At 39.3% G+C, this 72,089-nt stretch overlaps 1 protein-coding gene across 1 annotated transcript; it reads right to left on the reverse strand.

Annotated features, from left to right (window-relative positions):
* Positions 1 to 10,163: 10,163 nt before the first annotated feature.
* Positions 10,164 to 57,831, reverse strand: chst3.S (carbohydrate (chondroitin 6) sulfotransferase 3 S homeolog). The gene is made up of 4 exons (XM_018227614.2): positions 57,396 to 57,831; positions 28,094 to 28,150; positions 14,381 to 14,652; positions 10,164 to 12,235 (listed from the first exon to the last, which is right to left on the reverse strand). Exons 3-4 carry the CDS (start codon positions 14,515 to 14,517, stop codon positions 10,984 to 10,986), a joined length of 1,389 nt encoding a protein of 462 aa, XP_018083103.1. The 5' UTR covers positions 14,518 to 14,652; positions 28,094 to 28,150; positions 57,396 to 57,831; the 3' UTR covers positions 10,164 to 10,983.
* Between the last annotated feature and the right edge of the window lie 14,258 nt (positions 57,832 to 72,089).

Consider the following 72,089-nt stretch of genomic DNA (forward strand, 5'->3'; position numbering starts at 1 on the left):
TATACAGAAATACAGCAATGACTGCGGATGAAGGGATTTCCCTTCTCCAGATCAATTACTCATTTCTAAATGTACATAACATCTTACAGATGTTCCTTAATGGGATGTTTTTAGGCATGCACAAGACTATCCCCACAATGACCAAGATCTATTTGTATTTAATTTAGTTTTAATAAATATATAATCTCTTTCCTCTCTGAATACATATCAATAACAAGCACATCTGTATTTCATATTACAACTGTGCAAAATGCTCTGAGGCCTCCAAAGATTCCTTTGTAAGAATGACGTCTTTCCAGGCTCTGCAAATAAACACTGCTTTATTAACAGTTTGCACCTCCAGCAGCTTCCAAAGGATTCATAAAATTGTAAAATTCTCCCCCCCTCCCCAAAACGAAAACTTGCTGCAAAATTACACTTATTCATAACTTCATGGAACCTTTTGTTCCACATAGTTGATGCTCAAAGGGTCAATGACATTTAAGGGTGGGCATGACAAGATGTTTTCTAGAGGTAATTATCTTACAAATAGCCCTGGCAATATTCTTTGGAGAATACTGCACATATGCATGACCTAATTTTAGGGGTGTATGGAATGTATGGGCCGTTATAAAGGAGCACTAACTTGATTTATATTTTTTCACCCAAATAAACTATTGCAGCAATAACACCCATTGTATCAGGGGCATAGCTAGAGCAAGAAGACCCTGTGGCTGTAGGTGGGCCCAGGAGGGTTAGGGGGGTCCCACAATACTCTAATTTATATACAATTTCAATATAAATTGACAAAACTGGTCAACCTCTAGATATTTGGGGGGCCTGAAAAATAATTTGCTGTTGGGACCAGTTATATCTAATTACTGCACTGCATTGTATTAAAGGAAAACTATACCTTCTGAATGATTTTTTTTAACCACAGAAAATGTATATTTTAACAGGGGACCAATTACATAATTTTACCAAATTGGTATATATATATGTATATATATATATATATATATATATATATATATATATATATATATATATATATATATATATATATATATATAAGCTACAGAGCTGAACGTGTGCCCTATATCCCAATTTCTGCTTGAATGGCTACCCCTATGGCTTCTCACCAGCTTATTTATTTCACTTGTAGGGTCACATTTATCAATATTCTCATTTTAGTGGTTTTAGAGGTTTTTGAAACCACAAATAAACTCTATTTCTAAAAGAAAAAAAATATTTATTAAAAGATGCAAATTTAAAAAGCCCAAAGAAAAAAAAGATTATTTATATATTTAAAGCATACAAACCTATTTAATTTTTGTTGGTGTTCCTTATCATTTAGTGATCATATAGTTTATTTAGAAACTAAACTATACATTTGGCCTCACATGTCTCCTTCTGCTGTTTATTTTTCTCCTACCCATAAACAGAGAACTTGCAGAAGCTGCAGTTCAAGCCATGGGAACACATTCATACGTTTACTTTCTTACATAAAAACATATTTCCAAACATTCCCAAATAAATAAACACAACACTAGTTAAAAAATAAATGAATAAAAATGATTGAATCTATCCTGCTAGAAGCAATTTTCCTACTCTAGTGTCCCAGGCACAAACTGAGTAAGGCTAAGGAAATCTGCTTCTCCCCTGCTCTACTTCATGCAAAATAATGTTTTAGCTTTTGTCAGCGTATACAATCATTTTATGATTGTGTGGTTATATTTCAGCGACTGGAACCATACCATATAACAGACATTTGAAGTTCTTTTTGTGTATGCTAAAAGTATCTATTTCTTTTTGTCTCTATCATGTGTTAAAGGGCTTGTTTACATTACATTAACTTTTAGTATGGTGTAGAGAGTGATATTTGGAGCCATTTTGCAATTGATTTTGAGTTATTTAGCTTTATGTTTAGGAGCTCTCAAGTTTGCGGTTTCATCAACTTGGTTGCTATGGTCCAAATTACTAATTAATTTGACTGAGAGACTAGAATATGAATAGGAGAGGCCTGAATAGAAAGATGGGTAATACAAAGTAGCAATAACAATATATTTGTAGCTTTAAAGAGCATTTGTTTTTTAGATGGGGTCAGTGACCCTCATTTAAAACTGGAAAGAGTCAGAAGAAGAAAAGAAGAAAAAAATGCAGAAGTTGTTTAGAATTAGACATTGAACGGCTTCTTATGCCTTCAAGCAAGAAACACTGTAGTGTAGAGGGAAGTAGTAAATGACTCTCTTTAGTTAGACTAATCATAACAAACAGAAATCATTATAATTAGATAAACATAGAGGTATCATTAAATCCATTTCCTGCATGAAATAAGTACAGTTCTGTATGCTGAAACATAAAAGAAAGCAACAGTATCATGATAAGTACACCAATCAGACCCGGTTGGACAATCTGTGAGGGACTGCTGCAAGTTGCCATATGCAGTCACTATTGATTGGGCTTTTGGGGGGCTATTTGGGCCTATGTGTACTTAAAATGCCAAGACCTATTGAATTCCAGTCACCAAATCCCCTGACACCAATACCTTCCAACACTTGAAAAATGTAAAAAGGGACAAAAACATCGGCCATGTTTTTTGGACCATGCCCATTCTGTGGTCACGCCCCCTAGTTTGACGAAGGGGCGTGACACCAAAATGTTACACTGCAAATAAACATGCAGGGCTTGGCCTGCTTGCACTAAGTCCTGAGTGCCGGTAATTTTCTTCTTTACCCAAGTGTAATTGAGGGTGCCGAATCCTTTTTTTACTGAGCACCGGACTAATATACTTCGAGAGCTCAGGGTGTGCTGGTGTTTTTTTTTTTTGGACACACCCCCTAATTACCATGTCCACATTTCTGAGAGTTTTAGGGCCATGTTTTATGTGTCATAAGTTTTGGAAATTAAGCTGAAATTGCCCTTCAAGCTGTGAGTCTCCGTTTCCACATATACCTGCTAATTTTAAATTGTTACTATTGTTTCTTTGATTATTTTAAATTGTTACAAATGTTTTTTTCTATATGTCACACCAGGTAACCCAGCATCAGACTAGGGATGGGGGTCTGGGCTCACTGGAGCTTCTACATCAGAGCCACAAACCCCCCAAGGACTTCCCTCCCCAGCCGCACATTCCCTTCTGTCTCCCCTTCCCCCCCGGAGGTCAGGAAAGTAGCCGGGTGCTGGCTGTGTGGAGCGGGTCTGGGCCGGCAGGGCTCAGTCCAACCCTGAGGTAATTTATATAAACTCCACTACCCCTTAAGATAATGAATGTCCATTATCAATAAACCTTTTCTTTTAAAGCAACATCAATGTCTCTTCCTCTAAAGGACACTGGTGAAAACTCCACCAGAACACCTTCTTATTAAAGCTCAATTTTACTATCTCAATATTCACCTGTTGCCTGCAGGGCTTATTGCTAAAAGGTGAGCCCCAAAATGTGGCTAATATCTGTTAGTGGTGATTGCGTATAACGAAGAACAAAAGATTCCAAACAGCTTTCCACAAAAGTTAATTTATTCTCTGTTTGTTTATTTTTGGTACAGCTCAAAATCCCTGCAAATAAAATTATTAATCTCCCTTTTTCATACAATAAATAAATAAAATTATGTGGAAATGCAAAATAGCATCAAATAAAAATAATAGAATTGATTTAAAAACAAACAACGAATTGAAAAAACATGAACATACAATGTAACATTGTAGCTATCGAGCCAGAATTCATTCATGTTTATAGGGAATTTCCTCATCCCTCTTCCAGCACAAAATGTTTGGTCTTGGCAAGTGTGATTTACATATATTTAAACCATGAAGTATAACAGATATGTAGGTGTCTGCACAGAGCAAATGTGTCCTGGATCTGTTATCCACAATGCTGGGGACCTGGGGTCTTTCTGTAATTTGGATCTCCATACTTTAAGAAAAAAAATAATTTAAACATTAAATAAATCCAAAAGGATTGTTTTGCTTCCAATAAGTATTAATTATATTTTAGTTAGGCTCAAGTACAATCTACTAATTTATTATTACAGAGAAAAGGATTTTATTTATTTTTTTAAAATGTGAATATGTGAAATGGCCTTCCTGTAATTTGGAGCTTTTTTGGATAGCAGGATTCTGAATAACAGATTCCATGCCTGTACAGTACTTTAGGAAATATATGTGGGAGGGGTGTCTGAGCACTATGACATAAAGCCATTTTAATACCAATGTATTGAGCCAACAGTTACTGTAGGTGAGTGTATGTTTAGTTAAAGGGACAGTTCAGTGTAAAAATAAAAACTGGGTAAATAGATAGCATGTAAAAAATAAAAAATGTTTCTAATATAGTTAGTTAGGCAAAAATGTAATGTATAAAGGCTGGAGTGACTGGATGTCTAAAATAACAGAACACGACTTCCTGCTTTTCAACTCTCTAAAGGTGGCCATATAGGGGCAGATTAAAGCAGCCAATATCGGTCCTCTAGCTTAGCTGTCAGTGTATGGGGATTCCGACAGGTCTCCCCAATCAATATCAGGCCAAAAATCGGCCAGATGTCAATTGGGGAGGTTTTATTTTTCTCCCCCCACTAGTCACTGATTAGTTACTGCCTGGTAACCAGTCAGTGGAAACCAGGAGAGCTGCAAAGCAGGAAGTAGTGTTCTGGCTATTACATCCAGTCACTGCAGCCTTTATACATTACATTTTTGTCTAACTAACTATATTAGAAACATTTTTTTATTTTGCACGGCCTATCTATTTACCCAGTTTTTATTTTTATACTGAACAATTTCTTTAAAGCTAATTCCTAGTGCTACCATCTCTTTTCTGGGTAGAAAATTCCAGACAAAATTGGGCAACTTTGTAGGAAATGCAGCGCCGGATTCGCTGGACGGGCGGCCCCTAGGCCGTGCGCGCCGCGCGGTCCTAGCGCTCGCCCACAAAAGCGCCAGCGTGCAAGCGCCGGAGCACTGGGGAGCACAGGCTCCCCACAGAGCGGTTTGGTGGCATGCCGCTCCCAAAAATGTGCCGCCCTAGGCCCGGGCCTATGTGGCCTCGCCACAAATCCGGGCCTGAGGAAATGGGAATACAGAAAGAAATACTGTACTTAATGCTTATTAAAGATGGTCTCAAATATACCTGGAGCCTCTGCTAGTACACCCAAACAACATCATAGAGCAAAAGAAAAGGAAATAGAGCCATAAAGAGAGAGCAATTACATTTACAAAAGGATGTTTAGGGCCATCTTCGAATACATTATAGACAAAAAGTCTCACTGTGAGGATTGTGAAAACCAATGGTGGCAAAGGGGTGAAAGTCACACTGAAGGGCAAAAAATACTCAAGAATGGAAAGCACACCCAATTGAAGAAACATAAATTTATTACAAAACAAAAGAGAAATTATATAAAAAAAATCACAAAAAAATACTTAATGAGCCCAACGCGTTTTGACAGGGGTCTTCCTCAGGGGCACAAATAATAAAGAATTTCTTTATTTCTTTATTTTTTGTGTCCCTAAGGAAGACCCCTAAGGTTGAAACACGTTGGGCTCATTAAGTATTTTTTTGTGATTGTTTTAATATAATTTCTCTTTTGTTTTGTAAAAAATTTATTTTTCTTTAATTTGGTGTGCTATCCATTTTTGAGTATTTGTAGTTATTTTTGGAGACCCTTATGGGTAGCCTCCTATGGATCAGCACCCTGTAATTTATTTAGAGGGTGTTCACCTCCTCTCTCTATTCTATACACCGAAGGGCAAAGGCACACCAAAACGAATCCATAAATCCCAATCACTGCAATAGTCACAATGCATCTTTCCTTTTAAATATGACTTTCTCCACTCCCCAATGGCACTACTTGTTTGTGGGTTCCTGGGGCAGGGGCAGGGGCAGCTTGAATGCTGATTCACTATTCTGGATACCCCTGACTATGGAGTATATTTATCTGTGTAAAATGATTTACGCCAAGAAAAAACATCAGCACAACAATAAATATGTTCTTTAGAAGATAAAAAATCTCCTTCTTAGCATTTATATTCATTAAATTAAAATAAAAGGTAGGTTTGCAAATTTTTTAGCCCCAGTTTAACACTTGGAAATGTTATATACAGAATCCTTAGGGTTGCCTGATGAGTTCCCAGAGGTGTAGTTTAAATAAGGTTTAAAATTTAAAGTTTATCTAATAAATAATGTACAAAAAGTATTGTATAAAATAACATAATCCCTATTGCATAGAGGATATTGTAATAATTTTTGAGACAATCTGGACCAAATACATCATCATATAAAATTGGCCAATTGGCCATCATAGGAAACAGCATAATTTTGGTTACAAAACACAGGAATTGTTGCTATGAAGTAAGATATCTATGGATTGATGGTGTGTTGGCCAAATTCATGGGTTGATAAAAGTTGCCAACTTGGAATCTCATGTCCAAGTTAGCACCTTATTGGCCCATGTATAGGGACCCAACAATTCCTAGTCGTCAATCAGCCAGATATTTATTGGTATTGGTAATAATCCAGTTGGACAGGGACTGCATTAGTGCGTTAATGTAGTTCTCTTCCTATGGACCCGAAGAGGCCTTCATTATGATCAATCAGTTCAGTATGATTCAGCCTATCATGAGGGTGGGGAATTCGGCAAAGATCTGCATGTTTAGCAACCTCGCCAAATGAACTTCCTTGCTTTGTATGCCCAGCTTTATTCAAAAAGCAAGGAAGATGATTTTTTTATGAATTCTGATCATGGCTTTATGGAAATCAATGGGTACAGTAAAAGTAATATTAGATATAATTAAAATGAATTAAGCATGGCTTAATTTTGGTCACATTTTCCAGAAACTGCTAGCACGCAAGTACATAAATTCCTCCTGACAGTTTGAATATAACGCTAGGAACCTTATTCAACCAACTAGGTTTTCTGAGGACAGAAAGTTGTAAAAGTATACCTAAGGCTAGATATGTGATCTGAAGGGTTTATGGGACATCTAACAATGAGAACTTAAGAAAGCCTTATGAATAAATTGAAAAAAAAGACAAGCAGAGGATTTACACCTTAAACTCGTTAAATCACAGGAACAGAGAAAGTCTGTATTGCCATGGTCTGTCTTTAGAGCCCATAGAAATCTTCAGGGAACTACTGGTTGTCAGCATTACACAGAAAGTATTATGGACCTATAAAATGCAGAAACTACTGAAACCCATCTCGCAGCTAATTTATGACCATAAGGAAGTGTGAGCTTGTGTGAATGAGGTATTTTCAGTTCCCACATACAACCTGGAAATGCAGCTAATGTCTCTCTGCCAGAAACCACCTTAGGATGGTTTTATGTAAACTTGAGAGGTTTTTTTTCTCACCAATGCTGTTTATTTTAAATCACTGGCAAGGGGTTAAAATATTATAAATGAACATTGGATGACTAGCAACTGAAAAATGGTCTGACATTTTCAAACATTCTTAAAACAAAGCCAACTCTTTAACAGGTTTAAATGGGACACACATTTTCTATAACAGTATTCCTCAAACCATGCATAAATTCAAGCTAACAGACTAAATGATCCAAGGTGATTCCCCTTCTAAGGTTTGATTGCAGTGTAATACTATTAAGCAAATAGTAATAGTAAGAATAGTGAGAATTTAACAGGCCTAATAACATTGTGCAAAACAATATCAATGCAGTAACCCATAGTAACCAATTAGTATATAGATTTTGCCATCCTGCTGCAGGCATTATTCTTGAAGCAAATATTTAGTTGGTTGCTATAGGATACTGCACTGAGGCTATTTTGCCCATTGGTAGTAAATGAGCCCCTTGCAGAGTTTACAGACAGCAGAATGACTGATAGATTTATATAACTTCATCTGCCATTGTTAACATCTTATCTAAAAATATAGGGGGTACAAATAGGTAAGGTTTACAGTTTGTGCACTTTAACAATTGTTTTAGCTTTAGGTCACATTCATTGTTTGTGGGGAGCAACTGCATATAATATGTTCTCTTGGAACTATCTGTAAACATGCTAGCAAGAAATATCTAGAATAAAGGTGGCCATAGACTTAAAGATCCGCTCGTTTGGCGACATCGCCAAACGAGCGGATCTTTCCCCGATATGCCACTTAACTGCGGGGCTATATCGGGGGTAATTCGAGCGTTCGGCCGTATGGCCGAACGATCGAATTACGATGTGCCAAGCGGCTCCGACGGGTCGGTCGGGTAAAAATCCAACCTTCCCGATCGATATCGTTGCCAGATATCGATCGGGATGACCCGTCGGAAGCCCCCATACACGGGCAGATAAGCTGTCAAATCGGTCCAAACGACCGATATCGGCAGCTTTATCTGCCCGTGTATGGCCACCTTAAGGCAATGCCTTATGTTAGAGTCCTACTGAAGAAATCAGTTGACTGATTTGATTTTTCTCTGCTACAATAATCTTGTACTGGTATGGCACCTGTTATCAAAAATGCTTGGGATCTTGGATTTTCAGTAATTTGTACTTCTATGCCTTAAGTCTGCTAGAAGATCATATAAACATTGATTAGACCCAATAAGATTGTTTTGCCTCCAGTAAGGATTCATTATATCTAACATGGGGTCAAGTACAAGGTATGTTCCTCTTATTACAGAGAAATAATTATTACAGGAAATAGAATAATTTGATTAAAATTTGGAGTTTTCGGGATAACAGATTTCTGAATAGTGGATCCTATACCTGTATCTTGTAAGTGATGTTGAAGAAGTTAGCATAGATCCATATAGACAGCAAAACAATTCTATTCTGTATTATTTGAAGTTTAAATGGTTATAAGTTGTGTATCAAGGTGGTCCCTATCTGGAACATACCTGCTTTTGGCTTAGGCTTGTGTAAGGGCAAGAGTGTGGGAACGAGGTTCAGGTGATACCTTTAAGCAGATCGGCAAGATGAAAAAGAAAGCAAGCTTTCAGAACATTTCAGATTTTTGAAGCCTGAACTACTTGAAAACGAGCTACCTGTACTATGTTCTATGAAATCGTTATGATTATGATGTTACATTATTATTAGTTTAAAAAATGTTACTCTGCAACCAAATAGATACCAACGATATCAAGTAAGACATGATATTAATTCATAGCTTTGTATGCAGTATACATATTATACTGAAGTGTCAATGATGATTTATGGAAGTTTAAGCTTGCAATAAATGGGCTGATAAAAGCAGGCAGCTTATTGGCTCATGTATGGGGAAGTAACTGAAAATCAGCCAAATACTTATTGGGCAGAAATACACTCATTTCGACCTAGCCAAAAAAGCATATCTTAAGGTGTGTAGCCATATTAACCATCAGAAATTTGGGCACAGGCACTTTAATCATATTTTATAATAAGCTCTGGGCTAGAAACAGATACAGATGTTTACTGGTTAAGATGGCAGGAATTGACTGATGACTTGGCCACTTTTGTGTACAGGAAAGGGAAACTTTCACACAAAACTGAAGCAAAGAAACTGCACACTGCAAAATACGGAGATGGAGGCTGATAACAATGTATTAAAAATGCAAAATAAAATGGAGTATATAATGTTTACTAGGAAATGTTTTTTAAGGTAGCTTCTTAATATTATGTGAAAGACATGTAAGGCCTTGAGTTTATATCTTTGAGGACATCCAATCCTATGGATGAAACAAATACAGCATTGCTTGTTTTAATTTCATAAATACCCCTTAATCACGGGAACAAGTATGCGACCTGTTATCCAGAATGCTCAAGACCTGAGGTTTTCCAAATAAGAGATCTCTCCGTAATTTGGACCATCATACCTTAAGTCTACTAGAAAATTGTGTAAACATTAAATAAACCCAATATGCTGCTTCTCTGCTGTTTTCTTATTACAGAGAAAAATAAAATAATTTTTAAAAATTTGGATTATTTAGATAAAATTGAATATATGGAAGATGGCCTTTCCGTAATTCAGAGCTTTCTGGACAATGGGATTCTGGATAACGGATCTCATACCTGTATTATATGACAAGCTAACCATTTCAATAAACCAGTTTGAAATTCTGGGCTAAGGTTTCTGCCCTCAGTGCACGGCATTGCTCTAACAGCAGCCTTTTTGAAAAGGGTTCATTATCTATTTATAGTCTGAGACAACAGGTGAGAGGTCCTTAGACTTTATGGAGTGTTAGAATAACTTGGAGTGATAAACAGGTGGTGATACTGGGGGGGGGGGGGGAGAGGGAAAAACTTCCTCTGTTTCGGGAACATGAATTGTTTACTCTTGCAGAGCCATAGCTGGTTCTCCACCCAACTGGAAACAGTACAAATTAAATAGAAAAGATATTGAATTAATCTCCTTATGCTGCACTAATCTCTACTGCAAGGTATTTCTTTTCAAGTGCGGCAGGGAGTTTGAGTGCACAAGCGCTCTCGCGATCAAATGCACTGAATTTAAATGTCTAAAACATATTCATAGTTTCATATAGAAAAAAGGTTTAGACCTCAACACATTCTGTCCAATGTGAGAAAATACAGTATGTATTTTTTAGGAAACAGCTATCTTAAAATGTAAAGCTATTGTTAGTATTATAAAAATACATAGCAATTGTAAAGCTGCTCCAGAATTAAAGTCACATTGTGCATATGCCCTATTGTTTTTAAACCTCTTTGGGTGCATTTTTAGTGCAGAGATAAACCATTCAGCTTGAGAACATTGAATGTGCTGAGAAGATGCTTTGTTAAAAAAAGAAGCCAGCTTTCTCTTACACTAGCCTTCATTTAGTTATTGGATCGAAGTAGGCAGTTTGTATACATCAGCAGGATTCATTCAATTTTAAAGCCAATCTTAATAATCAGCCTTAAGCATCTTCTTTGCCACTGCAGGTAGAGAACAAAGCTTCCTAATTTAGGAAACAATTCACTGGAAAATGCATATAGGCTTCAAAGATGGGGCTTTGCGGCTCAGCAGGTGCAAATCAGCTCCTTTCCCATCTTTGTTTTGAGGACTTGATAGAAAAGCAAGATATAAATAATTAAAAAGAACATTACGTCACCCAAAAATTAACCCTTTCTTCTAACAAACTAATGGAACGGTTTGTAAGTGTCTCTAAATCATTGGCCAGTTTATAACCAAACAACTTCATAGCTGGCTTACAAACATCCTGGACCACCTGAGCCAGTTTGAAGGGTATACTGAACCGCCACTTCTCAAACTGTTCTGAAGAGTTCTTTTGTGTAGAATATATGCCATTATTATCTTGGGATGCTTGTGTGTTTTTGATGATCCATTGCTCCACCTGTGGAGTGACTGAAATGCCAGCAAATCTGTACATCTCTTTGGCCTTTTGAAGCGGGGACCTTGCAATATCTTCATAACGCATCAGCATGTACCTTCCCCTAAGCCACTCTGGTTGCTTTAAACCTAGCTCAGCAGACATACGGATGCTTTCACAGTTGCCCTTTAACTTTTGGACTTCTTCTTCAGGTATTGGAGCTGCTCCCTCCAATGCCCATTTTTTCCATGACTCATACTTGCCGGAAAAAGCTACCATGCGCGAAGCTAGCACAGCTCTTGGATCCCGTACTAGCTGGATAATCCTCATATCCAAACGAGGGTCTTCAACTAAAGTGCGTAAATATTCCAACTGGCGTATGCGCACTGCTTTAACAGCCACATGGTCTTTATTTAAACAGGCTTCCATAGCTAGTGTCATATTCAGGGGGCCACATCTCCGACTTTTGCAGTGGTACCTCTCAAAGGCCTTTTTTACAAATGGAGTACAAACGGGGTCTTCACATAATGATCTGCTAGAACCTCTTCGAAACATGAATCTTGTAAGGTGGTTTTCAGGGGGTGGTGAGATAAAGCTCTCCAGAATATGAAGATCACATAGGAAAAGTTGCTGAAGGACATCTCTGTAGACAATTGCTGAACCCACTGCATTGGCACCAACAGATTCAAACGATACCGTTCTTTCAATGTGCCAGAGAGGTTCAAACAAGTAGAATATATTGTCCTGTTGATTAAAAAATTCCCCTACAAAAGAAGAGCCAGTGCGTGTGGTGGCCATGAGGAGTACATGTCGGCGAGGACCTTTTGGAAGATCTTCAAAAAATGGCTGCTTTCCCCCATATTGAAGAGTAACATTTACTAATTTGTTCCTGAACTGTGAAAAGGCAGAGTCAAGCTCATTGAGTGACATGAGAGAACCATTCTCTAAGTAGACACCGTTCTCCGTACTGTTAGCCTCAAAGATGTTCTGTGGGATTTGCTTCAAATTAAGTTTATCTGATACCCTGTAGAGTAAAATGAAATGCAATTTATTAGTACAAGGCAAGAAAACAGTGGCATCTGTTACATATAGTATGAACATTGCTTTAATTAAAACTAATAAAATATACTTATAAAAACAGAGGAAATAATTTAAAACTCATATTTACTAAATTGGGCATGTGTACAGCATTAACTATTATGAGACAATCCATGCAGTGTGCCTTGTTTTATAATAGAAAATCCTAGATACAACTCCATCCAGCAGAAACTATTGGCTGATGACAAAAAGACTGGATAATGTGTCATTTGTAACATGCTATGGCCAGATAGTGCACACATCTCCACCCCCAATAGTAAGTCATCAGCCAGTAGGATTTTCTTTCTTGAGTGACCTACTTTGCTCTGATGACGCTGAGCAGAACCATTACTCAAAGGCCTCACGCAATGAGTGATACAAAATCAATTTAAAGGGGACCTGTCACCCTAAGAAATAATTCCAAATCCTGTATTATCATGTAAGTCAAGCAAGATAAATTGTACTTGCACTACATAAATGATTTCACTTTTGTTCCCTTTAATCTAGAAATGAACAATCACAACAAGCAGGCAGGTGCCATTTTGTAAACACTGTTATTATGGCAAGCTTTGCATTATCCCAAAATCTTGTTTATGCATCAGAATAGGAGACCTGATGCACATGCAAATGCACTGGTTACCAGGGGTGATTTTTGCTATTATGCCGCCTGAGGCGGCCTTATTTCGCCGCCCCCACCCCTCCCCACGGCACTAACCTTTACATCGCCAGAGAGGGCAGGGGCGGTCCGCGACGCTTACTGCAGAGGGCGCAATTGCGCTCTCTGCACTAGAAGAGCCGAATTTCCAGTTTGAAAACCGGAAATTCGGCTCTTTGTTACTAGGAGCGGCATTTTTGCCGCCCCTGGCAACCAGGGGGCGCTGCCGCCTGAGGCGAGTGTCTCAACTCGCCTCATTGGTGGAGCGCCCCTGCTGGTTACAAATTTTAATGGTGAGAAATGAGTGGGAATGTGTGGATTGCAGTGATATCTAGGAAATGCAGCATGAAAGTGAGCCTAATTGCCTGCCCCAGCTCTATGCCTAAAGGTGGCCATAGATGTAACAATTATGATTGTTTCAATACACACGTGTAGAGCTGAATCGTTAGATATACAGGTAGATATACAGGTAGAAACAATAGAATTCTACCTGTCTCTTACGATACAGCACTAACAATGGCCGATGTTTGGGTGCCTTCAAAGGCACCCAATCAAAATTTTCTGTCCAACCCAATCGACGAGCCGACCGATATCCAAGTCTTCTGCCAATATCAGTCAACTCGCTTCCCACCATACACGCACCGAAAAGTATCTGTTCGTCTATGGGCACCTTAAGGCATATAGGAGGGGTAGACAATAAATGATTGACATCTGAGATATTCATATGCATTTATAACAGGTATAGATGCTTTAATAACAAAATAATGTGGGTTTCATGTTTAATTTGAAAAGGACTTTTATTATACAGCTTTTTATGTCTGGGGTACAGGTCAGTTTTAAGGGAAACTAAAGCCAAAGGTTTAATGCACCCGACATGCCATCAAATATATCTTTTTTTGAGGGTGGGGTTGCCCAGATAAAGAAAGGGGTCCTGCTTTAGGTTTTGGCCAGACACTTGCCAAAAAAGCATTGTAGACCATGTTCCTCAGCTCAAATTTCATCCACCCAACAGCGCATGCTCAGTAATTTCTACTTACTCTCAATTAGCAAAGATGATTATACACACAATAAACTTTACAGAAAGTTATGTTACATCTGTAAAAGGTACCTTTTTATACAAAAAAGCAAAATGATTGTTTTTTATTGCTTGTGAGTGTTTATGGGACTGAAAGCCTGGAGAGGTCTCTTCCTGCAACCTATCAATTCAGAAGCAAATACCTATATTACCCATACTTCTTGCTACTGCGGTTTCACAGCCAATGCACATCTGAACTAATTACTAAACACTTGTGCCCTTTTGTGGGTAATAAAGGTTTTATTATTTGTTGACATATTTATTTATTTATTTATTTAAAATAAATAAATAATAAATTTGGAATGTGCTGTATTCATAAGTAAGTTTTATGCCCCAGCATTTTATTTGCTAATGTTTCTTACTTTGAGATGATTTTGTTTTCTTTCTCGATAATGACCAGAACCACCACAAAACCCACGAACAGTGCATATTTGGCCTTCATCCTGACAGTTCTCAAAATATCTCTAAAATCCATAGGCAGGTTTGGTATTTTATCCATGGCAAAGGGAAATGTCAATGGCTTGTTCCTTCCTTTCTAGTGTGGGGAAGAATTCCCTGCCCCCTTCATGGAGAAGCTACAACCAAGGCATTGTTTCAGGCTTTCTTTTTCCTTGAGTAAAAGGTCTGTGTTTACCTGTTGGAAGAAAAAAACATGTTTTATTCGTGTTTTTTCTGCTTGCCCCTGCTGCTCTGTCTGGTTTATGTTTAGAAAACAATCAGAAGGTGGCATTTAGTGGTCACCTGTTGGAAAGTAAAACATGTAATTGGTTGGTTTGGATTACTAGACCTAAACTTAACTTTTATTAGGTTATCACGTACAGCAAATAAAATATGGAAATAACTGTTTGATACATCAAAAGAATGCAAGATCGTACTCATTTTCTTGGCTCTCTTACACAGTGGGTAAGAGGAAGACCCCCCCCCCACACACACCCACAGCGAGTGATGAGTTGAAGGTTTCCGTACTTAACTATAGGCAAATATGATTAATCTTCCCAAGTGCCTGTTAGTCAGCAAGCTCTCACAAGTCATTGTTCTGTATCTGCCACATGACAACCATAAGCTTCTGTTTGTAATAATAACAACTGCAGTGTGAAAACCAAGCGTTTTACTAATATTTACACCCCATTCCTAGCAATTTTTTTTATAAAGGAATAAAAAAAATAATTACTTTCTTTTATTAAGGTTTCCCGGGCTTGTGTAGTGTAATGTATTTGCTGCAACATATATGTCCATTGAACTTTAACTTCCCACTGCATGCAAATTAGGCAACGCTAGCGCAACTTCGCTTGGCGCAGTAAGGCTAGTGCAACTTTGCCAGTGTTCGGCGCCCTGGAAGAAACTTCGGATTTAAGTGAATTAGCATTGTCCTGGCAAATCTACACCTGGGGAAGTGTTGCGCTGTGAGCGAAGCCGTCGCTGGCGAATTTTCAGAGGTAAGTGAATGTGCCCCGATAATGGTAACATGCCCCAGTACTATTTCTCTTTGCCACAATGTAATTCCAGGTTACTCCCAATTTTCCATATGTGAAAATCACAACCGAAGTGCTACAGAGATCAATCTACCTTCTTTTGCTCTAAAACCTTGCATACTGAATTTCTCAGGGTAAACCACTGTGCTCTAAATATTTGAACTTCACCTTCCAATATTTATTGTACCATTCAGTTTACTAAAATGGGTTTGTGAATCCAGCTCTATACATCTTACATATCATATGTAACATCATACACTGAAATGGTTTCAGGTAAAGAATATACTTTTATGAAATCTTAGGGACCTTTCTTAGCAATATAAAAGGAACTTTGGGAGAGCCACCTTTATATTTAACTGGGTAGTTACACCAAAGGTGTAAAAAAAACAAACCAAAGGTGCTCACTCCAGTCAATATTATAGAGAAAAAATGAAGAATAGAGTCTTTCTGTGCATAAAGTGGCTTTATATGAATCAGGTGTGTGATGTTACATATGATATGGAAGTTGTATTGATCTGGATTCACAAACCCCTTTTGGTAAATTGAATGGTACAATAAATATAGAAGGGTGACTATTAAACACAAGTGTGTATGGTTTCTGTAATGATGTGCTAACCTTATTATTTGTGTACATTTTTGAAAGCTTATAAAAAAACTCTTGTCTGCTGTTTCATCATTCTGCAGTACTTGTGTTTATTCAAAAGAAGGGTCAATGTAATTATTACAGTTTTCTCCTTTATTGAACAGAATATAAAATAGGTCCCCTCAGAGCTTATAATGTACACATGTACTTCAGTGATAATGACACTATAAACATAATTTTAAAATGCTTGTAAAAGGACTTCTGTGTGATCTTATTTCCAAAACGTGATGTGATCCACTGCAGTATTTTCTAACGTAGTAAAGTAGGCTGCTCATTTGCTAGATACTTTCTGTTAAGAAAACAGTAGCTCAGGACATTTCTATGATTATAATTACAGTCATCTTGGGAACATATGTTCTATAATATTGCAAAGATATTTCTTCCAAAGAAGCAAAAGAACTAGAGGCTACATTTTTTTTGTTGCTAAAAATGTGCATATTTGGTATTTAGAAGTTACAAAATAGAACAGAACCATTTGCATCCACATGATTCCAATGGAGAATGGGATGGAGGGCCTCCCTTTTGCCAGCCTCACACCAAGGCAATATTCAAAGAAAGGATTCCATAGGAGATCACTACTATGCTCTGCTGTTCCTCAGAGAGCTGCATCTCACATGTGAGAAGTTTAACAGCCCTGCTGGTGGCCCTGAATCTACAGTGTTTCGATGATAGGGAATCCAAGCAGGTTGTCACCTAGCACAAGCACTAGTAGCATCTGTATCAATCAATCAACCCACCATGTAGTCACAGGAGAAAAGCTCCTTTCTCCCTCTTCTAAAATTACCTGTGCAGTACTCTGGCAACGTCCTACTGCTGCTGTGAAAAATAAAACTTAAAATACATGATCATATATCCACTGTTTTGATCCAGTGAAAGGCAAAAACCCAGCCTGAAGCCAGTGCCAATTATGCTTCAAGAGGGAGAAAATTCCTTCCTGACCCCAATGGCAAACAGATCAAGCATTTGAAATTCATTTAACATGAATAATACCATGCAGACTCTGATGTTTATACTGTATAACCAAACCTGAAACCACAATATAACAGTGCATGCAGGAAAACATCCACATTTGGTTATTAATAGATAATATGAGAACATAAAAAAGAGAAACTCCTGACATTTCACAAAATACGTGTCACGTTCAGCACCCTAAATCCAGAACCAGTGCTAGGCTCCCTGGTCTCGGTTTTGCTTCTGCCTAAAACAGCTGCCTTTTACTTCGGGAGGAGCCAGGTCTTAATAAGAGAGGAGCAAAGCAAAAGGTTCTGGACGAGCAAAGGGGCAAGATCGTTTTACCAAGGATACTGGGTGGAAGACAACACAGCTCGGGACATAGGCCAGACAGACAAGTGTGATCAGGCAGGCCGGCACAAGCAGATTACAAGAATAGTCCAACAAGCCGGGTCAGTGCAGGCAGAGTTCAAAGAATGGTTAGACGGGCTAGGATCAGGATTGGAGAATGCAGAATAGTCAGCAGGCCGGCAAGGGTCAGATTGGAGAGTTCAGAGTAGTTAGCAGGCAGGCAAGGGTCAAACCAGGATATCAATCAGAATTCACTACAAATACATAGGCCAGGAACCAGCTAAATAGAACCTAACAATGGGCAATGGGTTTTCATTCAAAGCCCCTTTAAAACCTTTGAATTTTGCACCATTGCTCAATGACTCATTACACCGGTGTGTAAACTCGGAAACGTGTGGCTGTGCGCACCATAGGAGAACCGGCGCTGAAGGAGAAAGGAAGCACGCGGCAGATGTCCCCGCCAGCCACTAGACCACAAGGCTAAGCTGCTAGACCACCAGGGTATCATTACAATATTATTTTTTAATATGGAAATTTCCTATTTCCTATTTATTACTATTCCATGGCACATACTACTAAAAAGTATATTATTATGAAAATGGTTTATTTACATGAAGCTTTTACAAGTGATTTGTTTTATGCAATATCTTTTTATAGAGACCTACATTGTTCGGGGGTATAGTTTTTCTTTAACTCATTTCTTCACAACCAATCACAGCTACATCTGATTCTGACAGTCTTTAAACATAAACCAGTGTAATCTTGCTGCTGGTCATTCTAATCCCTTGTCATGAGCCCCTGAGCTCCAGGACTTTCCTTAATTGGTGTTTTGCAGAGATGGTTCCTTACATGTACATGTATGATAAACTGACAACAGTTAACTATATATTAACTATATATTAACACCTTTGATTATACACTACAGATTTAGACTGTATGATATATGGGCCCTTGCTCAATGTATCCACCTTAGCTCAAAAGAATGTTATGAAAGATTTCAGGAAATATGAGAATAAGAAGTGTGTCTGGGGGTTCCAAGAAGGTGAGGCCTCATAGTAACCCTGCATTCCTATGCATGAAAGGCCATGGAATCCATATTGATGGGCAGCTGAATAACCAGACGTTGCACTCCTTTTTACTTTACTATCTTTTGAAATGTAATCCTTTCACAGCAAGGGTTTTCACTTACAAATGGCTGTATTTCAGAAATGAAACTCCTGTTTCTGTGTCCCTCACAGCCCTAACAAAGCAAAGACCTGATGCAATTTTTCCAGTACAAGGCAGGAGCTTGTTCAAAATAAATCAAGGAATGAACTTGCCTAGATACTGTATGTCTGCCAATTTGTTTCAATAACCTGCTGTTTCTTTAAATTCTTTATGCCGCTTTTGCTTTAATCTTTGAATTACTATACAAATTGTTAAGGCACAAGTGCCCACTAGAATACAGAATCTTCAGATTCTTCATCTTCATCCATTGAGTACCCTGGTGGCCGTTGAGACAAGAAATACATACAACAGTAGACTAAAGAACGGTTTACTATACAGATTAAAATAGATATGTAAACTATGTAATTAAAAAAAAAGCAAAATTGTTTAGGGTGCTTTTCTTATATAAGGTAATAAATAAATTTGAAACAAACAAAAAAAAAAAGTGCAAAAGTGCTTAGAAAAGCACCCTGAGCAGTTTTACATTAATTTTTTATGGCTTACATACAAGGCCGGATTTCAGGAACCGGCGTCCTGAGGCCAGCATCGGACTCTTCACGCTCGCACCCCCTCCTGTGGCCACAGGGTCCTAGCACCGGCCTCTTAGACACAAACCCGCCAAGCGCACTCTCAAACACCAGAGCACCCAGTCCTCCTTAGGATGTGGCTGGGTGGCATGCCGCCCCTATTTTTTTGCCGCTATTTTTTTCGCCACAAATCCGGGCCTGTTTAAATGTCTTTTTAGACTATATGCATGCATAGGATTTATCATCAGGAAATTATATTATCGAAATATGCTTTTAATTGCAAGTTTTACTTTATACTTATTTTCTCTGCTATAATAAGACGTGCTTTTTACACGATTTTAACTAAGTTAGCATAAATCTGTGCCAGTAGCAACAACATTATATTGCTTTATTTAAGAGTAAGTGCACACCTGGAGATTCAGGGAGATTTAGTCGCTCTGCGACTAATCACCTCTTCTTTGGGGCGACTAATCGCTTCCCCGTGTCTTCTGCCGGCTTTAATGAAAAAACGCCTGCGCCAATGCAATCGTGGCGCTTTGATTTCCAAAGTCGCCCGAAGTTGCCTCACGAGGGAACTTCGGAAATCTAAGCGCCCCGAGTGCATTGGTGCAGGCGTTTTTTCATTGAAGCAGACGGAAGCCACGGGGAAGCAGTTATGGGGGGCTGTTTTTACTAGGGGGGTTTAGTTCTCCTTTAAAGGGAGAAGAGACAGCCATCAGCAATCCAGAACCCTATTTCCTATAAAAGGAATTGTTCAGTATAAAAATAAAAACTGTGCAAAATAAAAAAATATTTCTAATATAGTTAGTTAGCCAAAGATGTAATTTATAAAGGCTGGAGTGACTGGATGTCTCACATAACAGAACAGAACACTACTTCCTGCTTTGCAGCTCTCTTGGTTTCCAGTGATTGGTTACCAGTAACTAATCAGTGACTTGACATGACATGGGTCATAACTGTTTTTGAATCTGAGCTGAATGCTGATCAATTGCAAACTTAATGAACAGTTATGTACCATGTGTCCCCCCTTCAAGTCGCTGAATTAGAGTTAGAGAGCTGAAAAGCAGGAAGTTGGGTTCTGGATATTACGTTAGACATCCACTCACTATCGATTACATTTTTTGCTAACTTACTTTATTAGAAAAAATTTTTTTATTTTGCACAGCCTATCTATTTACACTGAACTGTTCCTTTAAAATGTGAAAGTTTACAAAAAACCCACAAAACCTTTCTCCTTCATTTGCCCAGTGCATTAATGTCATGTAACTGTTAAAGGAACAGCAACATCAAAAAATTTAATTGTTTTAAAGTAATAAAAATATAATGCAGACTTGTTGCTGGTAAAACTGGTGTGTTTGCATCAGAAATTATATTGTTTATATAAATAAGCAGCTTTGTAGCGATGGTAGCAGCTATCCGAAGGAGAAAAGGCTCAGGTTACACAGCAGATAGCAGATAACCTCTGTAGAACCTAGTGTTATCTGTTATCCACTAGTTATCCTGTGACATATAGCCTTTTTTCAATTTCCGCCATTGCTACACAGCAGTTGTTTATATAAACTATAGTAGCGTTTCTGAAGCAAACAGATCCGTTTTACCAGTGCAGGGCAACACTACACGATATTTTCATTACTTTAAAGCACTTTTTGGTGTTACTGTTCCTACAGTTTATAATTGTATCTGTACGCATATTACTTATTTGTATACCTTATCATGCCTAATATCACCTTGTTTATCTGCAACTAAAACAGCCATGGATTGTGTATGTTTTTGCAGAGCTATCAGGCAATTGTTCCCACTAACTTGTGGAATAATAATAATAATAATTCTCCCACTCCTTAAAAACAGTTGGCCAGCACTTTAGGGTAAGGACACACGAGGAGATTCAGGGAGATTTTGTCGCCTGGCTACTAATCTCCTTGTCTTTTGAGCAACTATCTCCCTGAACTGCCTCAGCGTTTTTCCCCATAGGCTACAATGAAAAGTTGCCTGCGTTAATGCACACACGGCAATGCGTTTTCAATAGTTGCCCAAAGTTGCCTCAGTGAGGCAATTTCAGGCAACTATTGAAAACGCATCGCTGTGTGTGCATTAACGCAGGCAACTTTTCATTGTAGCCTATGGGGAAAAACGCTGAGGCAGTTCAGGGAGATAGTTGCTCAAAAGACGAGCCGATTAGTAGCCAGGCGACAAAATCTCCCTGAATCTCCTCGTGTGAAGAGTAACATTTTGCATTAAAATGTTGCATCTGTCGATACAGAACAAATAAAATATAACAAATGTGCTATTCAATATGAGGTTTTCATTTTATATTTTTGTAGAGAGCCATGAAAGTCATCTGACCCTTGTTTATCTTTCTGTGTACAAATTTAACCCATTGTATTCTACAAAGCTAATCTATTATCTGCTATGTGATCATGAGCCTTTTAGCCGTATTCAGCTTGATTGTTTGCCCCCATGGCTACACAACAGCTTATTTATATGAACTGTAGCAGTGCTTCTAAATAAATCACACAGTTTTCACTAGTGCAGGATAACAGTACATTATCTTTAATAGCATGTACAATTCTTTAATGTCTGGTCTTACTTTTCCTTTAAGTGACAATGCTCGCGCACAATGCAAGGTATTGTAAAAAGCTGCCATTTAAACAAGAGATGGGGTACAGGCTGGCATTTTCTGATATGGGAAAATCTCTATAGTCAATAAAGAATGTATGGATAATAGAAAAAGCAAAGCATACATTTCTGCGTCTTCATTTTTTCAACACTGTCCATTCATTTTGAATAAGAGTGTTGGAAATTCATATGACCCCTCTCCCTCCCCTTCACTCCAGCTGTGCATTTATTGTTTCCCCAACTAGCAGTGTCTGCCATTGGTTATAATTTTTATGTTTCCAGATGTCTGAGTTTAGTTGATGTCAGTTTTAAAAATAAAATTGAATATAATATACTGACATATGAATTAAGGTACCAAGTGCAGTTGTCCACTGCAACCAGTCAGCACGTTTTAAACCGTTTACTACCAGTTACAATATGAAACCAAAGATCTGATTGTTTGCTATGCCCAACTACCCTGGCAAAATATAGCACCAATATTAGTAAATCAGCCCTTTTGGGTAATACATACTAAAAAGATGAAATGAAAATGTTACAGTACATGAAAATAAACATGAAAATGTTTATTTCATAAAGTAATGTTTGTTTAGGTATAATTGGAGTTGATATTTCCTGATAAGAGAAATGAATACAGCTCACACTCTTATGAATTAAGAGAAATACACTAATAAATATGGCTCCATGTGCAGAAAACTCTATGTGTGAAATGGAATAAAATTTGCAAAGAGTAAAATTTTTAGAATAAAAATTTGCCTGTCGCAATGTAATATTCTTTGTTAGGCTTTTATTGCATTGTGAATCTTAATTGCGCATTGTGAACCTATAACACCTGCTCTGCACTTTTTTAAAATATTTTGTAGCAAAAAATGGTTTGTGATTGCGGAAATTAATTATATACACTGCAAAATATCGCAAAAGCAGTTCAGTCCCTGAGTTTGCGAGGAAGTCATTGAGGTCTTTAATCAGTCAAAAATTGAGCAAACATCATCGCTAACATTTGCTATCATCTTTATGAACGTTTTTGCACTAGTGAAACATATTACATTCCCCTTTAGTCAGTGGGGCTCATTTATTAACAACGGCCAAATTTGCACTTGGGCAGTAACCCATAGCAACCAATCAGTGATTAGCTTTTTTCAGTCAGCTGCAGGGAGAACACTAAAAGCAATCATCTTATTGGTTGCTTTGGGTTACTGCCCAAGTGCAGATTTGTCCAGTGTTTATAAATGAGCCCCAATATCTTTTGACATTTTTTGATAGAAAATCACATCCTATTTATTACATTCCCTTTGAACATTAATGTATAGAAAAAGGCAAACTGGTTTTAAAGTTTACTTTTTTCCTATAAAGCTTGTGTTAATCCTTATTTTTCCCAGAAATTAGGCTGTTTAATCATCATCGTTAATGTGTTCTTTATGCCAAAGCTTTTGGGAGATAATAAGCTCATTCATATCTAGATGTACTTCACAATGGGCTCAAACTGCGCAAAAAGACAATTAAATTTCATATACAGGTATAGGATCCCTTATCCGGAAACCCGATAACCAGAAAGCTCCGGATTACGGAATGTCTGTCTCCCATAGACTCCATTTTATCCAAATAATCCAAATTTTTAAAAATGATTTCCTTTTTCTCTGTAATAATAAAACAGTACCTTGTACTTGATCCCAACTAAGATATAATTAATCCTTATTGGAGGCAAAACCAGCCTATTGGGTTTATTTAATGTTTAAATGAATTTCTAGTAGACTTAAGGCATGAAAACCCAAATTACAGAAAGATCCGTTATCCGGAAAATCCCAGGTCCTGATCATTCTGGATAAAAGGTCCCATACCTGTACTTGGAGTCAGAGATATTCTGTTACCTTGGTACTGAAACATACACAGACATGAATGAACAATGGAAAGGCCGACTGGCTGACTTTGTACCCATGACTAGCAATGCAAAACACATATTCCTTCCATTGTTTTAAGAGCTATATACACTTCCCCATCCAATGACTTCTTTATGTCTAAATATTATATATTTCTTTTAGGTAACACAAATCTGAAAACACCTTTTTGTGTCTCTGATGTGTTTTCCAGTTTAGGTGAAAATTAAAGGTGTACCATTCAGTAACAGCTATTAAACCCAGACTATATAAGAGGCTAACAGGAAATTATACATATATCTTATATATATAAATATATGTCTTTCCACCACTTTATAAAGTCACATTGATTTACAATTTCATTATACCATTAGTTCACTAAAACTGTCCATACTTATGGACTATAATAGTATGGTATGAACAAAGATTTGTAGAATTTATGGTATGTGTAAGGCAATATACCAATCCCAACTGATACAGTATGTATGTCCTGAATGGGCATGCTGGAAAATATTATCTGTCAATGCAGCATATCTACCAGTGTACAGTGAATCAGCAGATGAGAAAGTGGAGTAGCAGCAACTCTATCCTTCATCCTGTTCCAATCGTTTAAAGCGATTGCCAAAACAATTGGAATAATAGAAAAATGGCCAAGCCATATATTCCCCCCTTGCATATGTTTTGCCAACCAGCCGATCGGTCAGAATGTGGATGAAAGTTAGCATCTCTTCAAGGCTTACTCGCAAAACTATCTATTTAGCTGTATAATAATTTAATCTGGCCCATCTGGATCATAATGGGGGGACCTATGGAGAACCAGTGGATAAAGGCCACAACAATAGGCCCATGCTGTCAGATTTGTAAACCTGCCATTATTAAAATCAATTTCTATTCACATTTTAATAACACTATTAAAATATTTTACAAATTATTATTGAGATAATTTATCATTCAGATGGAAACTGCACAAGTTTATTTACCTACATGGAGACACTGGAGATAAAGATCATTCATATCTAGATGTACTTCACAATGGGCTCAAACTGTGCAAAAAGACAATTCCATTTCATATACTTGGAGTCAGATATATTCTGTTACCTTGGTACTGAAACATACACTGACATGAATGAACAATGGAAAGGCCTGTCTGGCTGACTTTGTAGCCATGGCTAGCAATGCAAAACACATATTCCTTCCTTTATTTTAAGAGCTATATACACTTCCCCATCCAATGACTTTTTTTTGTCTAAATATATTCGTTTTAGGTAACACAAATCTGAAAACACCTCTTTGTGTCTCTGCGTGCTTTCCAGTTTAGATGAAAATTCAGCCTTTGTTACTAACCTGGAGCTATCTACCACCTGTTCTTTTATACAGCTATTAAACCCAGACTATATAAGAGGCTAACACTATTAAAATATTTTACAAATTATTATTGAGATAATTTATCATTCAGATGGAAACTGAACAAGTTTATTTACCTACATGGAGACACTGGAGATAAAGATCAAAAACAAGAACAGATGGGCGCTCTTTATCAATAGTGAACAGACATTAGGTGGTTGTATATGGAATTATTAATAATGCAGATCCATGAAAGAATCATTGTTTAAAAAGAGACTAATTTCAACTGTAGCACAATATCGTCTTAGCTCAGTCTATTTACCTGCACCTGGAAAGCTACCAGTATTTTTTCTTATCACAAGAACAATTGGTGTTTCTTCTCAACGTTAGATTAGAACTTATTCAATGAATGCACACTTTGGTATATGGGGAAATAATAAATGCACAGCTTCTTATACTGACTAATACAGTTCCATGTACCCGGCAATGCAGCAGCCAGAAAAATCTGCATTTTTGGAGCAAAAAGAATCTGAAAACTGTTAAGTGATCACATCCTCCAGTGGAGGAAAGACATGAGTTTTATTTGCAAGCAGTGCAAAGTGTATGATACCTCCCAAAATTTTGGAAACAGAAAAAGGGACAAAAAGATTTGGAGCACAGAGAGCGGCAACATTTTTTGGCCATGCCAGGTTGGCAGGTTATGAAAGTTTGAACACATTTCTGTGTTTTTTATGTGTTATTACAGTTTTGCAAATAAAGGTGCATTGCCCCTTTAAGCTGTGAGTATATGTTCTCCCAAAAGACTCTTAAACTGTTACAAAAGTATCTACGTATCTATTCTGGGCTCTCTGCCAAAAGCCAATTGAGTTAGAAACTTTGTATCTTTTTCTGGCTGTTCAGTACAGGAGATCAAAGAGAAAGTTGGGACATTTGAGTTACAACCCCAGGACTGAGGGGTTGGCCTGTCAAAATCGGAACTGTCCCGTGAAAAACGGGCCAGTTGGGAGGTATGGTGTATGTATATAATAGAACTTCTTAATGAGAAAGTTATTTTTGCACCAAAAGAGTATGCCTCTATTTCAGCTATACGAAATAACAGCAATGCAATAACTGTCTAAGAAATGCAAAATTCTGTTTTCATTTATGGCTTTTCTTTTCCCCAATTGTTTCTTAAATACTATATGTTACCAATTAAATGGAAATAAATTACACACCCATTATAACGGATGACATAGGTAAGAAGCAGGGCTGGACTTTAAACTAGTGTGCACCTAGGCCACTAGCCCTCACTGTTTACACAGTACCCTCCTTGCACCTCCACCCCCCACCGCTGACACATTAGCCCCCTTGTAGACCTGCTCACCTCTGTTGCTAGTTCTGATAGACGCCACTGGGACATGCAGGAGATGAAAAAAAACTGTCAAATTATCCTGCCCAGTCCCCAGTTTAGATGTGGCTTGCATGCGGCATGCCTAATTACTTGTGTGTATGATTAGAATATAAAAACACACCATGGCATTCCATGCCTATGTAAGGAATTAAGCACAATGGGATAGTGACAATGTACAGGTCATAGACCTATGATGTATGCTTATTGGACATTGCTATCTTTATATCTTTTATACTATGTGCATTTTCTTTAAAATATATGAATTATCCATTACAGTTCTAGCCCTGAATATATTTATACTAAACATCTTACTGCAAAAATATTTTGGCCTCGTTTTTGGTGTATGAAAGCCAATCTGATGACTGCACATTTGCGTAAGAATCCAGAACAGACTCTCTCAGGACTTTCTCCAAATCCCCTTATCTGTCCTTATCATCTGAACGAGAACTCCACAAGCAGGCAGCCTGAACAGGCATATGTAGAAAACGTTTTCATGGCTATATATTGTTTTTTGTACTTAATACTGTGATAAGCATGTATTTTTCCTGTATTTAAACTAGAGACCACAGAATCTGTAAGCTCAGGAAACTTATATAGCAGGACTGCTTTCTGAATCTGTAACATTAGATTTCATAAACAAATTCCAAATTTAACCATATATAATCTACCAAATGTTACAGGTGAGAAACAATAAAATAAAAAGAAATGATTAAAAATAATAATGTATTTGATATAATATATACAATGTTATAGTGGCCAAAACAGTGATTTGGTTGGCTTAGAAGAAACCCACATAGCTAATAAAATGTGCTACAGAATAAAGATTTATTGATTAGGCTTGTGATGCCGGTGAATCCCAGCACTGTTGGCAAGATATGGATTAAGCACCTTATGCCACATAACTACAAATCAATGGACAACCGAGGGCAACGCATTTTGTTTCTAGATACTGCAATGTTGTGCTTTTTGTTTTTTTTTAAATAGATAAGTTCTGTATTCAGTCAAATCCTCCACAGCATTTGGACAAATCCAAAAATAATTGGAGCATCACTTCTCTTTTTCACGTCATTTAATGTCTCTCTTTTGGTGTTTGGTAAAGCTAAAAAACCCTCACATTCATGATAGAGGCACACCCTCTAGATTCTAAACACATATATATATTTTAATTAAAACCTAATTAACATGCTAAAACTCGTCTAACTAACACACAAAAACAAAAGGCAAGATGATTGCCACTTGCTGTATCTGCTGAAGAGAGAACAGTCCTAACTGGCTATATTAAAAAAGATAGATGTGCATGAAAAGAACACTATCTATATCCACATTTTTTACATCTACATCTATGTATTGCTCAGCTGGATGTGTAAACAGCTTTTAAGAGACTCTATGCAACATATGTGCATAGTAGAGGATGAGTTCAAGCAACTACAGTCACTGAATTATGCATCATACCTCCTTTGAAACAATCATTGCACTTTGTATTGACTTTTAACGTCATTGTAGATGGTGAAGTTCATTATTTAATGTTTTGTGTGTGTGTGTGTGCACATGGGCATACATGATTTTCTATTCAGTTTGGTTGGGAGCCCTAGTATAACTTGAGTGTGCATTCACAAATCTGTGCCTCTGTAAGTAATCCGCTTATGTATGTAAAATTGCATCAAATGCAATCAAATTGCATCCAAACTAGAAGACATACTATACCTCGTTCTGTTTCTGAAGGGTCTGTTGTATCTGTATTTTTCATGGACTCACTGGCACCTGGAATGAAGGTAAAGAAGAGAGTCAGAGGTACGTTTCTACAACAGTTTCACTGTCTCATCACACTACTTCATCTCGTGCACTGAGCTGCCACAGCTATGCAGCAGCCACAGAGACAGTTTCCTATGTAACAGGTTTCCTGTGTTCACACCATTTAACCTATACCGCCCAGAGTGATGCTCAGTCAATAACATTTAAACAGACAGTATTCCCACTGTGAAATTAAACTGACACTCTTTATGTTAAATAGATACCGGTGTCAATCTCCAAATATCCTTTTGTTCTCCCAAAGCCATCCTCTGGGCATACATGGCAAGATCCACAAATTCAGTAAATGGTTATTTGTATGTAGGGATGTGAAAATCTTAGACACCCTTACACTTTACAGACAGGCACATCCCTAGTTATATGAGTTATAGTTATAAAGGTCCTTATGGGGACTTTGTGCTTATGTAACCCCTGTAGTTCACACAGTGTACACCAGATGGCACTGTGCTAGTGTATAAAAGGTTTAGGAACCATGAGGTCTGGGTCCATTGCTTTAGCCCAACCAAGCAGGCTGGAAGGGAATGGGTAGTGTCGACCCTAGGCGCCTTGGCCCTAGTAATTAGACAGCTATACTCAATTATAGATCACTCTACGAGTGATAGAGAGGTTAAATAGTTGAGCAGCTCAAGGCTCCGCCGAGGAGATTAGAGGGATTAAGATCCCAGGGTATTACTGACCCGGAGTAAGGACTAAAGTGTTGAGATAGGGATGATAGGAATTCCCCTAGTCTGCCACTGGAAGATATCCTGAAAACTGGGCAATACCCATCACATGCTGTCAACTTACTCTCTGCTGTTTATTCCCTAGCCTGTGGGGATTCAGCCTATATGTGCTGTGAGTATATGCTTCCTTTTATGCTGCTGTGTATATTCTATGCTCCATTGTGGATCAATGTGCTGAATGATCTATGTGCTATTGTTCAATAAATACAGTTCTATGTTCAACCGTTAAAGAACTACTGGCGCCCATCATTGTGCTATTGCACCTGGTTACAGTTACACTACACCCTGCCTCCACCGTGTTGCGAGGGCTTGCCCCTGAGAAAGAGAGCTCATCTGTGGTATCAGCCCACAAAGGAAAGTAGCTAAAACTGCCCTCACGCAAGTCAGTTTACTATAGCGCTACATGTACAAGGTGGGCAAAAACAAACAGGGCTCCCCTCCCCAGTCACAAACTCCCCTCCCCAGTAACAAACCCCCCCCTCTGTCCCTCTCCTGCCCCGCTCGCTGGCGTGTACCTGCTCATCTTGATGCGATTGGGCAGAGTGGGAGGAGCGAGGAGGTCAGACTCTAGGGTGAAGGTCAGCCACTGTGGAGAGGGTCTGGGCTGGCGGGGCCCACAGGGTTTTTTTCCTGGCGTCAATCAGGACAACAATCAGATATCGGGGGGACATCATTCTGGGACCATGCATGTGCCAAAGAGCTGCTGACAAGTCAACAGATTAAAAAGGAGGTCCCACCTGGTGGAGACTGTTTTCATTTGGAAAAGGTGCAAAAACAACTACTGGGAACTTTCATGTCCACTTCCCATTGTGGTATGGGCAAATGGCTTTAGGCATGGCAAAATGCAAAACACCTAAAGATCCACTTGTTTTGCATGGTCACCAAATGAAAAGATCTTTCCTCGATATGGGCTGATCTAATCGTTGGGCCCTAAGGACCACAACAGATCACCACAATAGGAATATGGGAGGTCAAGCGAGGACTGCATCATCAAACGAATGTTGTCAGGTTTGGCCTGACCAGCTGGTAGGAGCCTATATGCAGAGTAACTCCGAAAACTCCCTTGAATGATTGGGAAATTAGCAGTAGCCATAGTAAGTGGAATTAAAATATGTTTAATAAGCAAAAATAGAAAAAACAGATACAAGGGCAGATTGGGTCCAAATACAGGCCTGTGGTTAGATAAACGGCAGAGTCCTGAATGGGCCAAATTGACAAGGCTGGCAGCAGACAAGGAGAGTCCAGTAAACAGGCCAATGTCAGGGGCAGGCTGAATGCAGAGAATTGTCTGAGAGACAGGCTGAGGTCAAGCACAAGGAGATCCAACAGGCAAGGGAACAGGAGCGGGAACAAGGGAACAGAGTGGAGAACTAGGCAGGACACGGTCAGGAACAGGAAACACAGGCTTGTGAGCTTTGATGATCAAGCAACTGTGGATAGCAGGGAACAGGCTAATATAGGTCCTTAATTGGCACATATTGTTAACAAGGTAGGCAGGGTGAAAAGAACAACAAGTAGATTTATCTCCTGAATATCGATGAGCTCCTGCTCTAAAAGCCCCCAGTGGCTCACAAGCAAACTACAGGAGCCGACAAGCAAACAGTCCAGTGTTCAATTCCTGGCAATTCCTGACAGATGTGGTCTTTGCTCCAACTGCATTTTTAAACCATACATGTTGGGTCATGACCACCTAAAGCCTAGCTATATAAAGAGTGACATGGTTAGGCTATGCAGGGTTGGATTACCCACTAGGCACTTGCCTAGGTCCCTTCTAGTTTTAGGGGCCCAGTCCTGGCTGCAAATTTAGTGCAAATTCAGTTAACTGTGTGAATGTGATGCAATTGGATCACAGATCTAATCGATCTTACAACATAACAAAACACTGGGCTGGCTGCTGCCCAACTTCCCGCTTACCTAACGTTCATGCATCGGCACAGTCATATCATCACAGCAACGATGCGCACACAATCGCATGTGTCATGCACCTGAGGAAGGGGGTTGGTCCCCAAAAGCTTGGGCTTCACATTTCTACAAATAAAATGAGATAAAGGCTCTGCCAGAAAATTTGATGTGCTTCTTCCCTACACAGTCTGGATGACACAATTGGCTTGGGATATGAATGCACCCTGAGTGGTGTGCTGCAACAAAAAGTTGTTGCCAAATCAGATTTTAAACAGTAATTGTGACATGGAAGGTTGGAGTGCCTGATTTAGGCTGTTAAGCCTTTTCCCTATGCAACACATCTTGCAAAAGTGTAAAACCTATATGTTGTATATAATATATATCTGTCCCTTATGAGATTAAGTAAAAAGTCAAGCTACTGGGTCGATGCTCTTTATATAGTTATACCGATAACTTGAGTAGATGCAAAGATACATGAAACACAGCATGACTGCAGACTACACACAGCAGTTTACCTTAACATCTGGTATCAGTAAGATTTCCACTGAAATAAGAGAGACCTATAATTCTCATACTCCATGTGTTATAACATTAGCTATGTAATATGACTACATTAACACTTTCAGTGAGTATACAGTATTTCAGTTCTTTTGTGCAGAACACTTGCAAAGAACTCTGCTGTGAGTCATATTACCGTACTACCTGGCAATGTAAAACCAGACAGCTTATCTACAGAGTACAGAAGGCAAAACAATTGTTATTATGACTACTGCACAAGGATATATTTTCTTTATCTCATGGAAGACAAACTCAATGTTTCTGGGTGCAGACACATAGATCAGCGGAGGAGCAGATTCTCTGCCTCATTATGTGGCACTAGCCTATATATTTCACGGCATATCTAAACTGAGCTATGAGCAAAGTGATGGCTTGTTTTGCCACTTAGCTGGTATATCTCCACCAATCCAGTAAAAATGATGCATGAGAAAAATATTAATACAGAAAAAAGATAATGGATTTAGGAAGGATGGTATTTCTTTCCAGAAAAGATGGCAACCTTATTAACAGTGTTATTCAGCTGTGACTATATTTTTATATCACAGTGCTACGCAATATGTTGGCGCTATATAAATACATGTTAATAATAATATATTGCCAGATATTTTTCCCCAGGAAACCCATAAATTATGTAAAGTTACTGCCTTTTGCCAATGAGGTAATACACTCGTATGGCTTTATTTATTTCATACAGCAGGGTTATGGGAGGTTAATGGAGGACATTACAGCAGGTGCTCTTTCCTGTTCATAGTGCATGTTGTCAAGTGATTTTTAAAAAGAAAGAAAAGTAGAAATATGAAAGGTATTATAATGCATGGCAGCAAATGTGGACAAATACCTATAATAACCCAAGGAAAGGAAGTGAAACATGCTAGAATGCTTGCTTTCAGTCATTGTTGCACTGTTATAAGGCAATTAATTTCAGCGAGTCATTGTGGAGGTATATTTATCTAGCTGTTTATAGTGCAAACACTTAACTGAAGCATGACATTACACCCCATTAAGAAGAATGGAGGAGAATTCACTCTTCCATTGTTGTTTTATGCAGCCATGCAGTGGCGGAACTACCGGGGGAGCAGGGGGTGCGAGCGGACCAGGGCCCGCACCCCTTCAAGGCCCCCTGGCAGCCCGCTCGCCAATGAAATCCGTTGTGTACGGAGGGGAGCGGGGCCCGGCTGCACGTCACGCACCAGGGCCCGCCCCCCTCTAGTTACGGCACTGCAGCCATGTTTTTTTAAGCATGCGATGCACATATATCCTTAAAGGAACATTATTCTAACTGTCTATTACGTGACAAAATGCGTGAAAGGGAACAGAGTAAAGTTTTGGAGCCAGCTTTACTTAACAAGACGAAAAGTTTAACATTCACCAATATATAATAAAAAAAGATACACAATGCATTTGCAGATCTGACCTGTGTCTATCTTACAGTGATCTATGGAATTTTCACAGTGGTGATGAGAGCCAGTTCTGCTTCTTCCTCTATATGCAACGGCTGCATTAAGGGTAGGGATGCACCGAATCCACTATTTTGGATTCAGCCGAACTCCTGTATCCTTCGCAAAAAATTCAGTAGAATACTGAACCAAATCCGAATCCTAAGAGTGGGAAGGGGAAAACATTTTATACTTCCTTGTCTTGCGACAAAAAGTCACGTGATTTCCCTCCCTAATTTGCATATGCAAATTAGGATTCAGATTTGGTTCGGCCGGGCAGAAGTATTCGGCCGAATCCGAATCCTGCTGAATAAAGTTGAATCCTGGCCGAATCGCGAAGCGAATCCTGGATTCGATGAATTCCTAATTAACGGTGCATTCAGTTAAACTTCCATGTAAATTGTCATAGTTCAGCAGAGGGATTTCTCTGCACAAAAGGAGAATATAGAGTGCATTCACAGCACAGATGGCTATTGTGTATTTTACCAGTACAAAGTACACCAGATCTGACCCTGGAAATTCAGCATTCCTTGCCAGGAATTGCCACCTGCTGTATATCATTGAAAGGTTCTCAGCTGGCACCGCTGGATCTGCTTTTAGCTTCTGCTACAGTCATACAGCCACCCTGCAGGACACCTTTGGAGAATCTTCCCTGAATTTTAAATCAAGATAAATGATTTGCTTTTTAAAATGGCCCTCTTTGATAATTCTCTGAAGAAGACAAAAATCTATTGACCCAGTCAGGCCAAGTATGTGAATCCTACAGAGGCACCCAAGTGTTCTTCATTCATTCACAATAAACTCTTGTCTTTGTCAAACAAACCAAATATCTGAATCTAATTTAAATTCCTCCCTCACAACAGTTAACATATCTGCTTGCTGCTACCAGTGCATCTGCCTTACTTTTCCATGGGCAATGTTTACCATTTTTTATGAACTGTATACCTAGCTAATAAACTTGGGTTAAGTGAACCACAAGGGACTTTGGCTCTCACTCTGGTGACTAAGCTCTTCACAAGCCCCAGGGGTTGCTAATGTATTGTGTAGGTTCAGTCACAGACTGTCTGTCATCTGACACAGTACTACGCAGTGCACATCTGTAAATCAGCTTAGCAGAGCCATGTCTGGCAAAGGTTAAAAGTTACTGAAAAGTTGCTGCCTGCAGGATTCTCATGGAAGTATCTTAGATGTTATTGTCTCATATCTGAAGCCCTAAAGGAAGATTTTTCTATACACATTAAAGGGTGCCTGTTGGCTAATTATGCCATGCCCCAACATGTTTGCTCAAACAGTGAGCTTCCTCCCAGTATGTAACTTAACTATGGATAAGTGGGCCCTGGTGCAGACTGTGGTTGCTAAAGTTTCAGTTGGATCGCCATACCTTAAATCTGCTAAAAAAAATTAAACATGAATTAAGCCTAGTAGAATTGCTTTGCCTCTAATAAGGATTAATTATATCTTAAGGTGGCCATACACGGGCAGATAAAGCTGCCGATATCGGTCGTTTGGACCGATTTGACAGCTTATCTGCCCGTGTATGGGGGCTTCCGACGGGTCTTCCCGATCGATATCTGGCCACGATATCGCTCGGGAAGGTTGGATTTTTACCCGACCGACCCGTCGGAGCCGTTTGGCGCATCGTAATTCGATCGTTCGGCCATACGGCCGAACGCTCGAATTACCCCCGATATAGCCACGCAGTTTAGTGGCATATCGGGGAAAGATCCGCTCGTTTGGCGATGTCGCCAAACGAGCGGATCTTTGAGTCTATGGCCACCTTTAGTTAGGATCAAGTACAAGCTACGGTTTTATTAATACAGAGAAGAAGAAAATAATCTTTAAAAATGCTAATTATTTGATTTAAAATGGAGCCTATAAAAGAGTACTTTACCAAAATTCAGAGCTTTCTGGATAAGGGGTTTTCAGGATAATGGGTCCCATACCTGTACAAATATAATCAAGGCGAGGCTCCTTCTTTCCATGCAAAATACCAGTGCTCTTACATTATATTTAAAGTTTTTTGCTACATTCTGATTTAAGACAGAAATCTGCATCAATAGGTCTCAGTTGGTTGCTGAAATACAAATCACCTGACAGTGGAGAACCTCAATATAGTTCGTTTTTAATCCGTGAATGTAATATAAGTTGTCCTGTGCCCAAAAATAGCTTTTTTGCGCAATGAGAGACAACTTCATAAAATTTAACATTCAAATATATATTTAACATTTTCAGCGCTTTTACAGTAATTGTAATGGCTACTGAAAGAAGTATCAGTCTGGATGTTTGTATTTTATGCACTATTGGTTCTGCCTACTGTCATAACATAGCAGATGATTAATAGATCTAGAACAGAACAGAACTTCTGCTGCATTGAGGGGGTTATTTATTAAAGTCTTATTATTTCTGGTTCGAGTTTTGAAGGGGAAAACACAATTTTTTGGAGGGAAAAACACTGGTCTAATTTAGATCGAATTTTTGAATTTGTTTATGGTCAAAACTCTCAAATTGGAATTGTGAATTATCCAAATTAGATTCGAGTTTTAATTCTAATTTCGAAATTTATCACACTCTGGCCCTTGAAATCGACTATTCACTAAAACCTGCCGAGTTCATGTATATTTGGACATATTAGTAGCCTTGCTGACATTCGAGTTTTTTTCTGTGAAAAAACTCGAATTGAGTTTGGTCAAATTCGATTCGTATTCGATTAGGGTTTTTGAGTTTGTAAAATTCATGCTCGTTTAAGATAATTGATTTTTTTATTAAATAACCCTCCAATCAAATTAAAAAAACTCACATGAATTTGAAATTCAACCTTTAATAAATGTGCCTCTAATTCTAATTGTTCGTGATTTATTAAACCTGCTGCTAAAAGTCTGAAAAAAAAATGACTCCTTCTCAAACCTTCTGAGGTCATATAGAAGTCAAAGGCAGATGTCCCATTTATAATGATCTGCGCTGTACAATAATCTGAATAATTAGTGCTTTTCAGGTGATAATTCGAAAAAATCTGAGATTTTGGTTGTCAAATCTGAAAAAATCGCACAATCCGCTTTTTTGTTAAAGATTTTATCAAGCCTTTTCCTGCACCAGATTTTTCGAATAAATTTATTGATAAATAAGGTAAAAATATGCATGGGAGTTTGGTCAAATAGAAATTTTAGTAAATAACCCCCTAAGAGTTAGAAAGTGAGGAACAAATATTGCTTTGGTTCTCCATCTGATGACTTCCAGCACATTTAGTAAAATTCAGAAACCAGCAAATGACATGACCAATCCAGTATCTCCCTCACACCTCCTGTGAGGTTTCATGTGGCTATCCATATAGTTATAGTTAATCATGAAATGCATACAAAGGTAAAAAAATGTTCTGAATCTAACATTTACAATCATTCTTATGTATACATGTCTGATTTAGAACATGTTTTGTTTAGGTCCTATCCTGTCATACCTCCCAACATTTTTCAAATAAAAAGTTGCATCTGCATCTGGCTGTTCAGTGCCGAGAAAATCGGGACATTCCAGTACAAACAAGGGACTGTGGGTTGAGCTGTCAAAAGAGGGACTGTCCCTGGGAAACGGGACAGTTGGGAGGTATTACCTACACTCCCTTTTATGACTTTGATCTATGGCTAACATGGTCCATGTACCAGTGTTGTGAAAAATGTTGGCGCTATATAAATACATGTTAATAATAATAATAATATATAGGACCTATTATCCAGAATGTTCGGGACCAGGGGTTTTCTAGATAAGGGATCTTTCCATAATTTAGATCACCATTCCTTAGGGCTTCCAAAAAGCATGTAACCATTATTTAAACCCAATAGGATTGTTATGCCTCCAATAAGGATTAATTATTTCTTAGTTACAGGGCCGTATTTATATATAGGCACCCAAGGCTCTGTGCCTAGGGCAGCAGCTTTAAAAAGGCCACTCTCAGGTGCCAATATAACAAATCAAAAGCTTTTTTTAAATAAAAAATAAAAAATCTCCCCAGTCACCAGAGACTTGTTGGCAAATCTGGCGACTAATCTGGGAGGGAATTTTTCAGAAATTACCTGAATGTTCTCTGGTTTGTCAAACACACCCCAAAAATCAGAACCTTATTTAAGGTCATCAGAACACTCTGCTTTGGGGAGCCATGACCAGCAAAGAAACCTGGGAAGCTATTGTCTGATGGAGCCTTAGGGTGAGGTCACATGGAGTGTTTTCACTTTGCATTTTTTAAAACATGCAGTGGAGCGTAAATACGTCCATGAAACTACACGTGCATCCCAACATGCATTTCTGTTTTTTCTCTCTCCCCGCAATTCAGCTCAACTTTTGTGAAAAAAGCCAAGCAGAAAAGCAATTTACATGCAAAAAGAAGCCAGACTGATCGTCAATACGAAACTTAATTACATCACCAGAAGACAAAGCCGCAGTATATGCACTATCCATCTTGCAAGAGTTTGGTTGCCATATTGAAAATACACAGTGTATTTCAGCAACGTATATTTCCAAACCTGCGGATTCCATAGAATTCAAAAATATGGCGTTTCCTTGGTGCATTGACCTTTCTGCTGAAAAATGCAAATACTGACGTCTGATGGCAGATGTTGGATCGCAAACGCCCAGTGGGAATGCTATAATGCGTATTCCATTATTTTCAGTAGGGCTTCATTTTGTGCATATTTATGCTCAACCGCGTGTTTTAATAAAACTCAATGTAAAGACGTCCCATGTGATCTCGCCCTTAGACAGGGTCGGACTGGCCTGGCGGGACAACGGGAAAGGACCCGGTGTGCCCCGGCCCTCATAGGCCCCCTAACGGGCCAGACCCCCTTTCCCGATATCCTGGCCCTACAAAAAAAATAATTTGCGGCACCACGCAGCACCGTTCGCGCATGCGCGCGGCTGCTTTTGCACATGCACAGCGTCACAGTATCGGGTCCGGAGGGGAGCCCTGGACAGGAGTCCCGGTGGGCCCCGGGCCCCTAGTCCGACTCTGCTCTTAGATGTTATACTCTCATGTCTGAAGATGTCTCATATATGACACAGCGTTCCTGTAATTTGGAACTTTCTGGATATTGTCTTTCAGATATTTCGTTTTCTCTACAAAGTTCCATTTGACACTAAATAGTAACATGAAATAGGTTCTCAAAAATGTTTGGAGTGGATCGTAACCCTAATAACATGGCGTTAGTTGACATGTGTGGAGTTGGAGAAAGTTGTATGGAAACATGTAGAAGAGAAACACTTCACTCAAGAGGCAGAAGCCTTGCATTGGGAATAAATACAGTACCTTTGGCACATATACATAACTGTAGCAACAACTCCATTTATAGTTTGCCAGGGTTTTGACTGTGCTGTTCTAAAAACAAGGCAATGGTAACCACACTATCAAGGCTGTGTTGAGCATTGTATATGGTTAGGGGAAAACAATTTCTTCCTAGAGCTGAACAGTGCCCTGCCAAGATTTCCTGGCATGTGTGGAAATGCAGATCAGCCTATAAATCATGATGATGAAGCCCTTGTAAACTAAATTAGTAAGCATTATAAACCCCTAGAATAATTTCCCTTTTATTGTTTGCTGGCTTATCCAAACAACTATGTCTGAAATGTCTCAAAAGGATGTTAAACGGTCACAGGAATGAAAGTTTATAAATTCCAGTACAAACAAATAAAATGGGAAGCATTTTAAAGCATGAAGCAGACAGGGCTTGCAGACTATAACAAGCACCAGGGTAGTGTTGCTGAGAAGATCAAGCCAGTTGCTGTATGTTTGCCAATAACTGCTGCAGTCTTAGCGGCTTATTTATCATGCTGTGTAAGAAACAGCGACCAAAATACACAACGCCAGGCATCGGCATGATATAAGTATCAAGCTACTGTATGTATGCATTTTCAGTGATTCTCAGTGTAAAAATGTGGTGTTAAAGTAAGCAGCCACTTGAAAATGCTATGGGAAAATATGGCGTTCACCAATGGTGATTTTTTTTTCCAGTGCGACTTCCATGGAACAATTTATGCCTGGATTTTTTTTTTACACCACTTTTACGCAAGGTCTGAAGTGGTGTAAAATGATGGCATAAAAAAAAAAACCCTGACGTTCAGGCAGAGTAAAATAAAACATAAACCTTGATAAATTCTGCATTCATTTCAAACAGTGTTTTACACAGCTTTTCTGGCTTTAGCCAGCATGATAGATAGGCCCCTTAGTGTGCGCCATGAGAGGTATCTTTGTATGTCTTGTGCAACTGCTCTCTGAACTTAATCACAGTGGGAAGGAAGTTCTATGTGACAAACTTGCACTGCATAGGCCATGTCAACTGGATAGAATGTTAAATTAAAGGGAAACAAATCTTTGGATTCTGTTAGCTTAATTTTAGTTTTTTTTCTGTATGTTAAACTTAAAAGGCTGCTATAATCAAGATCCTAATTGTGTAATAATTGACAAAATAGAAAAGTTCAGGGTTCAAAGTCTGAATAATGCTAAGGGAGCAAAGTGTAAATTAACGTCAAGCATTGCGATTATGGAACTAATTTATTATTATAAAAGATAATCAAAGTATTTATAAAGCTGTGCATTATCTTTTACACTATAATATTCCTGGCAAAAACTGATCAAGTCAGTGGGACAAATGCAGATTGGAAGTTTGCACACTGGGAATTCTGCATACTGATGTTTTTAATTCAAAAAAAATCATGCAGGGTTTTCTGTCCAGTCTGCAACTTCAGCTGACCCTATCTACCATGCACTGATTTGAATAACAGGCTGGAATATGATTAGGAGAGACCAGAATAAGCCTGAGGCCTGAATAGCAAGATAAGTAATAAAAAAGTAGCAATAACAATACATTCAGAGTCTAGCAGAGCAGTTGTTTTTTTTAGATGGGATCAATGACCCTCATTTGAAAGCTGGAAAGAGTCAGAAGAAGAAGGCAAATAATTCAAAAACTATAAAGAAGAAAAATGAAGGTAAATTGAAAACAGTAGATGCTTAGAATAAGCCATTCATAACATACTAAAAGTTAGAGGGATACTGTCATGGGAAAACATGTTTTTTTTCAAAACGCACCATTTAATAGTGCTGCTCCAGCAGACATCTGCACTGAAATCCGTTTCTCAAAAGAGCAAACTGATTTTTTTATATTTGATTTTAAAATCTTACATGGGGCTAGACATATTGTAAGTTTCCCAGGTGCCCCCAGTCATGTGACTTCAGTCACTCTTTACTGCTGCACTGTAAGTTGGAATGATATCAGGCTCCTCCCTTTGCTCCAGCAGCCCATTAACAGAACAATTGGAAGGTAACCAGATAACCGCTTCCTGGTACATATAAAAACAGCACTCAATAATAAAAACCCATGTCCCACTGTAGCCCCAGGGGCGTTTCAGATGCTGCTGCCACTTTTTGCCTCAACTTGCCTCATGGCAGGAGCAGCGCTGTGCGGCTCCATTTAGTTACACTGAGTATGAAAAACAGTAGCAGTTGCGTAACTACCGGGGGAGCAGGGGTGCAATTGCACCAGGGTCTGCTCCCCCTCTTGGCCTGCCAGAGATTGCGCCGCCGCATCACAACGGTAAGTAAACCGCGTGTCTAGATGGGTGGGGGCCTGGGTGCACATCCTGCACCGGTGCCTGGAAGACTTTAGTTACGTTACTGAACAATAGCCTGCCAGAAAGCAGTTCCATAGTGCAGCACTGGCTCTTTCTGAAAGCACATGACCAGGCAAAATGACCTGAGATGGTTGCCTACACACCAATATTACAACTAAAAAAATAAGCACTTGTTGCATTAGGAATGATTTTTTACTTTTCATTATTAATTTTTTTACTGTTTTTCCAAAATCTAAGTCTAAAGTTTAATGTTCGTATCTCTGGTGTTTGAGTCTGGCAGCTCAGTAATTCATGTGCAGACTCTAAACTGGTACAATTTTGCAACATTGAGTTGATACATTTCTCAGCAGCATCTCTGGAGCATTAGCAACTATTGTATCAATTCTAACAGCCGCCTGTAATGAAACCCAGAGATTCTGCTCAGCAGGGACAAAGATAAGAAATGTCTCCATTAAATGTATCAATTTAGAACAGTTGGGGGGGTCGGCGAACCCCTCCCCAGAGCTGCTTTAGAAGGTGAAAAATGACACTTTACACTCCAATATTAGAAAAATGGTCACAAATAGAAAATAGAAAGTAATTGGAAAAAGTCGTTATTTCAGGTGATCTATATGAAACCAACTAGTTGCATGAAGGTGAATAACCCCTTTAACATCTTTAAGATAAGATTTACAATAGTACAGATATTGGTATATAAAGTATATACATGTGAGTGTACAGATAGTTCTCATCTTCATGGACAGGATTTCCAATTTGAACTAATGGTAGTTAATGATTATTTTTAAAAAATTGGGAACTGGTATCTGGAAAGGTAGATTACCATCATATCAGTGGTAAATCTGACCTTACAACAGACTGTGTTTTTGGACAGCAATGAGGTCCTGTCTGCCAAAACACAATTATATCTTTTTTTAACAATGAAATAATTCTGGGAGCTGCAGCTGGACACAAAAGCGGCCTCTCATTTAAAAACCCAAAGTTGTATTTGTCTACATTGAAGGGATTTTTACTGACAAGATGTATTTTGTTGCAAACGATTTATCATTAACAGTCTTCCCACGATTAATTAATGATTTTCTCATTCATAGTTAGATAGTTACATAGTTAAATTAGGTTGAAAAAAGACAAAGTCCATCAAGTTCAACCCCTCCAAATGAAAACCCAGCAACCCCTCCCTACTTTTACATAAATTATATATACCCATACCTATACTAACTATAGAGCTTAGTATCACAATAGCACACAACTCGAGTTATCCATTAACAGTTGATGCACACATCGGATCTGTGTTAGCACACCACTAACGGTCAGCTATGAACACAATTACAGACACATCTTAAAAATCCATTTCCGGTGTACTTACTAAGCCTTTTTCTAAAAACCACATTCCCAATTTGCTAGCATTTGATAAAATGTCAATTGAATTGGTGTCTATAGGAGCACACTGTGCATTGCAATCACTAGTATTGTGTATTATATGTGTTTGTGAGTGTTTTGTGTGTTTTTCCATAGTGCAGTAGAGCAACTATAAACACATATGTTATTGCTGAAAAATGGAGAAAAATGCAAGTGAAATTTGTCAAAATGTGGCATTTTGCACAAACCAAATGCACTAGACATGGTATAAAATGCATACTGCATTTATATGCACTATGTGCATTTTTTTAATTGATCATTTATGATTACAATCGCATGTATACACTGTGTGTGTGCTTAGCTCAAAGCATAATAACCCTTCTGTTCACCTGGCTCAGGCAAGTATTCCCTAGTGTATCATTTTACAAAGAGACGTTTTAGAATGAGCTTTTTCCTTACTGGCCCATGGCTCCCTAATCTACGCAGTTCGGTATGCCTCTGTCTGGTCCCTGTATCAAGGCATACTGTATGTAGACCACTAGCCCTGAATCAATTGAATACGAAGAGCTATTTCTTAAACAGAGGCCATTTGTATAGATCTCAATTCAAGTAAATAGGCACGGGCCCGCCATATATAAATATCAACATTCTAAGCTCAATGATCAGTGAAGTGGACATTGCTATAGATGGAAGACACAGTTGGGGGGGGGCTTTTTCCAAGTTTACTTTCTGCTTTGCTTTTTTTTCCAGTTTTTCTGCTGCTTAAACAGAGGACTTGTACTTCAAGACACAGTCACTTTATTAACAAGGTCTCTGTGGCATATGTTTGAGAAAATAAGGTGCATTCTAGCTAACCCTGAATCTGTGATATTTCTTGGTGATACATGGATCCAGGATTCTTAACTCCTTCACTTCTGGGTAGGATTTCAAAGATGGGTTCAGATCAACTTTAGGTCTAGTGGTGGCCATAATTTCTTATGCCAACCCTGTCTTTTAGCCTAAAATACACAAAAGTAACTGCACTAATTACAAACTGAACTGCACATCTACACTTGAGTACCTTTGTTTATAAATAAGCCCTTAAAGGGGTTTTTCACCTTCAAACACTTTTTTCAGTTCTGTTGGTTTCAGATAGCTGAGTAATTTTCCAATTAATTTCTATTTTCTATTTGAGACTGTTTTTCTAATACAGGTATGGGATACATTATCTGGAAACCCGTTATCCAGAAAGCTCCAAATTATGGAAAGACCGGCTCCCATAGACTCCATTTTATCCAAATAATACAAATTTTCTTTGTCTCTGTGATGATAAAACAGTACATTGTACCTGATCCAAACAAAGATATTATTAATCCTTATAGGATGCAAAACCAGCCTATTGGGGTTATTTAATGTTTACATGATTTTCTAGTAGATGTAAGGCATGAAGATCCAAATTACAGAAAGATCCATTATCTGGAAAACCCCATGTCCCGAGGATATCAGGTCCCATACCTGTAATGAAGTGTAAAGTTTCATTTTTCACCTTCTAAAGCAGCTCGGGGTTGTCGACTCTTTAGGCTAAGGGCAGATGGGCAAATTCGGGGAGATTTAGTCGCCTGGCGACTAATCGTCTCTTCTGCGGGGCGAAAATCTCCCCGAGCTGCCTTCCGCCTGCTTCAATTAGAAAACGACAGTGCAATGCACTCGCGGCTCTTCAATTTCGCCCCAATTTCGGAAATCGCAGCGCTGCGAGTGCATTGCGCTGTCGTTTTCTCTTTCAAGCAGGCGGAAGGCAGGAAGAAGGCAGCTCGGGGAGATTGTTGCCCCGCAGAAAAGGTGATTAATCGCCAGGCGACTAAATCTCCCCGAATCTGCCCGTCTGCCCCTACCCTTAACTGTTCTAAATGGATACCTTTAGTTGGTACATTTGTTATCTTTGTCCCAGCTGAGATAAAACCCTCATTAAAGACAGCTGTTAGAATTGATACAATAGTTGCTAATCAACTAAATGGATCAGATGGTAACATTTCAGAATGCTTCTGGATCACTGAGCTGCCAGACTGAAACACTAGGGACAGAAACATTAAACTTAACACTTAAATTTTGGAAAAACAGTAAAAAATAAAACATGGAAAGCAATTGAAAAAAGTTTATGGTGAACAATCTCAAAACAACCAAAGTGAAAAAAAGTGTTTGGAAGGTGAACAACTCCCTTAAAATAATCTTGCAATTCGCTGCAAAAATAACTTTAGCAAAAGTAATTTTAAGTTAAAAAAGGGCAAAAATGAATGGTGACTTAAGGTCATGTAGGAAAGTGGGACATGTAGTAAAAATAAAACAGATACTGTACTAAAAACAAACTATTCTCATGTGAAAGGGCATGGCCCAACATTCCCAGCTTCAGAATGACAAGTTCCCATTATTTGCCAAACTGTAAATTAGAAAATTAGTTTGTGGGCTAAATCATTTTAGTACACTGCATTTGTTGTTTTATATATTTTTTTGGATAAGCTGATAACGAGTCAGTTAGGATCAATAAGAGAAAATACTTTATAAATTCATACATCACATCTATCTCTTCAGCACCTAAAATGACTAAAATACTGTAAGAAACAGTATTGTTTTTTTTTTTTTAAAAGAATGGTGGATAGAGAGGGAGCCATGAATGATAGAGGCCAATTGCTTATCAGAACTTAGGTACTAAAGGAATTTAATACTCAGTGGCTTATCTTTTATATAAACAGAGCAGAATTTTTCAGTATGCTAGGTACATTTGATTTATGATGCCCCTTCATCTCTAATGCTGAGCGGTGTATTGTGACTGTACCATAGCAAACATGTTATGCAAAGCAACTCCCTCAGCACTGGGCTGGGTGAGCATCTGGGGGAACAAAATTCTAATCTGCACAATTGAATTTATTAACCTTAGGAGAAGGGTAATACTAAGCTGCATTTGGACGCCCATACTAACTGTGTTTATAGAGTTTGACAGCATTTATATGAAAACTGTTTTTAAACAGTTTAAGGCTCATTTACAGACACAGTACATAGCTGCATGCTAAGTGCAGTTTCAAATGCATATCACTGTAGTAGTTGCTTCTATTTGATAAATTGCATTAAAGTTATGAAATTTTCACATTATTTATTATTTATTATAAGAAGCATCACTTCTTGCACAGCCCATTATTAATGCCATAAGCTTGTGGTTTGCTTGGTGTAAGTCTGTTGAGCCTACTGATGCACTGCTCCAGTACAGGGGTCCCAACCTTTTTTACCTGTGAGCCACATTAAAATGTAAAAAGAGTTGGGCAGCAACACAAGTATGAAAGAAGTCCCTGGGGATGGCAAATAAGTGATGTGATTGGCTACTGGTAGCCCCTATGTGGACTAGCAGCCTACAGGAGGCACTGTTTGGCAGTACACTTGGATTTTAAGTAACCAAAACTTCCCTCCAAGCCAGGAATTAAAAAAACAAACAAAAAAAAAACACCTGCACTGAGGCAACTGGGAGCAACATCCAAGGGGTTGGTGAGCAACATGTTGGGGATCACTGCTCTAGTGGAGTGGTAGTCCAGGGTTCCCTTGTAACAATCAAGCATGCTTGGGCAGTATTCATCAGAGAAGATCAGTCAGGTGCTATGGAGCTCCCTGCAAATACTTGCAAGTGAAATGGTGCATATGGGCACAAGTACCCTTTATGAATGGAGTTAATGTGCATGCAGTTATGCATCCATATATAGGTAGAAAGGCAAAAAAGGACCGCACATGCTCACCGCTCTCCCCTCAAGTCAGGTGCTCCGTCCAACAGTGTCCCCACTGTAAACACGACAATAACTCGAAAGGCAGACGGCACTTCTGAAAATAGGGTGACGCGTTTCGGGAGTTATCCCTTAGTCATAGGTTAGCCTATGACTAAGGGATAACTCCCGAAACGCGTCAGGTTTTTACCAGCAGGAATTCCAATAAACCCTATTTTCAGAAGTGCTGTCTGCCTTTCGAGTTATTGTTATGCATCCATATAAGTGTGCTGCTAAGGATAAAAATTCTTCATGTTATCAGCAGTGTCTTTTTTCTAACCTGACACATACTACCTGTAAAGCTGGCCATAGACGCAAAGATCTGATCGTACGAATCAATGTACGATCTGACTTTCCCCTCTCCCGACCCTCCACTAACCATTCAGATCAAAGGCTTACAATTCCGATCAAATAAAGTAGTAAAAGAACAGATCAGCCAATGTACTACCTCTGGCAGCAATCGTACGATAGTTATGTCTGACAAAGCTAGTGACAGTCTCCCACTGAAAATCGTACAATCAGCAATACATGCAGAGATATTATCGGCAGGCGAGCGAAAAAAAAATTCTAACCAGTCCGATCGACCAAACGACCGATCTCCGCCGGACGAAAAATGTCGGGACTCTCCACACACGGTCTGAAAATCGTAAGAATCGTAGTTTGTTGCGTCTATGGCCAGCTTAAGGCAAGTTTCTCATTGTTGACTCATGGCAGAAGTAAAATGAGTCCCTTGCTCTCCATGATCATATGATAGCCTCAGATAAACTGCTGCATGGATAACTTTCTTACCCTGAGAGGGACAGATAGGGTCAGCAGTGAGTTCCTTTGTCATCATAAATGTTTCCATTTCTAGATACCACGGCTATTGTAATATTTTGTTCCACACATAACCAGAGAATATGGTGCCTTCAAGCAAAGCCTTTCCATTCCTTCCCTTTTTTTGTTTATGGCCTTCAGCTTTTACTAGACTCTCACAAAATCTAATGAGCAGGGACCCATTTGCCTTCTGTTTTGGTCAGTATTGATGCAATCTGTTTGTTAATTGTATTTGCCCATCTATTGTACATCACCTGAATATGTTGGCATATGTGTTATTGTATCAAAGTGATACATGGATAGAAACTTATATGGTTTTACAAAGAACAGTTTGTAGGGGAAGTGCATGAGCTGAAGACCAGTAACACCAAAAACTGAAAGATGTTTGTATGCATTTAAATACTAATTCTATACACTCTCCACCCAAAATATACATTTCCTCTGAAGTTTTCTGTATTACTGTACAGGAAAAACTGCTGAAATGCCAACACGTTGCATTTTTGCTTTATAATAAATCACAAGAGGGTGATTTGTGCATATTACCCTATATTGGTTTGTTGGACATTGCTAAGTTCGTGATGTCTGTCATAGCTCCAGGAATGGTAAGTGAATTTGCTGTGAGCAGAGCAGACCACATCTAATCACTGGAACTGTATTTGGGAGTGTCCAGCTGCAACTATCCAGTGCTCTGGAATTGGCCTATGCCTGCTTTTTGCCTTCCTTCTCTAAGTCCCTTCAACAACGACATAGAAAAAGAGGCATTTTCCTAGCTACCCATTCATCTTCACAAAATGTATAATAAATCACAGGTCATTTATTTTTTATTCAAAAAGCAAATCTTGTCCTGCAGAATTAACCCTGGTGAGAAATATGTGCATCTAAATGAGGAGCTTTGTGCCACAACTTTTCCATTTCTTATAAATGAAGGAGCACTACATTTGGAAACACTTATCCAAAACGGCTGAAAAGTGTGCTAGTGATGTCATTGTATGAATCAGATTAGTCCCGTTATTGTCAGGGGAGCAACTATGAATCAGTGTCTGAGAACTGAGAAAGCGGGGAGGAAGTCACTTAATCTGCCATGCCTTAGACACAACTAAATCTGTACTTTTCTCAATTATAAATAAACCGTGGTGGTCAGAATTGCTTTCATGGTATACAAGATCAAGAATAAGAAACTTCTGTCACTTGCACTTGAACTATGTGACTGGCCCCCTGAGGGAGAACCCCAAAGATGTGGGGCCCAGTCTGATTGCTAAGCATTCTGGATAATAGCTAGATCCCATGTATTTGTATCCCATGTTTTGTACAGAGCTATGGAAGATGTTGAATCTGTATATAAAATATAAAACTTTTGCAGTTGAAGTGATTTAAAAAAATATTAAAGGGGTTGTTCACCTTTGAGATAACTTTTAGTATGATGTAGAGAATGATTTTCTGAGACAATTTGCAATTTGTTATAATTTTTTATTATTGATGGTTTTTAAGTTATTGTGCTTTTTATTCAGCAGCTCTTCAATTTGCATCTTAAGAAATCGGGTAACTAGGGTCCAAATTACCCCAGCAACCATGAAGTGTGGTGTGATGTCAGTCATAAGTTATGTGATAGCAGTTTATACCAGGTCTATTGCAGAGATTTCTGCAGTGTATCTTTAGCTGCCATGACATGGAAACGGCCAAAAAGGGTTCATTTTGAGAGCTACAAGACTGTACTGTCCTTATCGAAATGGAATACAATTTGCATATTGTATTAATCAAAGTTCCAGTTTTAGGCTGGTGGCACACAGAGAGATTAGTCGCCAAGCGATATCTCTAGTCTTTATACCGATTCATTTTCTGAAGTTGCCGAAATTTCCTTGCGAGGCAACTTTGGGCGACTACAGAAAACTTAGCAATGAGAAAGTATAGAAAGACTACAAATCCCAAGTTCCAGCACAATAGGGCAAATACATGAAGAAACACGAGCCATGCTAGACAACGTTTGCCAGGTAAATAAATATCATTGCATGTCCTCACTGCTAAGGTCACTGCATGCTAATCCAAGAATATGTAACCTGTCTGTCAATAGGTCCAAGTCAACTAAAGTTCAAAAATTACCATTGGAATGATTCTCTTCCAAGACCCCAGAGAGGTTCAGATCCAACAAATAATACAAAAGTTTCAGCATCATTTAATTTTACGCATGTCCCAATAATCTGTTTTGCTCAAGGTTGTCAGATGCAACACACCAGTTACCAGCAACCCCAGCTATCAGCACAGTATATTCACTGCCTTTGGATTTTTTGATACAGTAAAAAGACTCAAAAAGGCTCATTTACAAACCCAGTGTTGTGTGCAATTGGGAACAATACGCCACCATGTTTTGTTACCTACAATGAAGCATTTTTAAAGGTGAGTTGGCAGGCTAGGCAGCAAAGCCCTGACGATTTTTATACCATTGACATCTTTATTTTTAATTCTACTTATCTACTGGATGTCATAGGGCAAATCACTATTCATTGCCTGTGACCGATTCCAGCTTACACAATTGGAAAGGCTCTTATTGGGGCAGAATCAAGTTGTATGCATTGTGTAGCCAAGGTGGGGTATTACAAGTTATTATGAGGGTACATAGACATACTGTATCATTTTTATTTGTAATTTGGGCATTTATACAAAAAAGAGATCATTTATAAAATACATGAAACCCTCTAATGTGGGGAAAATTTAATAAATAAAACGAATGGGTAATTACAAGACTGTATTCCAGTACAATGGATATGATGGAAAAAAAAGTGAAAATGGCTGTCATAGAAAGCTATGATGAACAGCAAGTTATTCAGTTACTGCCGAATCAGCAAAACAGAAGCAGCTGTTCCCCCTCATTCATTCTAAATGTGAAGAATAAAGAAAGTGAAGAAGAAGTGTCTCTCACACCTAGTTGCTTAATTTATATGCAAACATTTGATTTAATGCAGTGATAAAGTTGCTTCATATTTTTTTGGCCTAACACAGTTCAATTTTAAACAGATACTGTAGTTGATTGTAAGCTCAGGTAGGGACCTCCCTTGCTTCATATTGTCAAAGGCAAGTTGTGCCACAAGCAAATTTCTGCACAAATGTTGCACACTGCACACAGCACCAGTTTTCTGGTGAGTCGAGCTGGCCGTATATGGAAAGATAAGGTTGCATGAAAAATACGTTTTATACAATTTTCAGGCCGTCCCAACATTTTTCGTACCATGTCGATCGCCTGTTAAGTTGATCGGACAGGTTAGAAGATTTCTGTCAGCTAAAGATAATTTCTCTGCAAGTATTATCTGATGATATCAAAGACTTTAGTAACTTTAGCACGATTGCTGTCATGGCCAGAACATTGTTTGATTTGTTATTTTACTAATGTATTAAATCTCAAGAGATAGGGCCATATGATCGGTCTTACGATAAAGAGGATAAAATTTCCATGTCTATGGCCAGCTTTAGGATAAGGTCACACCTGGAGATTCGGGAAGATTTAGTCGCCTGGCAACTAATCGCCACTTCTTTGGGGCAACTCATCTCCCCAAACAGCTTCCCCCTGTCTTCCGCCTGCTAGAATGAGAAATCGCCTGCGGCATGGCACTTGCGGTCCTTCATTTTCCAGAATCGCCCAAAAGAAGAGCGACGGGCAACTAAATCTCCCCGAATCTCCAAGTGTGACCTTACCCTTAGAGTCTAGAAATAAAAGTTTCATTAACAAGTAATTGCTACGTTCAATTAAATCTAGATAATTAGCGTTCAGCGTTACAATTCCAAGTGATTAAAGGAAACGATCAAGTAATAATGGAAGTCATTTACATAAATAACAGGATTAAACCACTTCTGCAAATACAAAAGAAGTACGACCTCTGCGCTTTTGTTCCTGACCCACTCTCCTACAATATACATTAATTATATTTCAGCTTTCATTAGTTAAAATTTAGATGCTAATTACTTCTGTTATAAGGCAGACAAGTAATATGAAAATATAACAAGCAAGAACAAATAAATTGGACCAACTGAAACATGTTTGGATGGTGAACAACCCTTTTAAGACATCCTTGCATCACCCATTCCTCCACAGTACTAACTTATAGAAAAGCAAATATGCATTCAGTTCAAATGTCACCTTAATTAACCTTCAGGCATTCCCTGTCATTGCTTTTGGCACCTGAGTGAGTCTGTGAACCAATGTTTTATTGAATGAGAAAATATATGTGTCACTTTGTGCTGTGACAATGTATACCACCAATCACCAAATTAACCAAGCCCATTCATGGGCAGGGGTGTAAAATACAGTTTGCAGAGGGAATTTCCCTTATACATGTATTTTAATACATAAGTTCTCTTTGTACTTATACATCATGTGGCCCATGAAATGCAATATGGTGGAGAAGAACATAGTTATTTTAGCATCATTTCACTAATGGGCTTATACTGCTGTTATGTTAGGATGCCCATTTGAACAGAAAATACGTTTAAAGGACTATATTATTTCAAAATATCACAAAGTAGATTTGTAGACAAAATAATGGCATTTCTGTGACAGCTTCACTCCAAGTAAGCTAAAGGCAAGATGCTTTGGATTATTATGTCTGGATTCGGTTCCAAAACCCTTCCGCATCTGCAATGTATGAATAAAGAAATCTTTACCATCTGGGATAGTAAATTTGATGATGTCAGAGAGTGAAAGAGCTGTTCACATTCAGGGAATTCCAGCATAAAAATGTCAATGTTTCTGACAAGAACATGAGAGCTGTAAAGTGACTCTTTGTTACCTTCCAGCAACTATACATCATTTCAGCATGGCACCAACATGTGTGGTATATAATATGTAAAACTGCCTGCTAAGCTTTATTTATACCATTTCTTAATTGCTTAATACTGTATGTTATGTTTTATGTTCTCAAATTATAGACACGCAAGTTTTTGAGCTAAATCTGTATAAAATAACATTTCCTTCTATTTTATCGTTATTTGCTCTTAAAGGGGGTGACAGCCTGGCAGAATTGAAAATGTTCAGGAACCTCCAAGAATCATGGGGTCAGACATGCTTGCACTCTGACCCTTCATCTTATACCTGCATTCATTTCAGGGTTCTGTTGGCTTCTTGCACCTAAAGGTGCACCTACTTGCTATAGCTAAAGGTCCTTTAGACCAATTTGACATCTTATCTGCTAGTGTATGAGGCCCTCCATCGGGCCTCCCCTATCAATATCTGGCCAAAAACTAGCCAGATGTCAATCAGGCAGGTCTTTAATATACAGCCTGACTTTCAGATAAATCTTTACTGATTTTGCCAATGGCATTAAAGGTTTCTAAACTAGGCAAAAAGTATATTATATATTCCCATATGTATGCAGAAAAAGTGAATTCAACATTTTCAAAACTTAAACCAGTTGTATGCACAACAGACTATAGGATATAAAATGTGTTTGTATATAGCTGTTACATTATTACAATTCTTTGCAGAGTTGCTGATTGAACACACCAAACATGTCAATGTAATGCATATGCAGCTACTCTGTAAACTAATTAATCTCCATCACATTTGCTACAATGCAAAAAAGTGATAATGAGAATTTACACACTAAAAAAAAATTCCAGGTCACACCTGTATGTTACAGTGTATCTAGTCTTGCATTCTGCAAAATCGGTAACACCTTATGTCTGATAATTAACATAAACCAGACGGAGGATTTATATAAAAGGAAAAAGGTAATTGAAAAGTTCAGAATAACAAATACACAACAGAAAATCGATTGATTACTAGGCATAGCACTAGGAGGAAAAATGTTAACAGAATGTCAGCCAGTAAAAGCCCATTTCAAAAAGTGGGCAACCTGTGCTTCAGGTGTCACTCTGCCTCTGTTAGCTGAAATGGCAAAAAAAAACCATAGAGAATTGCAATGATTTTTACACTTTAGCAAAACGTAGTTTTCTGAGCAATGTTATGTAAAGTTGTCTCATTACACTCATGTATATATTTCCATATATATATATATATATATATATATATATATATATATATATATATATATATATATATATATATATATATATATATATATATATATAAAAGAAGCGGTGCAAGTTCTTGTAATCTGATATATTGTGGAAATTGTGGAAGTGTGCCCCACCCATAATCTTGCACGGACCATACATAAACTTAAACTGGTATTGTAGTGACTGCTGGGATTTGCAGTTTCAGCATATATACATGAAACAGATCATTTTTCATTAAGTCTACGGCTGGGTTTGTGGTTAAAAAGAATTTGCCATGAAGCCCAATAAAGGTTTATTCACACTACAGACTCTGGTCTGACAGGAGTCTAGATCAGAACTGAATGCACAGATGGAAAAGTGCCACTAGCACTTCTGAGGTGAGAATTGTATCTAATTTATACTGGGTACAATTGCAATTACCTGTTTGCTACACATTGACCTGTTTGCTACACTTTGGCTAAACTGAATGAAACACAAACTATCCTGCTATGAAGTCTATTAAAATGTGACCATTAAAAACAGTTGTGAATGCAAATCACATGGTCTCAAGCATTTGTATATTTTTGTAATCGGAGATGTAATTATACTAATCTCCAACAGAATGGCAAAACACATGAAATACCATAAACAAACAGTTCATTTCCGTTGTTACAAACAATAGTTCTGTGTATTTTTTCCAGATATTTCCAACGTGACTCCGCCAGGCACACAGACACACTTAAGAAACAGCAGTGGTCTGATATAAAGTTTATTTTTTCACTTTGGCATGTATTAAGAGAGTATCAGAATTAATACAGGGCCACAGTGCTTACCAAGCAACCCTTGAGCCCCATTCATGCTGAGATCACTCGGATATTGGGCTCTGTGAATAACAGTCCACCATACAGAGTCTAGAGCCTACTGAGGCCAAATAATTATCAATCAAAGTAAGCCCTTCTAATTAGTCTTGTCTATGTGTGGTCTCCATATAAAACCAACAATCCTTATTTAGTTAATGGATGTAACTACCCCAGGTTCAATCCTGCACATATATACTTCACAGTGAAAAAAGCAACAACATTTAGCAAACATAATTTGTGAAAAAAACTTAATTTATGGGGTAAAGAGGAGCAGCCTTCAGGACTTGTCTGGATTCTAATACACCCCAAGCAACTGACAGTGTCAGTATGGTGAGTATAAGTAGAACTGAATGAACAGGGCACTATGGGTGTAACAGAGAAATTGCAAAAAAACATTTCAGTTATTAATATAAATGGCAACATATTGTGAAATGTATCTGAAATTAAGCTAGGGCCACACAAACTACTAGGCAGTCTAGCATCAGTTATCTGCCAGCTAAAATTGATCTGGGTTTGAGTTCTGGAGGCCAGTATGGGAACATTGATGTAATGGGGATAATCCCACAAAGACAAAGTAGTGCTACACAAACACTCTCATCGCTTTTTGAAGCATTGGGTGACGTCCGTGACTCTGTCTGCTCAGGTGTAGTCCATATGGAAGAAAATATTTCAGCAGCACTCCTACTTTTTATTTGTGCCTCAAGCTAAGCGACATTTCGAACTTATCCTGCCCTTTATCAAGCTTGATTAAGATCGAAACGCCGCTTAGCTTGAGGCGTCCTCTGGGGGGTTATTTATAACTTAAAAAAACTCAAAATCAAATTAGATTAAATTCGATTTGAGTTTTTTCTCCGGAAAAAACTTGAATGTCAGAAAGGCTACTAACATGTCCAAATTGGTCCCTGAGCGTCTCCCACTGCTTTATACGTGAACTTGGCAGGTTTTAGGGGGTTTTTAGGCAGGTATGTCAAATGTAAAAATGTATCAGGCAACAGAATTCTTGTCACCTGCTGCAATTTTCTGTACAGACTGATGTTCTGCTAATGTCACCACTTCCCTTTGGACCTGACTGACTATAATACATTGCATTAGGCTGGCACACACATTGAAAAAATACCCACTGGCCACTCCAGTGAAGTAAAAGATCAGTTAAGCATTCAAGCCAAGTTGTTATTGTACAGATGTGGTGCTGTTGCTGTACCCCTCATACACCCAGCTGCTTAGCAGAGAGCAACGTTCAGACAATCATGTGCTACATGCCAACACATTCCAGTGCTCCTTCTTGTCAAATTCCCAGCATATTAACATGCTGAGTGCATTTCCCCTACAGCCTCTTTGCTGTTTAAGATAAAATGTCACTGCATTGTGGCTTCCAATTTTGTCTATATTTAACAGGTGTCTAACAGAAACTGCAGTTATACTGACAGAATGAGGCGGCTGTGTGTCATAGTACTTGCCAAGGGTGTTGGTAGATGGCTTGCCCAATGGGAATATTTTTGGACTGATTACCAGAGTCATAAAATGGACAGAAAGGATATGAAACCACCAATACCTCTACCAGCTGATAGTAACCATATGTTCCTAAGGAGTTTGTATCTATATTTCTTCTCCAGCACTATCTTGTAACAGAGATAAAAGCATAATCTCTGGAGACGTTATGGATCAGGCCTATCCCAGGAGAAGTTATATATCAGGCTTGCTGTGTCCATCACCCACATGGGCAAATATAGCAGTTCTACCATGGAAGAGCAGAAGGTCTCAGCCCCCTTTTCCCAGACTCAGGCAATCAGTGCCAGCAGAGCAGTTTCTTCTTCTGCTTCTTGGAAATCCCTTTTAAATTCCATAAATCAACATAAATAACCCTCTTTTTTACCTTTTTTGCCTCTATGTGTTGCCCTAATATAGTTTTAAAAAAGTGTCAATTGGGCAAAAATATACATGCCTGTAGTCTTTATTTATATATCTGTCTCTACGAATTATATATTACAGGGTACAAGAAGACACAATTAGACATGAGTACCTATTTGCTCTTTTACATTACTGTCACTCCTTACATTTCCCCATCAGATGAAATAAGAGTTCATACGATAACGGCAGGCTCAAAGTATCAGTGTTAGTTTTACTGTTCAGCTTCCTGGATGTGGATTGCGAACAAATTGCCCACTAATTATCACAACCGACTGATCCTTCTAGCATTCAATAAACTTAAATGCTTATACATGAATGCTGAACCAGTGGTCCTCCAGCTGTTTGTGAGCTAAAACTCACTAGAAATACATTTGAAGGTGTTACTCAGGTATATATAACACCAGATTTACACCAAGAATGTTGCTACTATTTTACTCTATAGCTGGCCGTAGATTGTAAAGATTTCTAAAAGATCTATCGAAAAGATTATCTTGAAACGATCGTTTAAATGAACGATTGGTCCATCAAGTAAAAAGACCATTTCAAGCAATATTGCCAGGAAAACTGAGGGTAGCTGTCTGATTGGACCTGCAAACATAATAGATTGCACTGGGACCGTTAACATTTTTTTAACCTGCCCGATCAATTTTCTGACTGATGTCGGCCGAAAAATCTTAAGATGCGCGATCGCTTGATTCCCACTAACCTCACGATAATTTGACGGATCGTTCACCAACGAAATCGATCGTTCACCAACGAAAAATCTTTGCATCTATTGGGACCTTATCTATCAGTCTAAATCTGCCAGTAGAACAAGTTCAGATGGCAAAGAAATTCCAATGCAAAAAGTAGCATGTATTGGTGCTGAATGCTGTTTTTTATGCGGCTAAAGCTGTATTTTACACATTTGAGGTTTTTAACGAAGTGAGTTTTACTGTTGTGACAGGCTTATTACTGATCATCAATGTAGAAACTGCACACTTCCAGCTGTTTCCAGCTCACCAGTACTCCAACAGCAGAAGCTCTAGTTCATTTTCTCTACAGCAAAGCTGGGAAGATGCCTGTTTTACCATGGTGGTCAGTTGGTAAGTGTTCTAAATAAAGTGACAGGATTAAGTTTCAATGGGGGAGGCTGTGTCCAGTGTATCTGCCATCTAAGATGTGGCGTGTCCAGTGTATCTGCCATCTAAGCTGTGGCGTGTCCAGTGTATCTGCAATCTAAGCTGTGGCGTGTCCAGTGTATCTGCCATCTAAGCTGTGGCATGTCCAGTGTATCTGCCATCTAAGCTGTGGCATTTCCAGTGTATCTGCCATCTAAGCTGTGGCATGTCCAGTGTATCTGCCATCTAAGCTGTGGCATGTCCAGTGTATCTGCCATCTAAGATGTGGCGTGTCCAGTGTATCTGCCATCTTAGCTATAGCATGTCCAGTGTATCTGCCATCTAAATCTGGCCATAGACTCCAAGATCCGCTCGTTTGGCGACATCGCCAAACGAGCGTATCTTTCCCCGATATGCCACTAAACTGCGTGGCTATATCGGGGGTAATTCGAGCGTTCGGCCGTATGGCCGAATTACGATGCGCCAAGCGGCTCCGACGGGTCGGTCAGATAAAAATCCAACCTTCCCGATCGATATCGTGGCCAGATATCGATCGGGAAGACCCGTCGGAAGCCCCCATACACGGGCAGATAAGCTGTCAAATCGGTCCAAACGACCGATATCGGCAGCTTTATCTGCCCGTGTATGGCCACCTTAAGATGTGGTGTGTCCAGTGTATCTGACATCTAAGCTGTGGCATGTCCAGTGTATCTGCCATCTAAGCTGTGGCATGTCCAGTGTATCTGCCATCTAAGCTGTGGCATGTCCAGTGTATCTGCAATCTAAGCTGTGGCATGTCCAGTATATCTGCCATCTAAGATGTGGCGTGTCAAGTGTATCCGCTATCTAAGCTGTGGCATGTCCAGTGTATCTGCCATCTAAGCTGGACTCTTGACTCTAAGGGGCCCCTCCCTCTATCCCAACAGAAGTAAAAGCAGAAAGGAACAGGGGCTGCAGTAGTAAGACAAGGTGTGTGGCCCCTGTCTTTTGTTGTGATGTGGAGAATATCAGTCCAGCAACAGCTGCTTGAACCTACCTGGTGTATTTATTGAAAATACCTAAATCAGTTGCACATTGTTCTTTCTATGAATACATTGCGCTGTAATGCTGAAGGTTCAGTGAAAATTACGTTCTGTCCTCCCTAAAACAGCGGCGAGTAAAACGTGCACTTACTGAAGGTAAAGCTGAGCATCCGCTACTGTCCCGGCTTCTCCTCCTTCCCTCAGCTCAGGCTCCTGTGGTACACGCGGCGCTCCTAGGCGGCAGGACAACCCGCATTCTGCTCCTTCTTTTTCCCGGTGGCAGGAGACTGAACCCAAGCTCAGTCCCCCCCACCCCTCACTAAAATCCTTCAGATAAGCCGGTCACAATGAGTTCTCTATGCGAGTGAATGAGAGGGCGCTCCCGGTCTCCTTCCCTTCCTGCTGCTGATCCCAAGTGAGAGTTAGGAGCTAGGGGTGCAGTTGCCGAGTGTGGAGCCCGCTGTGCATCATCTCAGTGTCTGTCTAGAGGTGGAGCTGATGTGTCCCCTCTGCCCCCCTCTCTGCCAAAGCTCTCCATCTCCTCCCCCGACCTCAACAGCTCTTCTCCTCCTCTCTCAACCCCCTCCCTCCTTCTCTGGGGATTCCGACGAACAACAGGCGCTCTGTTAGCTTTGTCTCAGTCCCGTTTTACTATTTGACACTTTCCTGAGAAAAGAAAAGTCCGGATCATTTGTCTATCCGCTCGTGTTTAACTTGGGCTGAAGTGGCTCTAATGTTCCCCGCTGTGCCCCTCCTCTAGCCCCAGTCTTGTTCGTCCTAAGTGGGACTCCATGGTGCCCCCTGCAGCTGTCCCTCAGAGTTAGCACAAAGCTTGTCACAAAACCAGCCCAAGACCAAAACACATGTAAAAGTAGCCCAAAGTAGCCCAAAATGCACAGTGAACAAAAAAAAAAAAAACACGCTCAGATTTGGGTAGATTAGTCGCCTGGCGACAAATCTCCTCTTCTTCGGGTAGGGTTGCCACCTTTTCTGAAAAAAAAAAATACCTGCCTTTCTATATATTTATCTTTTATCCCTAATAATAACATTGGGATCAACAATCATTTTTACCTCCAAGGTGGCAACCCTATCTTCAGGGCGACTAATGTCCCCGAACTGCCTCCCGCCGGCTATAATGTAAATCACCGGCAGGACGGCACTCAGAGGGCTTCGTTTTCCGAAGTTGCCCAAAGTTGCCTCACGAGGAAACTTCATGCAACTTCGGAAAACAAAGTGCTCCAATTGCCATCCCGCTGGTGATTCATTCTAGCCGGCGGGAGGCAGTTCGGGGACATTAGTCGCCCTGAAGAAGAGAAGATGTCATTGTCGTTGGGCGACTAATCTCTCCGAATCTGAGCGTGTGCCCTGACCCTTAGGGTCAGGCCACACTGGGCGTTTTGGGGAGATTTGGTCGTCTGGCGACTAATAGCAACTTCGGGCGACTTTGGAAAACGAATCGCCACGTGTTATTAGCGCCAACGTTTTTTAATTTTAGCCTGCGCAGAGTGAGGGGAAGGCGTTTGGGGAGATTGGTCGCCGCAAAAAAGAGCCGATTAGTCGCCAGGTGACCAAATCTCCCCAAAACGCCCAGTGTGGCCTGACACTTAGGCTGAAGACACACAGAGCTACTAGTAGCAGCTACTTGTCATGCCTACAAAATGCCAGAAAATACCCTACCACAGACAATACTGAGAATTGCCTCTGCAAGAACACATGTAGAAATAGTTATCAGTAAATTATCAGCATTGACTATTTTAGTAGCCATGAGAAGAAGCTGCTGCTAGTAGCTCTGTGTGCCTTCATCCTTATAAACCATTCACTCTGGGGTGCTTGTATTGCTGAATACTGAGACAGAAAACAAGTGATTCATTGAAAATATCAAGAAATGGGTTTAGAGAATTGCATTATCCCCAGACATGCCAGTAAGATCACTGCATCGCCGCTAAGCTTTGTACCATATTGTGCTGTAGCAAAATTTTTGGACATGCCCAAACCCCCCCCCCCCAAATTCCACACTAAATATAGCATTAGACGTGCAGATATACATTCAATATCGGACTAAGGATCTTGCAGTGCAATCTTCCAACCTGCCACTAAATATTCAAATTATTGGTGTGTGGGTTAAGATAAACTTGAAAGGGGCGGGGCCTGCACAAGTATATAAAAAGGTGTCGGCAGAGGCGGACGTGGGGCAGAAGAAGGCGGCCCGATGATGTACTGTGGAATCCATCCAACACATCACAAATTCAGATCAAATAAAGTAGTAAAAAGGACAGATCAATGTTCTGCCCCTGACAGCAATCGTACAAAAGTTATGTCACACAAAAGCAGGTGACAAATTATCGGTAGTCGACTGAACAACTGATCGCCATGGCGAAAAATGTCGGGACACTCCACATATGGTCCCAAAATCATACGAAATGTACGATCAAATCTTTGCGTCAATGGCCACCTTTAGGGGTAAATTTATCAAAGAAATTCCGCAGCTCTAAATTCATTTCTATGGGATTTTGAAAGGCGTATTTATCATTGGGTAAAGTGAAAGTTCACCCTTTGATAAATACGCCTATAAAAATCCCATAGAAATGAATGGAGAGTGGTGAAATTTCACTCTAGTGGCGGAACTTCACTATTAACTTCACTCTTTGATAAATATACCCCTTAGCATTTCATGACACACTGTGGTCCCAGAGCATATCATCGTCATGACACAGTGTTGCCCCCCCAAGAATTTCATGACAAAAACAGAGGCAGCCCCAATCACCACTGACATAACTTTAGAGGAAGCAGACTGTGTTTTTTTGGGGGTCATAGGGAGAAGGAGCAGGAAAAAATCGGGTACATGAGAGTGCAGGGGCCCCTCTGAAGATATTTTGTTATGCCACTGCCACGCATGTACCTCAAACCAACCATGTTCCCAATTCTCTCATCAAAAGGCATCACTTTGGGGGAGTGGTCATAGTCTCATCTTGTAAGACTTTGACTACGCCAGCAGGAAAACAGGAAATTAAAGGGGCAATTATTGGTCAATTTATTACACATTAGGGAAAGTGTATGCGGCAAACAGGTAGAGGGTGGACTGGTTGGGCACTGGACCAGTTTGTATTAATTTACTACAATAGCAGTTGGCATGGCTCTGCTAGGCCATATTGACATTTTCTCAAAGTGTGACAATGGCTTAAAGCAGCTGGACTTCAAATATCACTACTTAAAGATGTAATAATGCATATAGTTGCCAGTCAACACACAGGCATTGGCTGCTTATTTGAGTTGGCACCCTGTTATCTATTAGTTAGCACCTATAAAAAAGGAGTGCCATCCTGAGGGGTCCCTGACACCTCAGTCCAACTGTCACGGTCGGCACCCAACACCAGAACAAACACCAGGCACCCTGGTCTCGGCTCGTGCTTCACCAGTAGTGTCACCGCCTTTGGGCCTCGGGAGGAGCCCTCGGCTTACTTGGATGCCACCTGGACTTAAACGAGAGGTGCAAGATGAGGGTTCTGGATAGGCAGAGGGGCACGACAGTAAAGCAAAGTCTTTGAACAGAAGATCGCAGTACAAGGCGTTTAGGCAAAGGAGTAGTCAGATCAGGCCGGGTCGAGGCAGGCAGAGAATAATCGTTATCAGACAGGCAAGGGTCAAACCAGAGAGTCAATCAGAGGGTTAATCAGAGGCGGTAGTCAGTAATCAGGCAAGGGTCAGAATCCAGAAATCAGAATAGTCAAATAGCCAGGCAGGGGTCAAAAACAGGAATCAAACAGGTTCAGAATATAGCAAAAGCTCAAAAGCACCAGGAACAAAATGATTACTGTGAGAATGCCCTTTAAATACTTTTCGAATTTTGCGCCTCCCGCGCTGACGTCATTACGTCAGCGCGCATGCGCCTTTAAATCAGAAGTGCGCATGCGCGCGCGCACTAGGGAGCCGGCACAGGACGAGGATCAGCGCGGCGTGACGGGCGTCCCCGTCGAGGGGGCGGCAGGCGTCCATGCCGTCCCCCCACTAGACCACCAGGGTGAGACTTCGTTACACCAACATTGTCTGTGAGTACAGTGAGTATTCCTATAAGGGGACGTGCTGCAAAAGGGTGGTCGTTGAAGAGATACTGACACCAGAAATTAAACCTTTTTTTACATCTATCAAAATATTGTCTTTGCATGCTATCTATAATTTTTCCATAATAGTATTTGCAGATTCTTTTACATTACCCATCTGATTCCCCATGTTCCATATTTGAGCTTCAGCAGTCTGTTGGCATTAGAAACTCTTACGGAGAAGGGATAGTCAGGTTGGCAAAACAGTCAGGTTAATAAACTTCAAGTAACAATTACTTACAAAAGCAGCCTTATGAGTGAAAAACGATCAACATGAGCTATAGGTAATTTTTGATGTACATTAATATTTTGAATAATACTTTTTTAGTGTCAGTATCACTTAAGATACTCCAACGTGCAAATCATGGGTTGCAAAATGGTTGGGGCTTGAAGGGGAGTGGACAAGGTTTGGTGGGTCATGGGCAGGGTTTTGCCACAATGGGGCATGGGACATGACCATGTGTGCATGGGGAAGTGCCTGCAGCTTAATTTTTTTTTTATAGTCATGGAACACCACTGTGACTAATAATATCTTTATATTTTACAAAAGATGTTACATTATTCTCTGTATATCTTCTTATGACCATATAATCGTACTTATACGATTATACGTATAATCGTACGTGTAATGGTAAGGATAGGAACTGTGTTGGTAAGTAGGTATTACAAAATTATATGACCATGCATATATGCTTCACTCCACTTTTTATGCACCAAAATATTTAAAACTTGAATGTACTTAGTAGTAAGTGCTAAAGGGAATCTCATAGTCACTGTTATCTTCCCTTATAAAAGAGAGTCAGCCCATGCTGTCAAATAGTGAAAACAGAACTTGCTACTGCCACAGGTTGCCAAGGGAAAGCTCAACATTTTCTATTACCTTCAAAAGTATTTTTAAGGAGCATAATTTTCAAAAAGTGATAAAGTTATGGGTCCCCTTCGTGTAAACTGCAGAGAACTCTAATTTCCTTCTAGAGGACACAGGGGGCTTTGCACCCATCTTGGAATTAGTTGAAAAAATGAAGAAGTGCTGTCATTATACTGCAAGGGTGGTCAGCATTCTTATCCAAACATAGCATTGTTACACTGACTAGGTATCATGTTCCACGTAAGGAAGCAGTGACACAGTCTTGTGGAGAATTTAAGATAAGTATGGTAGTTACAAGGAGTATTTAAGATAAGTTTAGTAGTTACCACTGCATTTGGGGAGGGGAAAAATTAATCATGAAAAGTAAATGGTGTTTTCCAATGGTGTTTTAGGCTGTCCTATATTTTTTAGTGTTTTTATGCCCATTTGAAATGAAAGTGTTTGTCATTTGACTTATGCAATACAACCATTTCAGTGCATCATTTGCTTAATTACACAGCTGTACAACTGCCACATTTGGCATTAACAGTGTCAGACTAGGGTTTCTGGGCCCACTGGAAACCTCATCACAAGGGCCCCAATCCCTGCCACCATTGCCCCCCACCCCTATTGCCTAGACCATCTACCCCTGTTGAGGCCCCCCAACCCTGCTGTGAACCAATGCCATCCCCCCAAGTCCTCTCTCCCTCTTACAGAATACCTTCAGCAATGCTGGCATCCAAAAAAGAAGGAAATGCTCCCCCAGGCCCAGCCCTAGCTGGGATTTCTCCTGGTGCCCAACGCCCCAGGTCACAGTCCAACCCTCCCCTTAGACTTAATAAAAACCTGCAACAACTCTGATATGAGCTACTGTATGTAGGGAGTGAACAACGTGGAAACAGGCTTGACTAAATAAGGGTAATGGAAGCTGTAGTTCACAAAACTAATAGCCTGGCATTGCAAGCACAAGTTCGATGGCATTCACTTGCTGCACTTCATCACCATAGCAAGCAATTTTCTTCCGGACAGAACTGCTTTTCTTTTCAGCAAATTACATGCCACACACTTTTCTGTAAAACTGCAGTGTGTTCAAATTATTCTAGCAGTACCATCCATTACACCCTCTTGTTTTCTTTGCTTTTGTATAGAGTGAACAGCTGCAGACTGTTTACCACACACACAAAACAGTTCTTATCTGTGACTTGAGCTGGGGAGTTGAGAAACATCTGTGAAATTCAATTGAATGGGCGCACAGATAAATGAGCTTGGAGACTGATGCATCAATTACACACTGTGTACATTACTTTGCAAAAAAATGATTTCCCTCAATATGCATAGGAGAATGTTGCCATTGGTTAGAGGTGGTATGTATACAAAAGAGAATATTTTTCATAAGAAAAAATTGCTATGAATATTCTAAAACTAAATACTGAAGCTAAGCCCCATTATACATACACAAAACATTGTTGCTAATACACTCTGGCACAGGACAAACCCCTTTTGTTGTGATATAGGAAGAGACTATGAAACTTTATTTAGCATAACATCTGTTGGATCCACTAGAAAACTAAACCAATGCAGCAACTAGGAAAACTAAACAGCAATAAAACTAATACAAAATATTAGTCTTATACTTTTTAAATCCAACTGACACCAGGGGTCCTCCTTTCTAGCTAAATCCAGCTACAATTGCTCTCTAATGTAGCCCTTTAACTTGCACTCAATGGCAAATATTCTAGTGTCACACTATCTTTTGACCATCAGTCACTTCCCTTAAATGCCTCATTTGATGTTTTGCTGCTGACAGAAAAACACTGATAGCACTGATGATTTGGGGCAGTTTCTGTAGTCATTGATATTACTGGAATCTGCCTGACCCTGAACACACAAACACACAGATTGTAGCTCAGAAATGTCCACCCTGTTTATGGGCCAAAATAAATGTGTGCAGTAACAGATGACACTGGGTGGTACTGGTGTTTCTCCAGGGTTGCACTGGGCTGGCAGGACAACAAACCTGGTTGGTACCGCTGGCCCAGACTCACTCCCCACCACAACCAGCACTGGTGAGGTGTGGGTGGCATGTATGTGGCACGAGGTAGGACTTGGGCAAGGGGAACTGAGGAGGCATGAGGACCCCTGAGATGGCAGCCCAGATGGGCCCCAGACACCCCAGTCTGACGCTGGTTTTCTCCGTCAGTATTTTTCTGCCTGTGGAAAAAATGACAAGTGTAACATTAGCCTATGGGTTATCATTAATTTAAGGCTTATCCCCTCACTTCAGTCCACATCTTTGGTCAACTCCTATTTTCAATTCATCCACAGACCAGAAAGTATTTCAAATCCAGCAGAAGATATCTCTACTAAGAAATAACTAGCTTCCTTGCAGGTATACAGTGTGGACCTTCTCCATTTAAAGATCTTATAGCTGAACAGTACCTATGGATCACAGATGTTCCAAGCTGCAGTCTTGTCCACTCCTCTGCAAAGACCTGCAATGCTGAGCACCCTGTCAGTTCACATAGAGCTCAAGCCGCCAAAAACTTGCTGCTTCTCCATGACTGCCTAGCAACCAAAGAAAACTGTCAATGCCCATTATTAGATGCAGTCAGAGTAAACCAGGGGTGTCCAAACTTTTTGCAACGAGGGCCAGATTTGGTGAGGTGAAAATGTGTGGGGCCGACCATTCAGCCTGACATCCATTCCGAGATAGCTAGCTTGCAATCAGGATCATTCACTTGTGGAGATGGAAGCATACACGGCGTTTAGGAAGTGGAGAAGTGGAATCTGTTTGGACTTACTCTCCCCGCCTCATTTAAACAAGGAATCGCGTACCCGTAGCAATAATATTTAGGCACATGATTAGTGAAATGATATTCTATATGGCTGCCTGTGTGCTGAAGGCAGTGGCGGAACTACCGGGGGAGCAGGGCCCGCACCCCCCTCAGGGCCCGCACCCCCTCAGGGCCCCCCGGCAGTCCATGCGCCTCTAACAAATGCACGCCAAATGCGGCCGTATGGAGGGGGCGGGGCCCGGCTGCGCGTCACGCACCAGGGCCTGCCCCCCTCTAGGATCGCTACTGGCTGAAGGTGTTAGCAATAGACACGTACTGGCACGTTGTGATGCACCAATCTTGCATACGTCTTTAGTTTACTGTACTGGCACGTTAGTACTTCTATTGCACCTTCAGCCCTAAAGAAGTATGTGAGAGTGGTGCGTCACTCCATGCCAGTACGTGTCTATTGCTAACACCTTCAGCACACAGGCAGCAGTATAGACCAAGTGGCAGATCATTTCCCGATAGTGCTGGTGGGCCACATTATTATTATTTTCATGACGGAGGCTGAGGGCCGGTGTAAATTTAAAACAGGCCGCAATTGGCCTGCGGGCTGGACTTTGGACATACCTGGCGTAAACCAATGGAGGACTATTGGGCTGATATTAAGTTCCTTTACTGAAGTAAATATCACAGATCTGTAATTTTTTTGCATCCTATCTATTGTAAAATAAAATACTTTCTCCATCTCATTTACCAATTTTATTTGGGGGGTTGGTACCACTGAGAGGGAGCTCAGAGTTAGCTATGCATGATATAAATCAAAACATTTGCTCATTGTAGTGATTTCTTTACCCTTTTCAATACACTGGTTTAAAACCAACATTTTATGGACAACCATTTCAAAATCCCTGCATCATCCCCACCAAATGTTCTAAGTTAGTTAAATTATAGTTATGACATGCCAATAGGCACAGGGGTTTGTGTTTCTGAATGATTTATATGTATGTTTAAGGATTGGGCCTTTTTGCAGTGTTTCCCATTTTTGATTTAGATTTTGCCTGTTTTTTCTGGTTTTTTTATTCTGTCCAATTACATAAAGGCATCTTTTATACAACAGCAGAAATGCCTTGCCTTTCCCTAAAACTGGTTTAAAAGCTGTAGTTTTGTCCTTTCTATGGAAACTGTTTGGCACTTATCTTACACAGAGGAGAAATGTCACTATCATTACAACATGTTGCTCACCAACCCCGTGGATGGTCCTCTCAGTGGCCTCTAAGCAGGAGCTTATTTTTGAGTTCCAGGCTTCGAGGCAAGTTTTGGTTGCATAAAAACCAGGTGTGCTGCCAAACAGAGCCTCCTGTAGCTATCAGCTATCTGTAGCTACCAAATAGCCAATCACAGCCCTTATTTGGAATCCCCAATAACTTTTTTCATGCTCCCCAACTTTATACATTTGAATGTTGCTCATGGATAAAAAAAGGTTGGGAAACCCTGTTCTAAGCCATGCACTTATGCACAATGTGTGTGAGGCCAGATCACAAATTGTGGTGTGTGCAGAGTATTTTGTGGGAACAAATCTTAATTTATTAGTGACCCAGACACTTCTGTGTACAAGTAGTTTTTTACAGATCCAACAACAGCAAAAAAAATTTTAAGTATTTTATATGCATTGAATATAATGTACTGTAAAGCTGGCCATCGATTTTTAAACGATCTTTTCGTAATCGTGAGACCACGATTATCTTGAAACGATCGTTTAAATGTATGATTTGTCCAGACCATTTCAAGCGATATTGTCTCCTGCTTGGCCCTGCAAACATAAATAGATTTCACTGTGACAATGAAAATTTTTTAACCCGGCCGTTCAATTTTCTGACAGATGTTGGCCGAAAAATCGTTAGATGCACGATCGTTCAATTCCCACTAACCTCAAGATAATTTGATGGATTGGTTGAATTGCACTAAAATCGGTCATTCACCAAAGAAAAATCTTTTTCAGTCTATTGGGACCTTTACCCTGCACTGGTAAAAATTGCCTGTTTGATACTAATATAATAATAACATAAACACTACTTTATTTTATAACTTGAAGTGCACTTAAGTTTAACAGAACACAAGTCACATGACTGGGGGCACCTGGGAAACTGACAATATGTCTATTCCCATGTGAGATTTCAAAATTAAATATACAAAAAAGTCTGCTGGAGCAGCACTATTAACATGCATTTTGAAAAAAATATGTTTTCCCATGACAGTATCCCTTTAATTATTTGTAGTCGATCAACAGTGCAAACTTGTAGGGCATTAGTTACTAAAGACTGATTTTCTTCTGGTGGAGTTTTAAAGGGGAAAACTAAAACGTAGAGGCTGCTAAAAGTCCAAATAAAAAAAAACTCTATCTCAAACCTGCTGAGGTCATGTAGAAGTCAATAGCAGATGTCCCTTTCACAATTGGAAAATATCATGATCTGCACTGGGTTTCATACAATAATCTGAATAATTTGCGGTTTTCTGAAATATTTAGAGTTTTCAGGTGTTAAATAAAAAAAAACTTACGATTGAAATGTTTTCACAATTTTATCAAGTCTTTTCCTGCACCAGATTTTTTCAAGTTAATTTATTGATACATAAGGTAAAAATGTGGAGGGGCACATAATCCCCGCAATGTTACTGGTCTTTAAAAAGTGCTCAGACATCCGAAAAGAAAGTAAAGTGAATGTTTCTCTCTGACTTTTGTGTTACTATACAAATCAAATTATACAAATATCATGATTAAAAACATTGAAAGTTTATGATATTTTAGATTTGTCAGAAATATATACTATTGAGAACAATGAAATATATTCAATCCCCAAGGAAAGACTTTTTTAGGTTCACGCCCCACTTTACTGAGGCTTTTTTATATTTTATTAAAAGGTTAAAAAAAGATATATCGCTTTTACTGGGAATAGCTACAGTTAGGAAACTGGGCTTGATATGGTTTTATATTCCAGACTGTAAACCCTACAAAGATATCTTTATTACAGAAAGCCTCCAATCCAGTGTTCCCTCTAAATCCTTCTCAGCTAGACATAACAAAACAAATTGTTTTTTAAACTTTTGTGCGAAGTTTTTAAAAACTTTGTGCTCAGTTCAAAATCAATACAAAATGCTGTGTCTTCACACAAAATTCTTTGTACACATTTTAAATTCAAATTTGTGAGTTTTGACACAAATTTTTTTTTTGAAAATTCGAATTCCAATTCAAATTTACCATTCGAACCTTAATAAAATACAAAGAGGGTGAATTTTTGTGTATTGAGCTTTAATGCCACATTTATCAAAATGGGACACAACTGTCAAGGTTGGCGTTGTTTCTCTGGAAAAAAGGAGCTTGCGAGGGGACATGATTACACTTTACAAGTACATTAGAGGACATTATAGACAAATAGTAGAGCTTTTTTACCCATAAAGAGGATCACCTGAGGCCATCCCTTCAGACTAGAGGAAAAGAACTTTCATTTGAAGCAACGTAGGTGGTTCTTCACAGTCAGGACAGTAAGGTTGTGGAATGCACTGCCGGGTGATGTTGTGATGGCTAATTCTGTTAATACTTTTAAGAATGGCTTGGATGATTTCTTGGATAGACATAATATCAAAGGCAATTGTGATACTAAACTGTATAGTTAGTATAGCTACGGGTATATATAATTTATGTGACGGTTTGGAGGGGTGTGTATATGAATAATGGGTTTTCATTTGAAGGGGTTGAACTTGATGGACTTTTTTAACTATGTAACATAATTATAGGCAAAATCCTTAGGAAAATACATTTACATATACTGATTTTACCTGTTGCATCTGTATCATAATGTCCTTCCATGTGAGTTATTGTGTCTGGTCCAAGTATGGCTGATATTTCTTCCTCATAGTCCCTGAGGTCTATATCAATTGGTGGTCCTCCTCCAGTACCCATCTGGTACTTCTTATGAGCAGAATTATTTTTCACTTGTCTGGAAAAACAGCCCCTTGGACTTCATTATACTGTGTGTTTAGATGGAGTCTTCAAGAAACAGGTGTATTTATTTTGAGATCATGTGGCACTTAATTGCGCACAGGTGAACGCTATTCAACTAATTAAGTGACTTTTGAAAATAGTTGGTTGCACCATTGGTTATTTATGGCTTTTAGAGCATTCAATAAAGGGATATTCAATAAAGATTACATTTTGTATTTGTAAATAGTGTCCATTTTTCCACTTTACTATTATAGACAATATAGATATATTGGGGCAAATTCACTAAGCGCCGAAGCGCCTAACGCTAGCGTCAATTCGCTAGCGTTGGGTATTAGAGATGTCGCGAACTGTTCGCCGGCGAACTTGTTCGCGCGAACATCGGGTGTTCGCGCTCGCCGGAAGTTCGCGAACGTCGCGCGACGTTCGCCATTTTGGGTTCGCCATTGTTGGCGCTTTTTTTTGCCCTCTCACCCCAGACCAGCAGGTACATGGCAGCCAATCAGGAAGCTCTCCCCTGGACCACTCCCCTTCCCTATAAAAACCGAAGCCCTGCAGCGTTTTTTTCACTCTGCCTGTGTGTGCTGAAGAGATAGTGTAGGGAGAGAGCTGCTGCCTGTTAGTGATTTCAGGGACAGTTGAAAGTTTGCTGGCTAGTAATCGTTTTGATACTGCTCTGTTATTGGAGGGACAGAAGTCTGCAGGGGTTTGAGGGACATTTAAGATTAGGTAGCTTTGCTGGCTAGTAATCTACCTTCTACTGCAGTGCTCTGTATGTAGCTGCTGTGGGCAGCTGTCCTGCTTCTGATCTCATCTGCTGACTGCTGCAATAACAGTAGTCCTTGTAAGGACTGCTTTTATTTATTTTTTTGTTGTTTTACTACTACTACTACTACTACTACTATAAGAGCCCAGTGCTATTAGTCTAGCAGTGTTGGGGAGTGGGACTGGTGTGCTAATCTGCTGCTCCTAGTAGTTCAGCAGCACCAACTTTAATTTTTTTTTTTTAATATTCATTTTTTTTTTATTTTACTTTTTTTTATTTTACTACCGCTGTAGTAGTGTATAAGTTGACCTTTTAGGCATTATTTGCCCTGTAGGCATTTTTTGCCCAGTGTGTTATTCAACCAACTGCCATCTAGCTGTGTGACCTTGTTCACATTCTGTCTAAATATCCATAATATTACCGTCTCCAGAAAAAACACCGGAGTGACTTTTTTCAAGCAGCCATAATATATTTTACGTAATCCGTATCCACCGCTGTAGTAGTGTATACGTTGACCTTGTAGGCATTATTTGCACAGTGTTTTCTTCAACCCGCCATCTAGCTGTGTGAGCTTGTTCACATTTTGTCTAAATATTGATAATATTATCGTCTCTAGAAAAACCACTTGAGTTACTTTTTTTCAAGCAGCATTCATATATTTTACGTAATCCGTATCCACCGCTGTAGTAGTGTATACGTTGACCTTGTAGGCATTATTTGCACAGTGTTTTCTTCAACCCGCCATCTAGCTGTGTGAGCTTGTTCACATTTTGTCTAAATATTGATAATATTATCGTCTCTAGAAAAACCACTTGAGTTACTTTTTTTCAAGCAGCATTCATATATTTTACGTAATCCGTATCCACCGCTGTAGTAGTGTATACGTTGACCTTGTAGGCATTATTTGCACACTGTTTTCTTCAACCCGCCATCTAGCTGCGTGAGCTTGTTCACATTTTGTCTAAATATTGATAATATTATCGTCTCTAGAAAAACCACTTGAGTTACTTTTTTTCAAGCAGCATTCATATATTTTACGTAATCCGTATCCACCGCTGTAGTAGTGTATACGTTGACCTTGTAGGCATTATTTGCACACTGTTTTCTTCAACCCGCCATCTAGCTGTGTGAGCTTGTTCACATTTTGTCTAAATATTGATAATATTATCGTCTCTAGAAAAACCACTTGAGTTACTTTTTTTCAAGCAGCATTCATATATTTTACGTAATCCGTATCCACCGCTGTAGTAGTGTATACGTTGACCTTGTAGGCATTATTTGCACAGTGTTTTCTTCAACCCGCCATCTAGCTGTGTGAGCTTGTTCACATTTTGTCTAAATATTGATAATATTATCGTCTCTAGAAAAACCACTTGAGTTACTTTTTTTCAAGCAGCATTCATATATTTTACGTAATCCGTATCCACCGCTGTAGTAGTGTATACGTTGACCTTGTAGGCATTATTTGCACAGTGTTTTCTTCAACCCGCCATCTAGCTGTGTGAGCTTGTTCACATTTTGTCTAAATATTGATAATATTATCGTCTCTAGAAAAACCACTTGAGTTACTTTTTTTCAAGCAGCATTCATATATTTTACGTAATCCGTATCCACCGCTGTAGTAGTGTATACGTTGACCTTGTAGGCATTATTTGCACACTGTTTTCTTCAACCCGCCATCTAGCTGTGTGAGCTTGTTCACATTTTGTCTAAATATTGATAATATTATCGTCTCTAGAAAAACCACTTGAGTTACTTTTTTTCAAGCAGCATTCATATATTTTACGTAATCCTGTTTCCACCGCTGTAGTAGTGTATACGTTGACCTTGTAGGCATTATTTGCACACTGTTTTCTTCAACCCGCCATCTAGCTGTGTGAGCTTGTTCACATTTTGTCTAAATATTGATAATATTATCGTCTCTAGAAAAACCACTTGAGTTACTTTTTTTCAAGCAGCATTCATATATTTTACGTAATCCGTATCCACCACTGTAGTAGTGTATACGTTGACCTTGTAGGCATTATTTGCACACTGTTTTCTTCAAACTGCCATCTAGCTGTGTGTATTATCGTTTCCAGAAAAACCAACTGAGTTTTTGTTGTTGTTGTTTTTTTAAAAATAATGCCAGGCAAAGGCAGGCCGCCACGCAGAGGCCGTGCTAGGGGCCGTGCTGCTATGCAATCCTGTGGCCCTAGCAAATTGCCCAGTTTTAAAAAGCCAATGACCCTGAACTCCCAAAATGCTGAAGAGGTAGTTGACTGGCTTACACAGCACACCCCATCCTCTACCGTTTCTAACTTTACCACAACATCCTCCTCATCCTCCACTGCTATGGCCACCCCACGTAACACTTCCTCC

Source organism: Xenopus laevis, chromosome 7S (genome assembly GCF_017654675.1).
Source record: "Xenopus laevis strain J_2021 chromosome 7S, Xenopus_laevis_v10.1, whole genome shotgun sequence".
Classification (NCBI taxonomy): Eukaryota; Metazoa; Chordata; class Amphibia; order Anura; family Pipidae; genus Xenopus; species Xenopus laevis.

Excerpts from the sequence above, each read along its gene's own strand:
- chst3.S (XM_018227614.2), bottom strand. The coding sequence starts at position 14,517 with ATGGATAAAATACCAAACCTGCCTATGGATTTTAGAGATATTTTGAGA. Across the intron at positions 12,236-14,380 it reads GAAAACAAAATCATCTCAAA|GGTATCAGATAAACTTAATT; the intron begins GTAAGAAACATT and ends TTTACTCTACAG.